Source organism: Saccostrea cucullata, unplaced genomic scaffold, assembly GCF_032062105.1.
Source record: "Saccostrea cucullata isolate Sc308-1 unplaced genomic scaffold, CSIRO_AGI_Scuc_v1 ctg3707, whole genome shotgun sequence".
NCBI lineage: Eukaryota > Metazoa > Mollusca > Bivalvia > Ostreida > Ostreidae > Saccostrea > Saccostrea cuccullata.
This window is the reverse complement of record NW_026928149.1, coordinates 257501-328949: the sequence shown is the minus strand read 5'-3', so window position 1 is coordinate 328949 and position 71449 is coordinate 257501. Positions and strand designations below refer to the sequence as shown.

Here is a 71449-nt window from a genome sequence, read left to right as displayed (position 1 = left end):
GTATTCCATCAGTTCACACAGTATCTCCTTACCTTTTGTACATAGCTTTCATATAAAACGTTTTCCACTATAAATAAGAAACCTGAAATAAAAAAAACAAAACAAAACAATATCATTAAAATAAAAAAACCAATATCATTAATAATACTCTGTATCTTTATAAACTTATCAAAATATAACATGCACTTGTGATCAGTTAGGTATCTGCTATAAAATGGAAATTAAAAGTAAGTTGCTAAACTTTAACTGTTACATGCAAGTTTAAGACGACTAATGCGTTTCCATATTCAGCAAAACGAAATGCTATAGAACATTTTCGGAATCTCGGACACCTGACAACGTACAGGGTACTGTGGACTTTTCACTTTAGGGAGCATGTCAAAAAAGTAATTAGAATGTTCCGTTTACTTTATACTGTATATTTCATTGAACTCGATAATAAAATTTCGTTTTCATTTGCACGAGTTATAACAACAAATACATTGTATGGAATGGGTCACCTCTTACCTTGAAGACAAGTCTAGTAGTATATAATCGTATAACGAGAATAAATTATCTGTACGATAAAAATGTTTTAAAACGTATTTCTATACGCTCCCCGAAATTCGCCTATTGTTTGCAGTCCGCTGTCCGTAGTACGATGTCAGGTGAAAATGTTCATTAAGGGGTTTTAACCTTTTCAATATCGTTACAGAATAAAGCACTTGTATTATATTACAGTTATTTAAAGATTACCTGTAAAATGATATGTACAAATTCATTATCTTCTACGAAAAACCTCCCAGTTTTGCTCGACAGAAGACACGTATTCTAAATACATCTTATATTTGTAAATGTTGTTTTGTTCTAAACCGTACGGTAAACTAAATTTGTCAAAATTGTATAAAGGAGACAATTTGCCAAGCTAAACCCTCTTCAATAACTAAACTCCTATACCATATACCATTGGAGAATAAATATTATATTGTATTGTAACACAAATTGATTGATTGATTGTATGTTGTTTTAAGATACTTGGACACAGATTTGAAGCTAATATTTTCTCTATAATATTACGACTTATATGTTTTAATAGCATTTCACACAAAAATTAATTAAAAATCTTATTTCATTTAAACGTTATTAAAACTTCAAATGTTTTGGCGGATTTGATTGACACATCCTTGGACTTTCACAAATTTTAACTTTATTCTTAATTCTTAGGAAAAGTGGCAATATATTATAGAGAAAATATTAACTTCAAATCTGTGTCCAAGTACAGTACCTTTAACGTCCCTCTCGAGACACGTTTCACGCATACGCCATGCACCACTTGACGGTGGAGAGCTGCAAATATTGTCCTATACTCGGACCTTAGGGCCATTGAGCAGGGAGGGTCTTTTTCGTTCCAGCACCTACTGCGACACGGGGCCATGGTTTATAGTCTCATCCGAAGGACTGATCGACGCGTCCGACAGTGGGATTCGAACCCGCGACGTAAGAATCAACTCCTTACTTCGCGGCTCTAGGGCAGACACTCTAACCACTGCGCCACTCAGGTGACACAATTTTCTATATAATATCATGACTTATTTTCATTCATTAGGTACAAAACATGGTCGTTATACGATAGATACCCGAAGGACAATTTAATATGTAATACAAAATGCTACATGAACATTTACGTGACCATGTAAAGAGGTCAGTAAATATGACATGAACTCCATGCAAATGCTTTTTTCTATAGAAAAAGGATAAGTCTACCAGATAGTTATCTAACGCCAAAAATTAAACTATTTTTCAATACATTGTTTCGGCCAAAATCTTCAATTCGCTATTTCACACACTCTTGCTTATTAGGATCTTTTACTCCCCGAATATGTCCCAATTTAAAAAGATGAGTGGCCTGTGGTTGCAATAGCTAATGTTATAATCGCGGAGTAAGAAGCCGGTCGCGATCCTTACGTAGCAGGTTCATATGAGACCGTTAGACCGAGGTCCTTTGTCGTAGTATGTGCTGGGACGAAAAAGATCCCTCGCTGCTGAAAGGCCCTAATAAGTGCCATGTCCATGTCCAAATTTGGTACCCAACACCGCCATGTCTTGGCTCCACAATATGGAGAGAAATTTTTTGAAAGGGATGTTAAACAAAGAAAGCAAGACTTACATGGTCAATATCGCTCATTTGTGACAATAATTACATCCTTATGTCGGTTTTGACCAGTAATTGTATGTATATAAATAATTCAACTTCCACCCCCTCCCCCCCCCACCACCACCAGTTTTTGGCCTACAGATGCGCACATTTTATATTAATAATTTGTAGACTTCCTTATTGCAGATATTTTTTGTAGGACATTTGTACACCAACACTGTAAATCGACCAAACTTGAATCTTCATAGATAGGGATAGCTTTCAATTATACTAATTAAATAATCCCATTTGCTTAGGTAAACGAGTTCTATAAAAACGTTTTCCCGTCCATGTGAAAAAAGTGTATATAATTAAACTAATTTAAAATCTATATTGATTTAAGAAAAGAAAATCAACTTTTTTTGCGCATGACAAAGGGATATTTCATTCCTCCAATATTAAGTCAAAAATTTATTCGTATTTTTATTGGATCTTCATCTAGTATATCAAACAATGCATTTTCATAAGTAAAAGCCTAGCATTTGCTTATTCAAGCTGTTTTTACTCAGAAACAGAGAACATTTGGATTTTCTTATATTCCTCAAATGGCAAAAGACGAATTGCTTTAAATGTTAAAAAGACGAAACTTACAATTTTAGCATTAGTATACTAATGTGTTGGAAGACAAGACACTAGAAAGACAGAGTAGTTAAGTGCAACAAAATCGTACTTTAAATGACATGAAGTTTTGCAAAGTGTTATGGTTAGTTTTGGAAGCTTTAATTCGGTCAATGTGCAGCAAAGTATATATGAAAAAATATAATATCCACGAAAATAATATTTTAGGATAATTGAGATTCAGATGTGAAACACGATGCGATCTATTTTGTGTAAGAAAGGAGTAAGTAGGGACTTATAGTATAATGAAACAAAAGTAATCTCACTTGAATATCCACAAGTTATTTTAACTATACATTACATGTGTACCATAATCATTTTTTTAAATATAAGAAGTCGATTACACCTTCGTTTTTATTTGTTAATAAACTTATTTGATTCATTTCTGAACAATTTATAAAAACATCTAATGACAATGTGTTTATTATACAATGTTAAGTGTTTCAATGTGGAGCATGGTTAGTGAAATTTAAAATTAATCTCCACCTTTTAAATTGAATAAAAATTCTTATGTTTTTAAGTATTTTATTGCCAAGTCTTCTTTAATTTTACTAAACCACGTAATCTTGGCAAAGCAGGCCCTTGTGGATTTCTTCTAGCAAGCACAACTGCCCTACCTAAGGTGGAGGAATAACTGTCCAAATATGAAGAAGAAATCGACCCTTCTTCCTTCACTCCACTTTCTTAAAGTTTCTCAGAAAGAATTCTTATGATCTTCTTATATCCCTCTCTCTTGGCAATATCAGGTGCAGATAGGCCGTCTTTCGACCGAATAGTCATGTCTGCTCCATACTGAAGAAGTGCATTGACGGAATTATAATAGCCACGATTGCATATTTCGTGGAGAGCAGTCCATCCATTTTCATTGAGTACACTGACGTTTGCACCATGTCGAAGGAGAAGAGGTATAACAGTGTGCATTTACCAGCATAATGTGAAATGTGATCACCATCATGCGAATTGACGTCTGCACCATAATCAACCAGTGTCTGTATGCACTTCTTTTTTATATAACTTCTATGCAGGGCCATCATCAGAGGCGTGGTTCCCATGTGATTGCACACATTCACGCCGGCGTTGTTTTTAAGTAGAATTGACATTAATTTAGCATTTGAGTTATTATACGCACTTGTATGTAAAGCTCTATAACCTTCGTCATTTTCTGAGCTGATATTAGCTCCGAATTCAATGAGTAGTTTGACTATGTCTTCGTGTTGGTTTTCAACTGCTTTCATCAATAGAGTTCTTGAAACAAAACCTAACAGTTCATATTTATATTTATTTTATTTTATTTAGTTTAAATTGACACCGCGTTGTAAGAGATCTTTAAGTATTTCGTAATGACCTTCTTTGACAACAGCAGAAAGTGGAGATTTAGTTAGAGAACCATCAGCCTCTTTCGGGTTGACTTCGGCTTTGTGCTCTAGTATAATATCCACGACTTCTTTGAAGCCGGCAGAACAAGCCAAAAAATAGAGCAGTTGTACCATAAACTTTAGTATATACATCAGCGCCACGATCCAACAAAATTAAAGTAAGGTTGAAAGATGGTTGCCCTCCAAAGTACTAGTATGCATTAAAGGTGTGTAACTCTCTTCATTACCATTGTTATTGATATCAATATCATGATCCAATAAAATACTCACGATATCTAAATGGCCTCTAGAACATGCCATATCTAAAGCATTTTCTTCTCCCTCGTCTTTTTCTTCGTCTTCTTCCTCGTCATCGCATATGTTTAAGTCAGCTTCATTCTTCAGCAAAATTTTGACGACATCTATCCAGCCTCTTCTGGAGGCATTCATCAAAGAAGTGTGTCCCTCGTGGTCTTTTTCGTTTATATTTGCCCCATTTGTAATAAGCAACGCAACAGTTTTATCGCATCCAGAATAAGATGGGTACAAAATGGGATTTCTCAAGCCCTTTCCGTAAACCTTAGCACCATGACTTATCAGTTCTTGAACAATTTCATGGTGACCAAATCTTGATGCAATAAACAATGGGTTTCCCCCGTGCTTTGTGCCTAAATTCACATTAGCATTATTTGCTAAAAGAGCTTTTACAGTTTTAAAATGTCCATGCTCTGAAGCAACAAAAAGAGCAAGAGCCCCCTAATCGCCAAGCATATTTACTTCAGCCCCATGATTTAGAAGTTCCTGCACAAAATTTTTATGTCCACAACAGGCTCGCATTAATTGAGTGTTTCCAGTACCTGTAGTGAAATCAGCTTCTGCTTTGTTCTTTAGCAATTACAAAACTATATCAAGATGGCCTTTCTCTGCCGCAAAATGAAGAGCGATTTTCTTAAAAATTTTTGCTTGATCTACATTTGCTTTATTCTCCAGTAGAAACTGAACGGTTGAACAGTGGCCATTTGACGAGGCAACAGTCACGGGAGTGTCATCTTGTATTGTTTTTCAGATTTATATCCAAGCCACAGTTTAATAATTCTTCTAATATTGAGACGTATCCACGGGCGGCTGCAGAATATAAGGGACTTACCATATTCTTCTTTCGAACTACATTCACGTCCGATGTTTACATTACATTCACCATTTAGAATAAGTGATAACATATCAGTGTACAGGAAGTTTGCAGCAATGTGAACTGCGTATATATTCTCCTGTTTACTCCAGCATGCATTTTTGAAGTCTGTCATTTCTGTAACTTGTGCGACGAAATCTCTTCTCCCATTGACACAAAATGCACATTTCATTGGGGAATTCTTAAAATATTCAGAAAAGGTCTTATTCTCTGTCACTAGGTCGAATATAGCTAACAATAAGTTTTCTAACTTAAAAGCAATCGCAAGGGTAATTGGTGATAACTCACGACACAGTGGAATGGGGTCAAGTCTAGAGAACCCAAATAATTTCTTTTGCAAAACTGTCCCGGGAATCTGTAATCAATTGTCTTGTTTCAGTTTGAAGTAAAATTTTTTTAAATTTATCTTTAGGCTCATTCTTCAGGCGCAATTGTACATTTGTCAGGACTCCTTCATTCTGGATCAAAGGACTAAGAAATATTATCTAAATATGTGTCATTCTTATATAATATATTCCTCGATTCTTTCAACGAAAGAATCAATAAAACGGTCTTCCAGTTGAATTCTTTGAAAGACTTCGTTTTTGTTTAATGAAGATGTGGTCAACGTGGGAAAGAAACTGCTTTTGCAATATTTTAGAAACTGTTCTGGATTGTCATTACAAAATACACTAGTCAAGGCAAGCAGAAAAGAGTCATCTGTTATTTTAAAAGTTTTGTTGACTCTTTGCACAAAATAATGACCCCGGAGAGACTTTAAACATTGAAAGAGAGCAATCTTTGAGGTGTTCCTAATAATACCAATTGCTTTCAATAGATCATTAAGCATTGTGTCGTCAATATAATCTATTTCCTTGTGAAAATGAAGGTTTTGATAATTGACATTTCTTGTCTTCGTTGCATTCTTTGTTTTCGCTATGGTCAATGTCATTCTCTCCTTTACATATATTTCTGCTTTCATTTCCCACCGCTTTGATATCAGAATATCGTCATTTTGATTTTCCAGACTTCTCATATCTTTGCTTGCATTATAAAAACTGTCCTTCGTTAATTTATTTCCGTGCAAAATCAACAAGAGTAGACACAAATATTTCTCTTTGGAATTTTCTTTCAACAATTGAATCTCTCTTTTCAATTGCTCGAAGGGTTCTTTGAAAAATGTAAGTACAGTTTCCTGAAAACCTTTGCTGGTAGAAGCTATACTTGATATTAGAGGAAATGATTTTTCCGTTTTAATAAGTTGATTGGCTTCACTATCTTTAAGTTTCAAACAATCTATAGGCTTTTGTCTTCTTTTTCCTTTTTGGTCAATTTTGCTTCACCTCCGTCTAGATTGATAATAGTGAACCCATCCATGAGGAAGTCCATTTCTTTCTTTGGAAGATTTCACCTGCAAGTCACAATTACTTTTGGACGCTTTACGTTTGCTTTTTCGTCTTTATTTCTCATAAAATACTCCTCCAATAATTGCTTCTGTAAATGCCACATTCCACAGGAATTTTATCTAAATCACTTTTCCCAATGTAATTCAAATTCATAGCAACAAAAATAAGACATAGACCATGACCTGTAAATGTATATATATCATAAAAAAGTAGAATATGGAATGTTTCCAAGAAAGATAGAACAGCTGTAGAAAACGGGCAAAAAAGTGATACTTTTTAGTATTTAGTAGACTTATGCAATACCTTATTAAATTATTGTGAGTGTGGGTAATCTGTTTAATGATCTTTAGGTAAGATATGTTCCAGAAATGGCAGCAGTTGACTCGATACCTGTCATGTTCGAATCAGGTGCATGTTCCCGGGACACATGAACAGGGCCTTTTCTCTCTTTTTTTCTTCATCAGTACATCATTTAAATTTAACGTACATAGATTTGGTAAATGTTGCTACATTATTTATTTTTAACATGAATTATAAGTAATATTTCTTATTTTAAATGAACGATGTTTGCCGTACAGTAAAAATTGCACCTCCTGAAACACCCCTACTATTGTTATTGTGATTTAAATTCAAGACACGTGATTCATTTTGACCTATTCAAAGATTATAGGGTAAAACCGGTTTTATAAATAAAATTGGCAGTAAACAGGAAATTACTTTTGTCCGTTTCTTTCGAAAACATGTCCTGTGAAAAATGTTTCCAGACCTTTCTGAAAGACTTTTATGATTTTCAACAGAAAAGGGTGGCTAAAGGGGTCTTGGTGTAATAACAATATATCTTATCATAGTTTACGGCAAAAATTAGAGCTCACTAGCGACCGATACGATGGTAAAAATGTGTAATATCATCTACACTAACAAACTTTGTTTGCCTTATATGGCTATTGTAATTAATGCGCACAGAGGATCTTACCACGAGCAACTGACCAATTGTTGATTGAATACGTTTACGCCAAATACATGTTCACATTTTACTTCGAACACGTGGTCTATGATCATGAAAATGGAGTGCAAATTTAAAAAAAATGTTCTTAATAACAAATTACAAAGTTTAGAATCAATGAAAGATGTCACTTGTTAACTATAAAAAAATAATTATATTCAATAAAATGTATACGTAGTTAGTGTCAAGTTCAGAACACCAGCTTTTCAAGGGTAAGGAAATTCCCAGTCAGCATCAATATGTTGGCCCAATGTAATGCCAACAATATTCATTTTGTTGGCCCAGCATTGCATACCAATGTTGGTTCAATGTTTAAGTGCAAAGTGGGCTCATGTTGGGCCAACGTATTGGCTTTACATTGGCCCTACATTAGACGCCGATTGCATGGATGTTGGCCCAACCTTGGATATATGTTGGGCCTACGTACTAGACTACAAATATTGGTCTTATGTTGGCCCAGTATGTCTTTTACATTGGCCCAATGTGTCTTTTACGTTGGCTTAGAGTTTCTTTTACATTGCCCCAGCATTCCTCTAGCTTACATCAGCCCATTGTTTCTCTGATGTTGGCCCGATGTTATTTTTACATTTGCTCAACGTCTTTTTACATTGGCCCAGAGTTTGTTTTACGTTGACTTAGTGTTCTCAACCAATGACTCATATTTATAATTTCCAATAAGTGGGAGAAATAACAAGAATAAGATAATTTGATACGGTTTACTAATTAAATCATTCAAATGAATTAAAAACACTAAATCAAAAATTAAAATTAAAAACTAAATTAAAGTCAAAGGGTAATAATGATAATTCACCAGATACCAAAAAATTCAAAGTCATTTCAAGGCCATTCATCGGTTGGTCTCCTATTCTGCTGCCTTTTTTTGTTTCCTTTCCTTCCTACCCCCATCTAGGGCATCCCTATCGCAAGAGTATCGTAACTAGTCCTTTTCAGCATCTTCGATATCTTTGTCTTTTGCATCTTTCAAAATCCATTCTTTCTCACAGTTACTGTCAAAATAAGATACTGTGATTTTATTTGTTATGTGAAAAAAAAATGTTTTTAATTACTTAAAACTGCACACTACAGAGATCTACTTTGTAGGGTAATTTTATGTCACTAGAATGATCTGCCCTTAGAAGTAAGATAGAAAAATATTGTTTCGGTATTTACACAATTTATGTTGGATTAAAATATTCTAAACATTATATTACACAAACTTAGATAAACTAATGTACAAATTAAAATACAAATGTGTTTTTGGTTTACTTTACTTGCAATCATTTTGATGACAAGATATTTGTGCAACATTATGTCAAAAGTATGAAAAAATTGTAATCTTAGCTCAATAAATTAATGTGACTTTGATGCATTACCCTCGACACATGTCTGATCTTTGACAATTAGACATATTTTTCATGTTTAACTAAATTTGTAAGTTGTCAATCCACACACATACAAACAAACAAACCAAGATCAGTATACATGTATCTTGGGAGTATAAAATAATATTTTAAAGATATGTAAAAAAAAATACTCACAGCTACACATCTTTCAATGAGAAAAAGGAAAATGCTCTCTTAATTATCATCCCTCCCTAGCCAGTTCATTTTCTTTGCAACACCAATGTCTATCATTGAAGTTGAACTCATAATTCTCCGTACACTTTGTTTCGTATTGTCACCTCTAATAGTTCTCCGTTTTCTTACCTAAAAAGTACCATGTGATTTTTTAAATGCCTAATGATATTATCATAGCTCTTCAATAAATATTTCAGCTATTTTTATTCGTACTGTTTATAATGGGTCGGTTTAATGTCATATGATTATTTACAAAATTAAAAATATATCAGACACAGAAATAAGAAATTATAAATGTATTTGGGAATCACACATACTTGGACTTTTCCGGTTAGTATCGGAAAGACCCGAGATCGCTGCACAATTTTTTAGGACTTTTTTTGTCTGAGACCTAATTGAAAGTACAGAATACTGGTCTAAGGGAACTAATATTATACAACTTTAGTATTTATAGCACCATAATTCAAAGTGTGTAGACAAGGAAATAGATTTACATGATAATGATATCACTTATAAAGATTATACATACATGCATGCACGTGTCTCTATCAACAATGATCGCCCCCTCCCCTCGCTCCACCATGCATGTGCGAAAATGGAGCGTTGCGCGTTTTAATGAGTTAATTATTATATATACAGTGTATATATTTTACTTTAAAGGACAAGAGTTAAGATTTATCCCACATACAAAAATTTAAACTAAAAATCACATATAATGAGAAAAGAATATACATACATGTACAGATCGAATTTGCTACTTGTAGATCAAAATCTGTTCCACTATGTTACGATCATTGATAGAAAATTTCCTTTCAAAATACTCATGCACAAAAAGAAAATCAGAAATACTCACATTTTGCTTTAACTGCGTCTATCCTCAAACAAAATTCAGTCTTTGTCTTTGTTTCTACATCTTGCGCGCGAGGAAGGCTGACCTCTATTTAACTCAAAAACTTAATTTATTGCCCTCCTGGGAGTGACATCTTTAATTCAAAGAGTGGAATAGCACGTACAGCTGCAATGCTACATTTGCTTTACACTTAATGTGTCTCATTGTTCTGGACCCACATCCAAGAATTTCTTTTAAAATTCTTAAATTGATACGTTTGTATGCAGTATTACTTTTTGACTTTAACAGGGGGAAACCGTATTTTTTTAATTTGCAACAATATAAATTCGTTCATATAGCCAAAATATGCATGCATATGTATTTTCCCCCCAATATGATATATAATACGTTAATGATATCCAATAAAACCCATGAAGATTTATTTAATATAAAAATTGCACAACATTATGATATATGTGTGTGCATGATACAGGGAGAGAAAGAGAAAATCGTTGGGTATAGTACTTAACACTAGCTTGATATAAACGTTGGGCCAACGTTGGACCAGCTGTGTTAGCCTTATACCTTGGCATAAAAATATAGAGATATGTACCTGATTAACTAGTATCTGTTAAGGAAATGTAATTTTTTACCATTAGTACAACAACATTTAATCAATAAATTAATAAACACATATTTACAGGATTTATGCAGTACACATTTGACACAGTGGGCCAAAGTTGGTCAAACTAAAAATGTATAGGTAAGGCACTGAAAAGATAAAGCCAGATAACAAAATTAATGTTATTAACTTATTATAGAATACATTTAATGTATACTGATCCAATCACACGTGTAAAGTGTTACATAATCATAAATGATCAACCTTTTAGTAAAATTATCCTCTCAGCTGTTGCAGTATATCTTTGACAAAGATTTGCATTGGGCCAATAATGGTCCAACTACACGAGACCAACCATTTTATGCTAAGTTTGAAACATTGTGCCAACGCTGTCTTGCCAACGCTGGTCCAATCGTTGTACACCTGCATATGTTCATTATGTTCAGTATTCAATATTGGGCCAACGTAAGTTCATCGATGCAAAACCACTGTTTAAGATAGTAATTTCTGTGAAAATTACATACATTGGGCCAATGTTGGCCCAACAATGTAAAACCAATGTATGTTATCACGACAACTTATGTGAGATTAAGATACATTGGGCCAACATTAGCCCAACAACGAATAACTGACATATACTGATATTGCCACTAAGAGCATAATGTCTAACATTGGCCCAATGTTGGCCCAATCATGTTATACCAACACCAACCTTGACCCAACAGACCGTTGCTCTACCAACGTTGGGCCAATATATGAATGCTGACTGGGAAACGAGCAACTTCTAGTTTGCATTTAAATGGACAAAACATTTTTTACATAACTATACACGTAATCACGTGTTTTGGCCACCTGACAATCGTATTCACCGATAGTACAATAAAGGAATTTATCAAGCGTAAAATTCCTGTAATATTTCCTAGTAACCCATAATGCAACAATCATTCAGCTGATTTGTCAGTTAAAGTGACATTGCTGCCTCATTTGCTAATCTGACACCAAAAAATATAGTCCCGGTTTGCAAAAATATTTGTCCAAAAAGAAATTTTGATTCATGACAGCAGAAAATTGTATCATAGGGAATACTATTACTTTAAATTCGAATGAATTCAAGAGAGATCGATTGAAGTACATGCACATGTCTACAGAATGATATTATAAGGCGGTGAAAACTAAAACGCAACATAACTTTTCTGTTTACCATGTCTCCACGTGCTAGTCACTTCCTAGCCACATTTCCGTGAATAATTTACCCTATCTCGCTGTAGTCTCGCTAACTCTCGCCAGAGCCACTGCCAGAGCTACTCTGATAATGATGGGTTTTATCCGGTCAATACTGATGATTTTTCCACCTTTGAATTATAATGATGACATCAGGCGCAGACTCCTCGGATATCTAACTAAAAACCACAGTGTTTGTATGAGGAAATGTCGGTACAGTAAGATTACAATCTCAAATAGAAGATCGCTCTATTATCTTTAAGAAAATGTAATAGATAGGATCTTGAAAATATTAATTATTAAAAATGAGATAAGAAAAATATTAATTATTAAAAATGAGATAAGAAATTCATGTAGAAACGACGATAAAAATGAACATATGCAACAATTTCAAACTACTGAACAATTCAATCAATAACACAAATGATACTATCATGTGACGCCACATCAATAAAAAATAAAGATATCTTTATATAGCAGTGTAGAAATATCAAACAGATGATTATCCTGGTGGAGCTCGCCATCTGATCGGTAAAGCGAAAACAGTTTAAATGGAACTAGCTGGAAGTCCTAAGGTGATCACTGTGTACCTTGTTGTACAAACCTTAACTCTATTACAGACATGCTACTCTCAGTGCTTCGACCCAACATCTTTGATCATTTACAATTATGAAAATTCTGTACCCGATTTCAACCTTTTGACAAATGCTGAAATGGGAATGTGTAAGATGGTCTGTAACAAATTTGAGCTGTGTCTCTCTGTGGATTGGATACGTGAAAAAAAGACTTGCCGGCTAAACACAAGATTTGCCATCAAAAATGGCACTAGCCTAATGACCGAGGGCCGCATCATTCATGTTGACCGTGAAAATTTTCCAAAGGTAAGCACTGTATCAGACGCTAAGTAGCGAACATTGAAGCATTTGTATAAAGAAGATGGGGGGATAAGGCGGGCGAAGTGCCTATAGTGCGACAGATAAGAAGTGAAAATTTTAATCTCAATTAAATCCAAATTTAAATTGATATTTCATCTAGCATTGAAGTATTCTTAATGTAAAATCTCTACAATTTACAAAAATCTCACCAAATCAGACAATATTTGCCTATGAAAAAGCCTTAAGCTTACATACACTAAAAAGAACAAAAACGATCATTTTCTCATACTTTTAAAAAAAATTCAATATTGGTGGCTCTTCGCTCCATTTTTTTGAAAGATGATCCTAAAAGTTTGCAATGAAATACACATTTTTTGGTTTACAAAAACATGGAGCGAAGACCCACTATACCTTAAAAGTACACTTTTATGACACAACATTCGTATCTTTCCGAGAAATACCTCAAGTTCATTAAGTTGCTTGTCATATCACAAACAAGATTTAAATGCCAAAAATCATTATGAGTGATGTAGCATAGTGGTTAACGCGTAAGTCTCAAATCACTATGCTATTGATACATCGGATTTTTATTGCGAGGGTTCGAATCCCACGAATGCCATTTGTTTATTTTAGGACAGATTTGTTTTCTTAAGAGATTGTTTTTCTCACGGAAAAGTTTTTTTTCTCATAATTTCAAAAATTTCAACAATTAGAAGTTAATTGAAATGCTCAGTTCATATAATGAATATATTTCTTAATATCGAAGGCGATAGGCATTCTGCCCGCCTTGTTCTCCCATCTTCTTTATATTTAGTAATGCGATCTAAAATGAAACAAGTTATCACTCTAAGACGAATTATTTTCAGCACCTGGCGGCCGATTGTCCCATGCATATCTGCACCGAGGATGCAATCTGCCTTCGGGGTAACTGTGTGCCTGTTTTAAAAGGTAATATATAAGATGTTTTACTATATTTTTCAGGTGATGAATACAACATTCAAATCAAAGTTTTTTTGGAGTTCGATTTGCTTTAACGCACTGCTTCAGACCTAAGATTTTAAAAAAATAGCCAGGGCTATTAATACCCTAAGTACCTGAGACTTGGGACGAATGCCCGAGGTCCTTGAATTAGGTCTTCAAATCTAAGGTTCTATTTTACGGAAGGCGTTGATGAGAAGCAACTCTTTCCCTGTTATAGCCGAAAAAAACATCAATAGGTCAAAATTTGTGGTTTGTCATCTAAAGCAGGTGCCGTCTGTAAATGAGTGAAAAGTTTTCTATGAGACAATAAACATCATTCAATCAACCAAACAATCAATTTTACGATGTTCTGTTAAATAAAAATCTGTCTGAGTGTGTTTATAATAATTAATGCACATTTTCTTCCATAACATAATTTGTTAGCCTCTAAGCAGAAAGGGGATGTTGTCAAACATATTAACAAAGAACATTTTGATTGGAGAGTACTGAAATTGTCCACGAATCATATTCATCTTTGTAAGGATTGTTAATATTAAGGCATAAATATTCATTATTGATTTTTTTCCCCTAACTTTACAGAAAAGGTATATAAAGACTGTTCAGATATTGTGAAAAGAGACCCAAGCAAGAAAGGACAAAATGGGGTATATGTTATTTATCCAGACACCGGCCGGAGAGAGGTTTTCTGTGACATGACGACAGATGGAGGCGGGTGGACGGTGAGTAGTTTTCATTTTTGAATATTAACAGATTGTGAATTATTTCTATTCTTAGCCACTTGAACTTCAAATGTAGAAAATATAAGAGTTTCCGATGTTAAAGCTTATCATGAAAACGATTTAAACAAATTAATATCATGATGCCATCATGTCGACAGATGCAGGAGAAGTTCTGAACTAATAGCGCTTACTCGATAACATTTCCTTTTATAAGCTATTTCAACGTCAAATGTAGAAAATATGAGACAGTTACAGATGTAAGAGTTTATCATGAAAACAATTTTTACACAACTTGATCTTGATGTCATTACATCTCTTCCTAAGAGTGACGAATGAAAAATGTCTTAAAACATTAGCAACTAAATAAAAAATTTCAGTCGAAAGATCACCACTTTTCTTCCTAATAACATTTTCTAAACACGATGTTATGTTAGGGGTGATTTCACCCTAACATAACATGAATAAAGTTAAATTTTAATCTGCAATTTAGAAGTGTTACTGTACTCGCGTGCAGATCTAGAGAAAAAGCAAAAGAACAACACAAGTTTTAAATTCGGAATTGGTTTTTGAAGCCTTTTACATAATGATAATGATAATTGCTTAAACAATTTTATATTACTCAAGTTTTTGTACACACTGCCATATGTAAAAAATTCTACCTTTACAGAAAAGGTATATAATCCCCCTGGGATTTTTTAATCTTAAAACAATAAATATAACAGTAAAATTTATTTAACGAAAAATTATCAAAATCCATAGAGTAGAAATGATTAAAGGCCGTCTGTTCAAATTATCAAAGACAAATTTATAATGGGTAGTGGCAGTTAGGTAAGATGTATTTATTTTCACGCAAATTGTAATTATTAAGGTCTTCCGTTTCCAACGGAAGACCTTCTACTGATTCTGTTGGTAAAGATTATTAAGGTCTTCCGTCTTCACGGAAGACCTTATAGTGATTCTACTGTTTCTTATTAAGGTCTTCCGTTTCCAACGGAAGACCTTATTGTTTTCGTTCGGTTTCTTTTTCCCTATTATTATTATTTTTTTTCTTACCGATTTTTGTGCACGCCAGTTCTCGTAAACGGCTCGGTCGATTTTCACGAAACTTTCAGATCTGATAGATATTGGTCTGAACCTTATTGGAAATTTTTTATAAGTACGTCGTCACTTCCGGTCGTGAGATATGGACGATTTGCTTATTTTAAGAGGGTCAGCTTCTCCGGGCAATCACTAAAAAACGAATGAAGATATTGACTTGAGATTTTCAGTGAAGGTAGAGGAAGGATTCCTAAATTGCTTTTTTGAGTTTATATCTTTCCAGCGCAAAAGGTGTTGAAGCTTGCCTGAGCTCATTATAATTATTATTTTTCTGACCATCAAATTTTGTGCACGTGATTTCTCGAAGACAACTGGATGGATTTTTATGAAATTTGCAGGAACAATGTGTTCCTATCTGCATTTATTATATCCTGGAGATTTTTTGGAAATTCCCTTCTGGTGCCAAGTTACAGACAATTTTCTGATTTTAAATTGACATTTTGTTCGCGGATAATCTAAAGAACGGTAAAAGATATCACTGTGAAACTTTCAGGAATTATAGATCGTGATAAGTACTATCCAAGACGCGATCTTTTGTACATCGTCTCTACTTCCTGTCGTAACGGCATGCAAAGAAAAAAAGTCAAATTTTTGAACTTTTTTGTTTTTCAATGTTTTCAAATCATATTTGTATGGTTGATAGATACATTTCTCATTAGGCTGAATATATAATTTGTTTGTAAATTGATGAATTCGAACTCGAGATATTAACATTCAAAAGTCTGAAGCGTGATCTTAATGGCGGCGGTCTCTGTCAATTCAGACATTTCGCAATAGGGGTTTACAGAGGCAGCCGAGCGTTTGCTTGAACGAAAGTAACATAAGGAGCAATGAAATGTGTAGGAATACTTGGATTGTCACGTCGTAGGTTCGTTGCAATTCGGTGTCAAACTACATTTATTATCCAAGGTCTACTTACCAGTCTTCTTTAATTGGTTTTGGTTGTTTCTCAAAGTAGAAATAGAAAAGAATTAATGTGCAAATGAAGTACAATATCTATATCTTTTGTTTTGCATCACGGTAACACATAGCTCAAATCATAGTTATAATTAATAGTTTTTCAAGAATGTAGTGAAAGAAAAAAACGTGACCACTGTTTTCTAATGGACACTTGTGTCATATTAAATCAATAGAAAGGACAACTGTTACAATAATAAAATATTTTATTTTTAAAGATAACAATTTTTCAAAGACCGTTTAATTGACCTATATAAACATTTTATTTTCTCAATGCAAGTTATTGAACATAATGGAATCTTATTTCTTGACCTTCGTAGGGCGATCGAGGCATTTTTTTTCGGTGAAACATACCACCTTTTTCATGAAAGTGTAAGTAATCGGAATAGTCAACTTTCGTGATTGAAAATTGAAAAATTAACCATTCATAGCTGTTTCAGTGCTTTAGTGTTATTTGCGTATATACGATTGATTGTATACAGTTTAACGTCCCTCTCCAGAATATTTCACTGATATGGAGACGGCACCATTGCCGGTGAAGGGCTGCAAATTTGGGCCTATGCTAGGCACTTAGGGCCATTGAGCAGGGAGGGATCTTTATCCTGCCACACCTGCTGTGACACGGGGTGTCGGTCTATACCGTCTCATCCGAAGGACCATGAACATTCCAAGAGAAATTCGCTAAGATTTACTCGTTGCGTTTGGCGCGAAATTATAATAGAATAGTGACCCTTCTTTCATAATTCCAAGACAGATTAACTGTTGCAGAATTATATGTACATACAAGTGAAGTAAGAGTAGTTGTTCAAATAGCGTAATTGATAAGCGTATTGGATTTTTACGCTAGTGACCCGTTTCAATTACCAGTGTGTCCAAGATATGTTTAATCCATTTTCGGCTCGATTTTATGGGTTATTTTTCGGAATCGGACGGAAGACCTACTCGTTGCTCGCAACGAGATCGTTTCTAGTTATTATTATTATTATTTTCCTGACCATCTAATTTTGTGCACGCGATTTCTCGAAGACTACTGGATGGATTTTCATGAAATTTGCAGGAACAATGTGTTGGTATCTGAAGTTATTTTATCCGAGAGATTTTTTGGAAATTCCTTTCTGGTGCCAAGTTACAGACAATTTTCTGATTTTAAAATGACATTTTGTCCGTGGTTAATCTCAAGAACGGTAAAAGATATCACTGTGAAACTTTCAGGGATTTTAGATCGTGATAAGTACTTTCCAGGACGCGATCATTTGTACGTCGTCTCTACTTCCTGTCGTTACGGCAGGCGAATTTAAAAAGTCGAAGTTTCTAACTTTTTTGTTTTTCAATATTTTCAAATTATATTGGTATGGCTAATAGAAACATTTTAGATTAGGCTGAATATATAATTTGTTTTTAAATTGATAAATCCAAACTCGAGATATTAATAATCAAAAATTTGAAGCGGGACCAAAATGGCGGCGGTCTCTGTAAATTCCGACATTTTGCAATAGGGGTTTACAAAGGCAGCCGAGCGTTTGCTTGAACGAAAGTAACATAAGGAGCAATGAAATGTGAAGGAATACTTGGATTGTCACGACGTAGGTACGTTGCAATTCTGTGTCAAACTGCATTTATAATCTAAATCCTCATTACACGTCTTCTTTAACTGGTTTTAGTTGTTTCTCAAATTAGAAATGGAAAAGAATGAATGTGCAAATGAAGTACAATACCTACTATCTTTTATTTTGCATCACGGAAACACATAGCTTAAATCGTAGTTAGAAGTAATAGTTTTTCAAGAAACAATATATATAGTAAGTATGAAACGTGACCATTGTTTTCCCTGGTGCAAACTTGTGTCATATTAAATTAATAGAAAAGACAACTGTTATAATAAGAAATTTTTTTATAAGACAACTATTTTTAAGACTGTTTAATTGACTTTTTATATAAACCATTTTTTTTTCAATGCAAGTTATTGAACATAATGGAATCTTATTCCTTGACCCTCGTAGGACGATCGAGGCATTTTTTCGGTGAAACACACAACCTTTATCGTGAAAGTGTAGGTAATCGGAATAGTCAACTTTCGTGATTAACAGGAATTTTTTAAAAAAAAATGAACCATTCATAGCTGTTTCACTGCTTTAGTGTTATCTGCCTATATACGATATATTACATGTATGTGTTAAATATACTTTCCACTCCACGAAATTTATAAGAACGCTCTTTTGTTATTTGGTTTGGTTGAAGCTATCTCACCTATTTAATATAACATTCCAACTTGGGCAAGGGAAAGGCGCTAAGATTTACTCGTGGCGTTTGGCGCGAAATTATGAATAGTGACCCTCCTTTCATAATTACAAGACAGATTAACTGTTGCAGAATTACATGTACATACAAGTGAATTTAGACAAGTTGTTTAATTAAAGTAATCGATAAGCGTATTGGATTTTCACGCTAGTGACCAGTTTCAACTACCAATGTGTCCAACAAAATGTTTAATAGATTTTCAGCTCGATTTTAGGGTTATTTTTTGGATCGGACGGAAGACCTCTCGTTGCTCGCAACGAGATCGTTTCTAGTTATTCTTTTTTTTTCTTCTGCTTCCTAGACCGCAACTTTGAGGCCTCATATCTCACTCAATTCTCAACGGATTTCGCTCAAATTTTCAGAGGTTATAGACGTTTATAAATTCTATCAGAATGCTGACTAAAATTTCAAAAAGTCACTTCCGGTTTTGAGTTATTGCCCTTTAAACGAAAATTTATAGGCTTTCGTTTCCAGACAAAGGCTAAGAGACGGCTAAATCTGGAGCAGAAATTCTACTGATTTTGGATAATAGTAGGATTGAAGTTGTGCACATCGGTTTTTGTTTTTCGATTTCTCTATTCAAAATGGCGCCATATTGGGGTCAAAAATTAGAACGCTTAAAAGAACCAAAATTTACTCATATTTTGCTTTTTATCTTCTAAACTAAAAATATTTTGTTAAAATATATAGAACATAATTTGTGCAGAATTAGAAGATCTTTCAAATGATATCTCGGAAATAGGGCTGACCCCTAAATCAAGGGGTCTAGAGGGGCCGAAAGTTTTTCCCAAATATCTCAAAAAGTATTGAGAATTTGTTATACATCAAAGAAGCAAAGTTGTTGAAAATTTTATGCTTAATTTAATGAAGTCGTCAAAATACGTCCAGCGTCGTCACTTCCGGCCAAACCGGAAGTAGTCGGAAAACGCGTATTTTTACCGTTTTTGACAAGTTTTTGGATAACGTATGTCTTTGGGAGCTTAAAAATTAATCGTCGTCACTTCCGATCAAACCGGAAGTAGCAAAAATGGCTTAATTTTGCATTAATTAACATAGCTTTAGAGGATTCAAAGCATTTTTGCGCATTATTTCTCATTTTAAAAAAAAATCAACGCTACTTCCGGTCAAACAGGACGGAAGATCTTCTCGTTGCTTTGCAACGAGCTTTGCTCTAGTTTATTCATGATTTTGTACGGATTAGCCTCAATAATTCCCCAATAAGCAGTTAAAATATTTTCTAATGCTTGACAGGGTCATTTAAATGATGCTATATTGAACACTCAAAGACCAGACGTTAATTTAAATACTTATTCTGAAAATTCTCATTAATTTGAATTATTAAAGTGACATAATTAATATAAATTGATATTATGGTTCGCAGTCGACTGTAAAGTTTCACGTTACGTCACGATCTAGTTTGACAGATGCGCCCGGCGTAAACAATACACGCCTCCTACATAAGATCTGTTTGATTGGTCAACTCATTTTTTAGGCAGAGTCAAGTATTACATCGAAAGTTCGGACGAACAACTCGGAATTTTTTTTTAATTTTAAATATTTGAACATTTTTTAATGCTTATCAAGAAATAAATCATCATATTACAGAAAAAAAGAACATCGCAATCTTTATGCGCTATCGGTTGGATATTAAAATAAACTATATGAGCAAATATTATATAAAAATAGAAACTCTTATGGTATATAATTTGATTTCTTTATAATTATCGCAAACTGAAATTCATTATGTTTTCATTGGTAGGAATTTTCTTATAAAAGTAAAAAGCGAAGAGCTCAATTTTTCTAGTAATGAACATAAATTGTATACATAATTTATTTAAAAATATTAATACAGAGAGTGTCTTCTTTGGACAATGAAAGTTTTGGATTTTAAAAACACAAGCTCGGTGTCATTATAAGCGCTAGCTGTCCCGGAAAAAAATTACTGTATGGTCTCTCTGAAATTCAAAATGAAAATAATAACTACACTGCTGATAATCCAATTTAATATTACGCTTTGTTGAAATATATTCCCAATTATCTTTATACCCAGTAGAATCGGGTCCTAAAATCAGACTGTTCAAAGAACAAAGAAGTCAGTCGCAGCTTATAGTCAGTGTACTTGTATCTGGGACTGTTTAACTTGTACCCACATCTCTATGATATGCAATGTATATACTATGTAGGGCATCGTCGAGAAGCGGAGATACAAATCTAATCTTTAATTAGATTGAGCTGCATCCTGTTTGTAATTCTTTATCACATAGATATCATGAAAAGAATAAAAAAAAACATATATGCATAGATCTCACTTTAATAATTGATAATGTACTCTGTATTTTTGAAAAACGACAAGGTATCAGCTGACGTTATCTCTTTAAAAGCCTCATAAACAGCAATTTTTAAATCGACATTCAATAATGTGATGTATCTATCTGCTTTCAAAATTTTCTTTATTTTACGAAACACTGCTTCCACTGGGTTCAAATCAGGGGAATATGTAGGCAAAAAGGAATATTCGACTCCCACTGTTGGCAAATAATTGCGAAGCTCCCTTTCTGCCCTGTTGTGATGTATTGCTGCGTTGTCGGCTATCAAAATATCCCCCGGGTGAAAGACAGGTTCCCCCTCGTCGGTAAAACTTTGTGTAGCCTCTGCAATAAATTGAACATATTCGTTACCATTAGATGGTCCATCAAATATTTTCACATATTTTACTCCACTTATTCCTACTATGGCATTTACAGTAACGTTTGCATGGCGATTGTATCGAGTTAATTCGATACATGGAAGACCCTTTGTAGAATGTCCATAATCATTTTGCCCATCTGAGAGTGTTATTCCCATTTCGTCCATAAATTTTAGTGTGTATGGATCATTTTGGTTAATGAGATTGATGAAATGTTGCGTGTAATTCAAATTTTGTGGAGTAAATCTGTTTTTGTTTATTTTTGATATCCGCTTATAGGTCATGTTTAAGTCATTTCGCAATGACCTAGAAATTGTACTTTTTTCAACAGTTCATCCCTAATCGATGAAAAAGGCATTGATGGTCTCACTTTTTTCAAGACATGAACGTACTCCACATCTTCTTCCGTTAATTTCCTTTTACTTCTTTCATTGGGTTTATTAACTGGGACTTTTACAACCCCTTTATTACAATAATGCATCCAAAATCTTTTAATTGTAACTGGGTTTAATTTAAATTCCTGTGCCGCTTTTGTACAAAGTCCTCTTGGTAAAGAGTATTCTCCGAGCCTTGCGCCATTTCTTTCCATGTAATCAATGACACTCCTTCGATAGTCAATTCCTGTAGGAAGTCCCTTGTCATAGACCCTCCCTGCGCTATTTCTTTTTTGATTCGACAACATGCCTTAAAAATCAATTAAAACAATTTGCAGTCGTTAGTATGTATTAGGGTATATAAAGACAGGAAGTATCGGTATCGAAACTTTTTTTTTTGTTGTTACTCTATATATAGCATCGTTTTTAAAAGTGAGGGGTGGGGCAGCCAGAAAAAAAAAATGCTTATCTGAAAAGAAAAATTGACATGCAAAAGATATAATTTTTTTTCACCAAAACTCGAAATCCATTTCTTGAAAGGGGGGGGGGGGTATTCGAATTGGGTAGACCAACTTTTTTAAAATAATAACTTCTTTTGGTATCTTTTTTTTATGCAACACGTGTACTACATTACCCTTATTTTACTTTACTGAAAGGGGGTGGGGGGTGGGGAGAGCTTTTCAATGAACATTTCAATAGTTAAAGTTATGTTTGAAAAAAGTAGGAAGGCCATCCCTCCCTGTTTCATGCGTGCCTGGTTACTACATTCCTACGGAGTTTATTCAATAATAGATTTGCTATTGTAAAGTGGAGGGGTACAAAAAAAAAACTGCACACAGGTACACAAATATACATGTATGTCCTCGCCCCACCCACATCCCTCGACTTCTCATTAATAATCTACACAGTACTTATATTGATCATCGCATAAAAATCACAGCAAGGCCTATCTTTAAATCCCTGATGTTCAAACTATATGATGCTACACTCAAAGTAAGTATGCGTGGACGAGGCACAAAACACAGTTTAAGGCAGTCTTGTTCACCCCCTCCCCCCATCTAAAAGAGAGGCAATAGCCCCCGGTGAGGCCCCCGCCCCTACGTTACTAATTCTTGAACTTCAAATAAACAGGGTTTAGGTTTTAATTAGGTATATTTCTCCCTTACCTATAGATTCTCAGCAAATTGTACAAAAGGTTGAAGGTCAAGTTTTATTTTTGTACATAATTTGGAATTTTTTTTATGCAGGGGGTACCTATGATTCTCTGCAAATTGCGCAAAAGGTTGAAGGTCATGTTTTATTTTTATACATAATATGGATTTTTTTTATGTAGCGGGAACTATCTCGTTGTTTGATTGGTCAATCAAATTTTGCACGAGATCTTTACATTAAGTCATTAGACTTTAGTTGTCAAAAATGGCGCTATCAAAAGAAGTTCAAAACGCAGCTGATGAGATTGATTTGAAGATTCACTATATGTTCTACAATGAAAGTCGAGTCTCGCCTATTTCAATAGTATTTACTGAGCTGATGTCTCTTGGATACATCGGACTGGAAGCAGTCATACAGTCCCAGATAAAATACATCAGCCGAATGCCGATGCTAAGAATGTCATACAAGGACAAAGAGGGAGATTATGTGGATCTTTCTCCAGCTAATTTCTCAAAATTCCTCAGGACCGTGCGCACATCAGGTTCAGACGAAATCCCTGTCGTTAATATTAAAGTATCCGAAGGAACGTCGCCGGGACATTTCCAGTCGTTAAATAATCCTCGATCCGGAGAAACGGTAGCTCGAAAGGAGTTGAATTTCCAGACACCCACATTTACTAAAAGCACCTATAATCAGAGTGATGAATTTCTCGATTTTTACACCTACCAATCGCCAATCGAACAGTCCATAAAAGATCTTAACAATTACATAGAAGAATTGGAGACAGAAGTAGAAAGTGCAAAGGATTACGCATTGAGTATGCAAGAAAAATACTGTACAGCCCCCCAAAATATCGGAAACTTTACCGGTAAGCAATGCGGAAATTGCCATCTGCGACTTGCAATTGACCACAATGCAAGACAGTGCACTATTGAAAAATGTGTGACAAGTCAGCAATGCGGTGATGTAAGTAAACATCCGGAAGAGAAATCAATTGTTGAAAGTTCAAATGAGCACCTCAAACGACTTGAGAAAAATTTGAGAGATAAAAAGTTAGAGCAGGAGACAAAAGTGAAGGCAACTGACTCTGTTAAAAACTCTTTCAGTCAGAAAATTAGGGGATATCTAATTAACAGCGACAAAGGAAAATATTTACTAAAAACTGCAAACGGGCAATACGTACCAAGATCCGGCATTGTCAACATTGATACGGCAAAACTTGAGAAACATTTTCACGGAAAGGTGCCAGATAACTTGGAGCAAATATCGCACACGTTTCCTACAATAATAAAAAATTTTGACGGCGGACGTTTCAGACCTCGGAATATTAACATAGAAAATCCAGCTCGGCCAATTCTGGAGGCGAACTCCGTGCGGTTTCCTGCGGCATTAGGAAGGCCCCCAAGTCCAAACGACCATGTCCCTGGGGTGAGTTAATGTTTTAATTACATAATTTTAATCATGTCACTTTAATGTTAAGAAAAAAAATCCCGATCTTTTATATTTACCACTTTATAATTTCTAGTTTTTTTTTATATTGCAGATGAATCCGTGCCACCTAAGAAAAGGCGTTCAATGTACATTGAAAACGTGTAATTAAATGGTTATGTCCAACTTTTTTCTTGTTTATCATTGTCTGTCACGAAAAACCAATCAGGGATAAGGAGAAACTACCAATCATTTAGCTTGCGTCTAGGAGGCGGGTACTATTTACCTTGAGCGAGCTGTCAAATTAGATCGTGACGTAACGTGAAACTTTACAGTCGACTGCGAACAATAATAAAAGATGTGTTAGCTATAAAATTTTAAGAAGTTAATTAACTTATATTGGTGAATATTGGCACTGGTACAAATGTATTCACAAGCTCGTGCATTCCGAGAGCCAAATCGTGCCAATATCCACGAATATATAAGTTAAATAACCTTATAATAAATATTATTGTTTACAGATCATTCAGAAACGCCTGGATGGTGGCCTTGATTTTTATCGGACATGGATAGAGTATAAAAATGGATTTGGGAATGCCTCTAAAAATTATTGGATAGGTATGTTTTTATGCAGAGATAATTCATTTGTATTGTATCTATTAACTAATAAGGATTTGTTATATATCCTTTGCATAAATTGTCTGTTGATTTCACACTCATCAATTTGAATTTTTAACTACACCTTTTTATTATTTGTATTCTTATATTTAAGTGTTTGATTTGCATTATAACAATACGCAGTACAGTTAAGGCGCGCAATGGAAATATCGGCTAAATTTTGTATTTTAAAAATGAATTCGTTATCGGGATGGCGATTATTTTTAGTACATTATTTATATCGGATAATTGTAACTATGATTAATAACTACATATCAAGGACAATTATATTTTATATTTAGAATAGTCACGTGACGCGGCAGTCACGCGATTCTAGCACATTGACTTGAAGTATTGATGTTACATATAAATATCACTAGTGCAAGGGCATAACCAAGTTAAATTTCCAAGTTTAGTATATAAATATTTTCAAAAAGCATTGTAGTTCCTAAAAAGTGCTGCGATCCTGTTTAAATTCTGCAATTTCATTGATAAAATTATACTTGTATGACCGAGTGCTCTATTTTTTGCTGGTCAGCGGCATGAAATATTGATATAATAAACTTGTTTTTACGATTTCATCAGGATCGCAGCACTTTTCAGATACCTTATTAGTTCTATAGTTGAAATGTAAAAGCTTACTTTGATCCATAGAGTGTATGCCCTTGCACTAGATCGATTTATAAAGACCCCCCACATTACCCTCCGATGTACTTGCATACAAATATACGGCAGTGTCAATTAAATACGTAATGTACAGAAAATATATTAATAAAATAGCGAAGAAGACATTAAATTCAAGTTATTGTCCCATAGAATATCTGTAAATAATATTTTATTTAATTAGAGAATACATATTTTGTTGAGAAAATATTACTTGATCTGTCTCTCACTGCATACAAATTACGTCACCTTGTAAGAAATGACGTCATATTGACAAGTGTATTGCGATCAGTGACTTGTTTATAACTTCTTATGTAGGATTTAACTAACGACAAAACAACACGCTGTAGTAAGTTTTTATGTAGTTTGATGATTTCTTACTGGTTAAATTAGCAAATAAACTCATTTTGTGGTATTTTAAAGAAATGTTGTATGACGTATATTGTGTATGATGTCATAGTCAAGTTTTCCCGTACAAATTAGGCTCCGCCTCCTTTTTGTAACCTTAACTGTGCTGCGTAGGAAACGATGTGATTCATGCTTTAACTAAAAATGGGAACCAGACACTACGGATTGAGCTTCAGCGTTTTAATAGAGAGAAGTCTTTTGCTCAATATTCCACGTTTTCCCTCGGAAGTGAGGACACTTTCTTTAAACTAAATGTGTCCGGATATTCCGGAACAGCGGGTAACTAAATACATATTTTCTTTTTTTTTTTTTGAAATGCATCGGTTAAATTTTAGTTTTACTTTGGATTGGACATATTAAGCCCATATTAGAAACATTTATTTAAAAAAAAAAAACCTGTACCGGCCAAGTGGAAGAGTGCTTGCTTTGTAGTCGGTAGGTACCGGGTACGATTCTCGTCTCCGACTACATGTCAAACCTAACAAGTAATCATAGTTCGTGTCTGTTCCTTTGCCAAGTACCCGGTACTGAAACATACTATTTCTTTTAGTGATATCCGGCTTTAGACAAAAAGTACTTTGAAATTGATATTCATAAGAATTTAAAATAATATTACAAAGAATTTTGATGGATATGGGAATGAGTATTCATGTATGAATATATTTCTCTTTTTGGCAATGCAACTTATTCCTCAGATCAAAAAATGAAGATTAATACTTGCCATCTGTCATGTTATCCTGTTACAGGTGACAGTTTGGGCAACTATCACAATAAAAAGAGATTTTCTACTAAAGACAACGAAGCTGCCTATAATGGGAGACGCTGTGCAACAGAACGCCATGGTGCTTGGTGGTACTATTGGTGTAGTCTTTCAAATCTTAACGCGAAATATAGAGTCTCTGCAGATGACAGAGGACCAGAATACATGGTATGGAATTCCTGGACAGGAGGCGAACCACTTAAAGAGTCAATTATGATGATCAGAGAAACTCAATAATTCATATATCGTCTTTCTCACACAGTAATAACTTACCGCTGAACATATCTTATTTATAACAAGAATATTTCAAAAAATTGTATAATGTGTATCGCGTTGAAATATTTGTCTTGTCTTGTAAATTATTAGCAGTACTGGATTTCGTTTGAAATTCAATATTCACAATGTGTTAGCTGTCTTGCAGAACTTTTATTTTGCTTGGTAGAACATGACGAAGGAAGCTTAACCCAATGACTTTGATATTTTACTTACAGAAAATAAAAAAATAAGAGTTAATGCATTCTTTTACATACCACAATGGTACCCACTGTTACAATTGAAAAACTTTAAAAGTTGTGTAGGTTAAAGACAAAGAAAGTTGTCCAATATTATAAATAATTCGTAATGTTTTACTTCGGCACTCCAAGGGAAAATTAAATAATATGTTAAAGAACGCTTCTTCACGTCAAAGCTTGGCCTCACTTTGGAGTACTTTGTTTAACAATTTCAACCCTTCTCAATTTTTTTATCCTTAAATTAATCATCTAAAAATTAAACTTTATTTTGGCACAAGTCGCAAGTTCGATTTGTTTTATCATCTGCATTTATTACATGTACCTGAAATATGCATAAAAGGAAAGTATTCATCTCATTTACCGTCAAAAGACGATACGGATTTATAGGCAGTTTCATAAACGTTTGGATTTATAAAGTGAGGGAATCGGTGTAAACAAATTTAATTATTAAATTTATAAGGAATGCATTAAATGTATAAATTCCTTCTCTCAGTCTGGAAAATTAACACAATGCATTTCGTAATACATGCCACTTCTGTTTCTTCACCAACAACAAATTAAGATATGAATACTTTTTTTAAAAATTGGATGGCATAAATGATAAAACTCTCTGCAAAACCTTCTTTTACTCCTTCATGTCTTCTGCAAAAAATAAAATCTGATTTAAAATCTAACTTAAAATGATTGCAAGTTGTATTCAGTGTTAGCACAATAAAAACTACTGCATGTATATCATTTAACATTTATGCAGTGTTCAATATGAGCACATTTTGAAAAGTTTACACAGCGCAATTTTAAGGAAGCCTGTTTTATAAAACAATTTATTGTATTTTTAGCTCACCTGAGCCGAAGGCATTAATTATCCATTGGAATAAATACATCAGAATTTTTTTAAACTCTCCTTTAAGAACCACAAAGCCATGATTGGCCATATCTTTACGTAAGCACCCTCACGTGGTGTTGATGCAAGTTTGTCCAAGTCATGAACGGGCGGAAGGGATTGAGTAGGGTGGGCCACAATTGGGGATCCAAGTTTTGCCCATATCAAGGAAATTTTTTTTCCCCAAGAACAGAAAGGCCATATTTAATCATGTTGATATGGAGACATTCTAAGGTAGTACAAAGTCATATTGTTCAAGCTTGAGGGCTCCCAGTTGTAGGGCTGGGCAACTATTTGGGGGAGGGGTCAAATAAATAAATAGGAAAAAATCATCTGCTCAAAAACAGCAAAGTCATTTCTTGCATGGAAGGATCGTCAGGTAGTTGGTAGTTTAAAATTCCAGCCCCCCATGTGAACTTCTCAATTTTCAATACTGAAGTGATTTCTGCTTTATTTCCTAGCCAATGTGCTAGGTAGAGCGATATGGCCCACGGGCCTCCTTTTTTGTTATTTTCACAATCTACGTCAATCAATTACGGTACGGTAAATATTATTGTTTAAATGGGGTAGGGGTGGTGTAAATTACCTTGACATTTTCTTTCTTAAAAAATATTTCTTTTTTAAATCAATGGAAAACAAGATGTGTTTGTGAAATACTGTTTCCCCTATATATCAGTTGATGGCAAAGGTTAATTTTTCTCAAATGAAAGACAAACTAAAAGGTCAATAGATCAATAATGTTATTACCCAAAGAAATGACTAGTGTCAATTGATATCCCTGATAAATATAAAAGTCAAACACTAATCATTCAAAAATTCTTTTTAATTGTCATGTTTCTAAAAGTGTTTCAAACTCCAAGATCAAAGTATAAAAATTGATGGGACCCAACAGAATCAAGGAATGGCACAGACGCAACAAATGAAGAAAGAAATAGCATTGAACTTGAAACTTTGTAACAGCATTACACTACACCAGTAAGTGCTTAGCGCTGCACTTAGCACTTAAAAATGACCACTGGTCTAGTACTTTTCTTAACAAGACTTTTTGCATTGAGACTAAAACAGTCGGAGTGGTAGCATTTGGAAAATATTTAAGAGAAATGTTTATTTTTAGCAATACATGTAATGGAACACCGTTCATCAAAATCAAAAACCGATATATAAAATAATGTGTCTCCTGTAGTCTACAGTGAGGTGCCAAAATTGATGCAACTTTTCCCTGACGTCATTGTTTCAAAACAAACTTTCTTGCATTTTCAAACCATCATAATTCAAAAACTATAAAAGGTACTTACTTGAAATTTTCAGTATTTAGTGATGTGACCTTTAGCAGTAATTACAGCATGTAATCTTCTTGGAATTGTGCGGTATAAGTTTCTAATATAAGGGACAGTTAGAGAGGACCAAATGTTCCTAACTTCAGAGATCAAATCATCTTTGGGTTTAATTGCTGCCAGTGATTTTCTCAGTCGAATTTTTAAAATTACCCAGACATTTTCAATGATGTTGAGGTCCGGTGACTGTGATGGCCAGTCAAGACAATCTAAATCATTCTCACGCTTCCAAGCTGTTGTCATTTGTGAGGCATGGCAGGGGGCATTGTCATCCTGGAATAAAAATGACGAATTTCCAAAATGTTTCGCAATGACTGGCCATAAATGTTCATCAAGGGTCTCAATATACTTCTCAGAGTTCATATTTCAAGACTGGCCATATATGTTCATCAAGGGTCTCAATATACTTCTCAGAGTTCATATTTCCAGTTACTGGAACCAATGTCCCCACTCCTGAATATGTCACACATCCCCAAAACATAGCGCTCAACTTTACATTGCAGCCATGTTGACCAACACACTCTGGACGATACGCTTCATCCTAGGTTCTCCACACATACAGACGATTTTCATTTAATATCACTACCTGAGTTTCATCTGAAAAATCACTTTTCTCCAATAGTCATCAACTTTGTGATTTTTTATATGTTTACACCATTGAACACGACGTATTCGATTCACTTCTGACACAGTGAGGGTCTTTCTTACTTTGTGTCTATGAATTCCATGAGAATGGAGTTTCCTCTGAACAGTCCTAACAGACACCTTGTCAGTAGCATGTTGGTTGAAATTATCCACAATTTCATTCAAAGTTTGTCTTCTATTCTTCTTCACAGTCCGAATCAAAATTCTGTCACCCCTCTCATCAATCAGACTCTTCCTACCTCTATTGGAGCTCTTTTCCATACCTTCCCCATTAATATATTTCTTCACAAGTCTAGAAATTGTAGATTTATTCACAGAAAATATTTCTGCCAAATCACTTTGTTTTTCGCCTCGTAGGTACAAATCAAAAGCCAATTTTCTTTGCGACATTTCTTGTCGTCTGCCCTCCATTGTTTACAGTGAAAACACTAGAGAATTAAAACAGGGGAAGCAACTGAAATTGGCTGGAAGGGGAAATCATACCCCATATAATTTGTATCAACTCATTTTTTTTTTAAAAAAGTGTCTTGTTTTTGAATTATATATCAAAATGCACAGAGAATAAAACAAACATAAAAAAACTTCGGGAAAAAATTGCATCAATTTTGGCACGTCACTGTACTAGGAGGAGTACATGTAGCATTTTTAAATATTTCAGAGAGATTTCTAATTTAAGAAGCCATGGCAAAACTGTTCCTTGAAATCTAAAACAAAAAAGAATAATGTTTCATATGGTAGTCTACTTGTTTGCCAAGTGTTTTTGAAATCAAATCAAAACTGTAGGAGGAGTAGTATTTTGAAAGTATTTCCCAGAAAGTTCTATTTTAGTAACCATGACAACACCAATCATTAAAATAAAAAAAAAACAATAAATAAAATGTGTCATAGTGTAGTCTTCTTGTGTGCCGAGTTGAAATTAAATCAAAACTGTAGAAGGAAGTGGCGTTTTAAATGAAGTTCATAGAAATGTTTATCTTTTGTAATCATGGCAACATCGTTCATGGAAATCATAAACCAATTCAATAGTGCATTTAATGCATATTAGTATAATCTACTTGTTAGCCAAGTTAGATTAAAATCAGATGAAAACTGTAGGTGGAGTAGCATTTTGAAAAACATGTTTACAGACAGATTGACAACTAGACTGACAGATGGACGGACGACGGACACCTTACTATCGCATAAGCTCTTCTTGTCTCTGACCAGTATAGCTAAAAATATTGGAGCTTTTCTACCCCAAATTTGATTTAAATGATTGAATGCATAAGACATTCCTTTTCAAATATGGTTTCAGCTTTAGTGAGAATTGCCCCATCAAAATGCGTCATATATCTTAAGGCATCCCAATGAACAGGTCTAGGTGGCCCCTGTATTTGGAGTATTTGGAGGAGAGATTTATCTTGAAGCAGAGGATAGAGGTGTTGCCACCTACTGGATTTTCCAATAGAAAGAGCAGTTAACTCTAAATCAAACAAATAAAAGTAACTTAAGCATTTATTAGCCATACGCTGATTTTTTACCCAAAGTAAATAAAAGGAAAAATTTCATATGACCATGGATAAATCTAGATATTTAACCAATATAGGACTAGTTTTATTATTGCTGCCAATTAATTACTCATATTTAAACTAAGTTTTAAGAAAGTACAAATTAACAAATATACTGCCTGCACATTTGTTTTCGGCACAATATGACCTACATTTTTTTTTTTACATCTTTAAACATGACCCTCATCGTTTCATATTAACAGCCATTAAGATTGTACTTTATTGAACTTTTCATTTGTCCTGTACCAATATCCTAAAAGATAATTTCTGTTCTTTTTAAACAGATAATTTAAGCTCTTTTTATTTCAGTTTACAGTTACACAGTTTATTTCCGTTACAAATTACTGGAAAAAATTAGATGGATTCAGTTTTTTTTATTGTGTGACTCTTGTAAAGTTTTTGTTCAAAATTTTTCATTGTTATACATACCCTAGAAACCTTAAGGGTTTTAGATACCTTAGACGTAAAGTTGAACTTTATTAGAGGATATAGAATTCGAAATCTTAAAAAGCACATACTTTTTCAATAAATTATACATACAACCATGACTGTTGCAATTACATTTTCCTCGCCTTTAACATAAAAATGATTTCAAATGATTTTTTAGTTTTTTAAAGGTTTAGAGAAGTACTTGTTTTGGTAAAGGTAATGGTAAAACGAGTGCGTTTCTACAGAAAGTCACGGAAAAATAATTTAGAATAAGCCTATATATTCTTTTGCTAGAGGGTGTTCCGTTATAAGCCTCCCTTCTTATATAATATATAAAGATAGAATATATTTTTTAAAAATATCGATCCTTAGTAAAATTTGAAATAAAAAATACGCATTATCATTAACATTAGCTTTTGATGTTTTTCAAAATGCCCTACTTATTATCTTCCCACATCAAGCTCGAGAAATACGAGTTAAGGATACAATCCACGAAGTTTTCTTATCTCCTAAAAGATAATTCTTTCAGTGGAATTAAAGTCTAAATTGCACGTATCATTACCTCAACCCTCACCCCATTCCACCCCTTTAGGTAGGGTTGGGCAACAATATGGGATCTAATTTTCATATTGATATCAATAGGAAAATATTAAAAATTCTTCTTCTCAAGAATAAATGGGACAGAATAGCTGAAATATACATGTATATGGAAGCATTATGGATTAGTTTAGATTTTAAATTGTTCAAATCATGACCCCCGGTTAGAATTAGGCGTAAGAATCCTGGGATAGTGTAAATGTTAAATTTTTCATAACCTTCATGATGAAGGGTGGATAAACAGTACGTAGTACAAGGTTGGCGGATTTTGGTGAGGAACAGCAGGGCCAAAGCTAATCAGATAAGCGTTGTGGCCCATTGGCTATTTCTTTAAAAAATAAAACAAAGACATTAGGTAAACCTTCCTTTTTGGTATTACAAAAGACTTTATGCAGAAAAACCTAAAATGTTTTGCTTACAGCATACATTTTAAAAGCTTGGAAAAAAAGTTAAATGCACCATTTTAAATTTATGTATTCTAAAACAAACAAGAGGCCCAGGGACCACATCGCTCACCTGAGTACTGTGGTTAGAGAAAAAAAAAAACAAAAATCAGTTTAGTATTAAAAAGCTTAAATGCACGAGTGGTCCAAAGGTACCCCTTAAAGGCAGAAGGGGTAAGGTGAGGGAGTACGATATGAACAAATTCGAATCTACTCTATCTGAAGATGCTTTCAAATACCAACTATGGCCTTGCTGTTCTTGTGATAATGATTTTTCCTATATATACTCCTATGTTAAACTTTGATCGTATATTGTGCACGTGGCTTCACCCAAACTAGAGGGCCATGATTTTGAACAAACTTGAATCTACAATACCTGTGGATGCTTTCACATATGTATGAACAAACATGGCTTCAGTGTTCTTGAGAAGAAGATTTTTAAAGATTGTCCCTATATACTCCAATGATAAATTTCCATTGTCAATTAAAGATTTTTACATATCTATTCGTATGTAAAACTTCGATCGCCCATTGTGGCCCCACCTTATCCCCGGGATACATAATTCGAACAAATTTCAATCTACGCTTCTTGAGGATTCTTCCAAATAAATATGACTTACCATGACTTTGCTGTTCTTGAGAAGAAGATTACTATAAAGATTGTACCTAAACATCTTATGTTAAACTTTGATCGTCCATTGTGGCCCCACCATACCCCTGGGGGTCATGCTTTGAGAAAACCTGAATCTTCTCTACCTGAGGATACTTCCATATCAATATCATCAACCATCGCTTCGCAGTTCTTGAGAAGAAAATATTTAATAATTTTGCATCTATTTTCCTTTGTAAAACTTTGATCAGCCATTGTGGCCCCGCCCTACCCCTGGGGTCATGATTCGAACAAGCGTGATTGTGCACTACCTGAGGATGCTTCCACATGAGTATCATCTTTCCAGAACCAGTGGTTCTTGAGAAGAGGATTTTTGAAAGATGTCATAAATTTTTGACTAATTCATAATTATCTCCCCCTGAAAGAGGACGTGGCCCTGTATTTGAACATGATTGAATCTCCTTAACCCAGAGATACTTTGTGGCAAGTTTGGTTGAAACTGGTCCTGTGGTTCTTGAAAAAAAGATGAAAATGTGAAAAGTTTACGACTACGACGACAACAACGACAAGGACATCAACGACAGGCAAGGGACAAATTTTGAGAAGAAAAGCTCACTTGAGTCTTTGGCTCAGGTAAGTTTAAAAACTATACTCAATAATTGGCATTTTCTGTCAGCAAGGAAAAATTAAGTTGTATTTTATGTTCGTTGCTTTCAGGTGACTGTAAATATGTACATTTTTGTGATTAATCTATAAGCAAAAATTAGTACTTTTACAAAATTTAGTAAAAAGAATCTTTTAATATATCTACATTTATAACATATTTTTTACCATTATTTTCATGCCCATTTACGATGATCGCTTCAATTTTCTTTTGAACATCGGGTTTCATGTCATTTTAAGTTCTAGAACTCCCCATCAAGAAAGAGATCGGATATTAACAGAAAGATTTACGTTTTTTTGTATTTAAATCAGCATTCAAATTTTAAAATTTTTTAATACCACTTTAATAATTTTTTGACTTGATAATTCATTAATGGCATTTTATGAAATGATGAAAATCTTGCTTTGTGTCAGTTGCAATTTAAAGTTAGACCTTTCAACTTCCGCTAGGGTTCGCTGTTATGAACGATAACTCGTTGCTGAAACTTGTTTAGAGCAGGTCCGAGGTATCCAATTGTTTATACACAAGACAGTTTTAGCATTTCCAATATGTTTCTTTGCTGTCAATAGAATCCAGTGGTTTTAAAATTTAGCACTAATGTTAAACTTATTTACTATATAGTTGCAGACACCGTTTGATTGGATAAAAAGTGAAATCCACCGTCCTTCTTAGTTCTAGCCTTATTAAATGTTTATACCCAGTCGTTTTTCTTCGTGCTAGGTAACACAGATGAGATAATTAATATTTTTATAATGATGTTTTCTTCAGAAGACTGTCAGCTATTTTCGTATCCCCGTCGACCTTTCTTCCGTCATTCGTGACTACATTAATGCAAGGGAATAATAAGCTGAACACTTCAAAACATAATATTTGTACAGATCGAGAGCTTACCTTCTATTAACTTGGAAAATACTGCTAGTCTTGCAAGGTACAAAGCGTTGCAAGGCATGCGTGGTTTGAAGAAAATCTCGGGTTAAATATTTTAAACTCAAAATATCGGGTGAAGTTTTGAGTGAATGTGTGGAAAAATTATGTTATCAAACGGACAGTGGGATTCTAGCATAACTTATCAGACATTCTTTTATATTTATGCAATAGTTAAAAAAGTTTCATTTTCATCAGCGGCTTTGATAAATTATGAAGCTTAATTTATTTCAAAAAGTCTAAATTTTCCGAGAATTGATTTGATAAGAAAAAGTTGACACTTTGCCAGAATGGAATAAATGTATCAGGTCCAAGATAAAATCGCGTATTAAAAGATTGGGGGCACTATGAAAACAAACTACTTTTTTTTCAATTATCGAAAAGTGAAAAAATAGATAGGTTACATGATTACTACGCACTAGTCCCTACTGACAAATCAGGTAACAACATTGTCTTTTTTGTAAGGCCCATTATATAAATATTATTTTAGAAGAGCTAGTATATAATTCTACAAGTGGTAATCAAAATTATACTCATAGTTTTCTTTCTAAGGAAGAATTCTTCAAAATAATATGCCAGTTTTTAATATTTTTCTAATTTCTCAAGGAACCGAGATGATTTTGAACTACCATATATATATATATTGGATTCCAAAAGATTATAAGAATCCTTACAAAGAAAGACACATAGTGGGCTCAAGTAAGTGTTCAATCAAGTCTCTTTCCTCACTAAGATATTAGCAGAAGTGAAGGAGAAACGTCAAGACTACTGCGCAACAATATCTTCAACAAGTGGTATAAATCAGATGTGGAAACAAGAAACCTTCGGACAATTTGAGATCACAAAATTTCCCCACGACAAATTAAAGATCAGGCTTCTCGATATCATTGACAGTTGCTTTTCAATAAAAAAAGGAACTCGTAAATTAACTAACCTTGTCACAATGTATTGGTCATTTGCAAAATTATTGTGTTAAAAACATTTTGATTGAACACAAAAGTAATCTGAAATCGTAATAATAAATGCTTGAGTTTCTGATTGACAATATCTGTTTTGTTTTTGGAGACTAGATATTCCAATAATTTATTGAAATTCACGTGGGTACCAATTGCGCCCCGTTATTAACAGAAATATTTTTGTATTCATATGAAGCCGAATTTGTGCAAATCCTATGCGTCCCAAGATGAAAACACTTGCTGTGGCCTTCAACTCGACATTTAGTTATACTGACGACGTACTGTCAATTAACAATTGTAATATTCATTCTTATGTCGATACGATATATCCTAGTGAGCTTATGATAAAAGTTACCACAGAGGCTGACACATCTGTTTCTTATTTGGATAAATTTTTTGAAAAGACATTAAAGGTAAACTTACAACCAAACCCTATGATAAACGTGATGACTCTAACTTTTCTATTGTCAACGTCACCTACTTATGCAACAATATACCTTCATCACCTGCATACAGAGTTAATGTATCTGAGTTGATTTGATATGAAAGAGCATGCTCTACGTATGAACAGTTTTTAAAACGAGGTAAATTATTGACAAACAAGTTGATAAAACAAGAATATCAGCAGTCTCATTTAGAGTCATCATTTTGTAAGTTCTATGGTCGATACAATGACCTTCTCAGCAAATACAACCATACAAACAATACAATAATTGATGAGTCAATGACTGACTGATGTTTTTCATACTAATTGTTTATCCATTATTTATACATTGAATTAACAACGGATTTTTCTGACATTTCCCGATCATTACAAGAAGCACACAGCAGATTTGACCAGTCAGTAGTGGATGCTCACTCCTCCATGGCACCTGATCCCACCTCTTATGTTTAAGAGGTCCGTGTTTTGTATTTTGTATTCTTGATCTTGAATTCTGTTCGTTATCTCCATATCATTCATTGGATGTTTCCTTAACATACCTGCGAATACGAAAAATGCCTGAATACACGAAAAGTGAGTAACATTGGCAAGTATTTTAAAATAATTGGTTAAATCAAAAATGTATTTTTATAATTCTTTAATTTAAAGTAATACACACTTTACGAACGCCAAATTTTGTGTGAAACAAAATGATTGAATGACTTGAAACACATGAAATTTAATGAAAAAATACTTTCCACAAAATTTTACTATATAAACCTTTGTAATAACAAAACATTTAAGCAATATCTGGCAATTAAGAATTCAGTCTTTTCATGAATATTGATGAAGGAAGTGTGTAAACAGTAGGCCTATATAAAGACACTGATGTCCATGGGAAATCTTAAATAACGAGATATGTTGCATTTTGACAACGATTGTAAATAAAAGGTTAATATGCGTCATATTAGAGTAGTTGGTTGCCATCCACGTCAAAAGTGAGTTGAATCTCAAAAGGCCTACCTTGTTTTGTTGACGCCATGTTTGTTTATCAGTTTAAAAGTAGTAACAGTGTCATGTGGTGGATTTATTTAAAAATAGCCATTTGTCTCCTAGCAGGACTATAAATAATTATAATTCGGTAACTTTATGAAGCGTTTCATTTTAATGGTTTAATTTCCAGTATAATGCTAATTTTTATTGGTAAACATTTAATGCATAAATTTCCACTCGTATTTAAACTTGCGCAAGCTATTATAGCGTGTATACTTTAAACAATTATTTGCATTATATTTTTTGAAAAGTATTCACCCAAAGATATTTTTAAAATGATGCATGCATAAAATGATAAAGATTTATAAATAACAATTTTCGCAAAACCTTTGACTTTAAAAGCTGTGGAAATGCCTTAATATATAAGCTTTACTAGTACTGATGTTAAAAACCCATTTGGCAAGAAGTTAGACTTGTGCATATGGAATGCATATTTCTTAATTGAAATTAGTCACACATACTATGAAAACACTGCAATTGATACATGTATATATATTTGAGCATTCATGTTGCTTTTTGACACATATTGCCAACAAAAATAGAACATTTTATGGCAGCTTCTTTTTTTTTTTTTTTTTCAAAAATTACAATTATAACAGCGCGATATGTGACCTTTACGGATTAAATAGGCAGTTGTCATTCTTACTCAATAGAAACCAAATTCCAAACAGAAGTATGACGAAAATAACTGCAATTGCAATGAGCTGTATTATTGCAATTCTGCTATATCTGTCATTCAACTTATTTAATTCCTCTCTCTGCAGAAAGGGTTCACACATCTGAAATAAAATAACGATAATTGATAAAACGAACAATTTTGAAAGTATTAGGAGAAGAATATGGAGATAACGAACAGTATTCAATCTCAAAGTCCATTAAACAATATACAAAATAAGAGCAGAGCAAACACGGACCTCCGAAACATCAGAGGTGGGACCAGGCGCCATGGAGGAGTGAGCATCCCCTGCCGACCGGTCCCACCCGCCGTGTGCTCGTTGTCATGATCAGGAAATAACGGAAAAATCCGTCGTCAATTCAGTGTATAAATAATGGACTAACAATTGGTATGAAAAACTTCAGTCAGCATTTGACTCAATGATAAATTGTACTTGCTGACAAGGTCATTGTATCGACCATAGAACTTACGAAATGATGATTTTAAACGAGACTGTTGATATTCTTGTTTCATCAACTTGCTTGTCAATAATTTACCTCGTTTAAGAAATTGTCCATACGTAGAACATAGGAAGGCATAGAATATTCGTGTATTTGACTATCGATCGGTCACATCTAATTTCACTATTGCCATTTTTTTTCTATCGACTATATCTCAAAAATGTGCTTTTAATTATTCATTAATATTTCAAGTAAATAATATACCATTATGGACTCTTTTGGTGTTGAATATGGTTTGTTATTCACCAGAAAAATATTCATATTGACCGAGGACAGGCGACACCAAAAGAGTCCATAATTGTTTTATTATGTAGTCGGGATTTGAATAGATAAGACATTGAAGGCTGTATAACGACAACATTTTCATTTGCGATCTTCCATTGTTGAAAATAAAAAAACCTCCAGATTACTGTTTGTAACTTCCGTGTTTTCCTTTCCGAGTTTCGCTATGTTCAAGACGTCCAGATGTTAAAAAATAAATCCTAAAATAGGTTTGAATAATTGTTTTCCTGCTCAGATACGCAGCTCGCTGTGGCCGTTGCAACCATTGTTTACTGGTGTGTTATACCGATTACAAACAGTAGCACCTCGGGAAATTATGGATATGGCAATACATGTAATATGTCGAAGTATTTAGGAATTGTATCTAGAGAAAAATAAATGGCAAATACATGTATCTGAGCAGAATCACATAAACAAAAATTACATATCCAAGCATCGAATAGTTTGTTAAATGTGTAATTTTGTTGGTAAATAAAACTTACATTTTCCAAAAATGTCAAAATCTCATCTTTTGTTGTTCCCGACCATTCTTTTCTTCTATTAAAATTCACACATTCCAATATTCTTCCCTTATCAATACAAAGCCTATCGCAAAACTTATCTATTAAATCTTTCATCGCTTTTTCATCTAAATTGCATTTATCCTTTTTCGTAAAGACAACAAAAATTGGTATTTCTGAAAAGAAATATATTTTTATATGTTTTTGCTCAAGTATGTCAAAACTCATTAAATATTTTTTTTATAAGAGCTGGGTGAATGATATTTTAGAGTGGAAAGGCGTTAATTTTTTGTCCGTTATGCCCTGATTTCAGAAATTCGTAATACATTTTTAAAGATACGATGGTTGTTAGAAAAGTACGCGGGCACATTGAAGTACATTGAATTTCTACATTTCGTTTATTGGTATGTAAAATTCAGGTCCCTTTACTAAAATCTTGAAAAAATTACTACGATATTTTACTATGAGGTCATGGGATTCACGTGCACGGAGCAATCACTTGACGTAAGAATTCCAGAATTCAACCTGTTAAGCTTTGTCACTTTTCTATAAATCCTTCATTTCTTAAGATTTTTCTTATCTTTTCTCTAGTTTAAAATTGAATATCTATATCAAGACATGTTACTTTTCTACTATAAAGTCTTTTTCACTGATTCGGATATTATTGAAATCTTAAAGAAAAGTCTATGCGGTTAATCGCTCATGTATATATGGAAACTATGCAAAACCATATAGGCGCAACACAAGATCCATGCGATAAGGGGTATTGAAGTATCGATAAGTTAATCATTCCAAATGTTAATCCTTCCATTCTTAAAAAGCTGTATCCATTTGAAAGCTTTTGTCCTTTGTATGTTTTGGAATTTCCCGGCAACATCTTGAACATTTTTATCTCTTTTTCGACATTTTCCTGTCTGCACCCATAATTTTTACGTAGTGCAGTGCTCCATGACTCTTAATGACGTTCCGATTTTTGACTGTGCTTTTACGCGTTGATCATTTAAAAACGGCTATAAAACAGTCATATACCCTCCACTTTAGTTCAAAATTTCTACCGTTTCATAAATACTTTATCGGTAGTTAAAATATCATAAATCTCTTTGCTCTACAATTGTGCAATTTTTAGCATTAATAATGGGTATTTGTGATGTAAACGTACCAAAATGTAGCATGCTCCGTAAAGCAAGTTTTATAAAAATAAAAAAAAACAAGAGGCCCATGGGCCACAACGCTCACCTGAACCACCTCGGCCCAATTGTTCTTCAGAGGATGAAACAGAGGCACTTTTCCCCCATGAAATATGTTTACCAAGGGTAACTTATAGATTAGATTTGTGGCCTCTTTAGTAAATTAAATCCATATAAGAGGGGAATGTTTCAATGCCAAATGAACCATCTGTTTACTTAATTGCATTTAAGTGCAGAGGCTTTTAACATGCTATTGTTTAAATATGTTCTCATTTCTCAAGACTGTCACAGGTTTCATAAAATGATTGTATATAATTATATTTATTTTTTATGCTTACATCAATAAAAAAAATTGCAGTTTTAAGGCTGTATTTAAAATTTTATTTGATTTCAAGAATTATAACAAATCTTTTGTATTATTAGAAGTAAAATGTTACACATGCATGTACATTAGTACAGATTAAAAATTGAATTTTGATACATTTTGAGTACAGTGTATATAATTTGAAATTTGACACTTAAACTTTGTGAAGAAGCTATCTTAATTAATGAATGCCTTACTAGTGACAATTCAAGAGCATATATAATTATACTAGTATTGATTTAGATAACATCTATAAACTTGAGAATGAATGTTTAATGAAAAATAAAACAGCATCAAAAATTTTAACAATACAGTCATAATATAAATATTTCTTAAATATGTTGTTTACATGAAGAAAATAATCACCACTCAAAATAAATAATCTTTTCCAATGAAAATCGAAAAAAGGAAAGATTATGTGAGTGAATTAGAAAGGAAAAAAACATTTTAATATCACAGATCAAAATTTCTAACCTCAGATTCATGCAATATTGTTGGATAATGAAAAGAGAACTTTTTTTCTCTATTGGAAAGAATATTTGTAATTCAAATGATATATCATGTTATATAATATTTTGATAGTACAGTGTATTTTTCTTCAATATATTTCTTAAAGAGGTAGGTTTACCTCCCTTTACGGGCTGGCCATTGACCCCCTCTTTCCATACTTACCTGTAAATGACACTTATTATAGGCTTTGAAGTTCATATAATGGCAGTCACATTTTACTTCATAATCATAAAATTCCACACAATCCATGATACAATATACAGAACTTTTTAAAAAACTCATTAGAATATATACTGAATCTGAGGTTTCACAAATAATTATTATATCTGCTGTGTTGATGACTACTACAAGCATTGTAATTCATTTACAAGGGTTATTTTAAAGAAGCATGTTTTTCCAAAACAAAAAATAACTATACAAAAAATATGAAATTAAAGTATAATATCAGTCTTAGATAGTTTATATTTCAGTTTTATGATATAAATAATTTTTAAAAAGTTGACTAGCATTATGACATGAATAAACATTCAAACACATCTGAGCTTAAGTTAAAAGTCCATAAATGAAGAGATCCTGACTTCTAAAATCACAGAAGCCATATGTCTGAGAAATGTCAAAATCACATGGCTATTATATAGTGTCACAGCTAGCTTATAGCAATGTCCGAACCACAGCTAGCTTATAGCAGTGTCAAATTTACAGTTAATGGCACAGTCCAAATGATATCACTACCAAGAGTCAAAACTGTGCAAATTTTAATTCCAGTAAGAGTCTCCTTCAATGTTACTATTATAATCGTGATGATCCTTGATTGTAATTTCAGTATAAAATCTATACCACACAATTCATTATATATAGTCTTGTTTAAAAGATTGAATATATTAATTAAAGTATACAAATATGATATTATTACATCAAATGGAATGGACATTTTGCAACAAGAAGTGGATATCAAATTGTTTTATCAACAATTCACATTTCCTATTCTATATGAAAACAAGGCAATAAACTGCTGACTGAAATTAAAGTAAAAATACAGCAATATGTCAAATTTTATCCCACATAGAGAAACACTAACTTTTAAGTTCTAATTCCAGGGTTACATCTTTTGAAGTCACTAAAAGACAACAAAATATCAGAATAATATACCTCCCAATTAAAAAAAATCCAGATATTCAGCAATACAAATATTACCATTGGAAATATGCAGAAATAAGCTAAGAATTGAAACAGTAAGTCGAATTTAAGCAAAGTTTTAAAATAAAAAGATGATCTTTTCATTAAAAAAAAAACAGAAGTCTTTGACAATACTGAAGCTCTACATACAATAAAGAAAGGTATAGACTATTAATGTAAAAAGTCATTTCATACCAATTTAACTTAAGGTAAAGGGGGAGTGAATATTTTGGAAAATAAAAAACTTCTGCCTTTGGTGGCCATGACATATGCAATTTGTCAAACTGAGAATTATGCATCTTAGCATAGTCTACTAATGTTACCAAGTGTTATTGAGATGGAGTAGTGTTTTGCATAAAAATATACAATAAGTACTGATGCAAATTAAAGAACAGCCAGATTATTATAAGTGAAATGTTCCATCTAAAATGCATATGTAAAACATTTGTAAAAAATAAAATCTTTAAATTTTCAAATGTTTGGTACTGTATTGCAGCCAAATAGGACTAATACACCAATGGGGAAACTATATACAATGTAATTTAAAAAGTAGATTTAAAACAGCTTTAAGAACAGGAAAATGTCATCTTGTGTAAGTCATGTAAAAATGTAATTGATTGAAGATGATAATAAACTTAACAATCTTAGTGTTGATGAAAAACATTATCATGACCGTGACAAATAAAGCATCAAAATGCGATGGTCATGACAATGCTTAAAATGAAATTGGTACAGTATCAAGACACAAGCACATTTTTGATCACAAGCTATAAATTAGTTTGTATTAAATATAAGCGTATGAAATTTCTCAATTTAAAAATGTCCAAACAATATCTCATAGAAATAAATGCTGGACAAAAATGGCTATGAAGAGATTCACAGGCAGACATGATGATACCAGTGTACACCCAGACAAGCAGATGGACATGGTGATTCCAGTGTAAACCCCAAACTTTGTGGGGTATGACTGGAATAAATGGGGTGAGGGAGGGGGCACTGTTTTGCTTCTCCCTCTGCTGCCTTTTTATTTAGGAGCCCCATCATATTTAATGGAAACTAGTCATATCAAATGCACAAAACACAACTTTATGATCAGACCAATATGCTTCAATCACATCTGTTTCACATGGGGATATATTTGTAAAAATCAAATCAAGCTTCGAACCGGAGTCGTGAGTAGTCTTACTTACAATTTGTTGACAGTTAAAGCCTTTTTCCATAAATGTTAAAAAGTCTGCATGCCCAGCAAACAAATCAAAATTAAAATCTCCCAAGAATACCAAGTCTTTCTGATCATCAATCAAAGGCTTTATATGCATTTCCACGTGATGTTTGAAATTTTCCAAAGAACAAGATGGATATTTGTAAATAACTATGACTTGTACATCTCTATATTGGTTTAATAGTATGTTTGCCTTAATAAACTCTATGGGACCATTGTTTACCTTTGAGATGCAAGTTGTCTTGTAAATGTCTTTCACATACAGTGCTGTTCCATGATGTGGACGACTATCAGAATTATCTAAAGTCTCATGGTTAAATATTGCTGTGTATCCCTGAAGTTGATAATTTTCCACATCTGCACTAGTTAATCTTGTCTCTGAGAATCCAACTACATCTGAAGCAAGAATGTTTGGCTCATTTTGAATTTGTGGAAAGTGTTTGTGAAGAGATCTACAATTGTTAAAAGCAATCTTTAAACGATGCAAATCAACCTGGTATATTGGGACATAACAAAGTTGGAGTGGCACCTCTTTTTTCATTCTCTCCATTTCATCTACGACTTGTTCATCCATAGATAATGCCTGCTCATTGAAGTTTAGAATATGCAGATGATCTACTGACCTTACCCGACTAAGTGCTACATAGTGGATGTGGGGAATTTTCCTCACTTTTGTTTGAGACATATCAATTACAATTTCATCAACTGTGCAACCTTGGGCTTTATGAATTGTTTTTCCTGCAGCTGGCCGTAATGGAAATTGGATTCTCTGAAAAGTATTGTAATTCAAAAGAAAAGACCGTTGAACTTCAAACATTGGTGTCCAGTTCTCAGAAATTCCATCATGAAATAAATGTCTGTATTTTCTTCGAGTAGTTTTTCCAATTCCAGAGTCAAAAAATTCCATCCAAACTATGCTTGGCCTTGATATACCTTCCATTCTCCTTTCAATTAATTGCAATTTACATGATGAACCATTTGTCAAACCATCAGATACATCAACATTGACTGAGATATCATATATCATCCCAACAGCAAGAATCAAATTTTGCATCAAATTGGCAGTTTTGCTTACATCATCTGCTTTAAGAAGAGATCTTAGCAGTTTTTCCTTAACTTCTTTTGAATAATCTTTAATAACAGAATCAACTGAATTCACTGTGACCTTTTCTCCTCCAAGATTTTCAATCAACTGATTGTTGTATGCATCTACTTTAGAATTCTGTGTAAAGAGATGAGGAGCATGATATGGATAATTGTCACTTGTTTCTGTTATCATGCATCTGTGTATCACATTCATATCTTCTGCTGTCATTGCGTTGTAACGAAGGCGATTCAGAAGTTGAGCGAACTCAATATCATCTTTTTGGCGCATGATTTCGTCCAACTCAAAAAAAGAAAAATGCTCCTTCCAAAGATTGCTTGCAAGAACTTGGGCATCATGATTTAAATCCTGAAAGATCCAACGGTCCATCACAGGCTTAAGTTGGAAAAAATCACCAACAGCAATGATACTTATACCACCAAATGGTTTCTTGATGCCTGTGAGAAGTTGTAGACGACTGTCAATGAGTGCTAATGATCTATTTCCAACCATTGATATCTCATCAATAATGATTACTTTCAGGTTTTGGTACTTTGTACGAAAAGTGTTCAATTCGTCAGAGTGCAAACTTTGTTGACTTTGATTAATTTTTTGATGGAAAGCAGATGCTATAGTTGCTCCTCCAATGTTGTATGCCGCCTTGCCAGTATAAGCACAAAGAAGTATTCTTATGTCATCTGGATTTTCACCCTCTGTGGAACATAGGTATCTGTGCAGAGCTTGATAAAGTGCCCTTATCAAAACAGATTTGCCAACACCAGCACCTCCAGACAAAAATGAATAAATAGGTTCTGTCTTTGTCTTTACCCATTGCAACACATGATTGAAAAATTCCCGCTGCTTTACATTTAGACTTCCTAAAAGATTCAAGTATTCATTATCTGGTAATCTAACTGAACTTTCTTCAGTTATTTGTCTTGTTGATGGAATGCCAAGGTCAGATCCTATATCATACTGTCTCTGTTCAATAGGCCTCTCAGGATTAAACTGAACAAAGTTTTCAGATTCAAAAGATCCTTCATTTTCATCTTCTGCCTCTCTTTGCTGAACATCTGGTGCCAACTCATCAAAAGCTTCTGAAAAGTCTTCATTTGCCATTTGCAAAGCTGCATCAAGCTGTTCAGCATTGAATTCATATTCCTTGACCTTGTGTGTAAGAAATGACTTCTTCTGATGAAATGACTTCTCAAATGTGTCCATTCCTGATATTAGATCAGTGGATTCATTTCTCTAAGGCATGAACAACATAAGTTTTTCTCTGTAGTAATTTTCTGGATCAGTTTTGATATTAAATCGGACATATCTAATTACCCTTGGTACTTTCCGTCGTTTAATTTTCATGCCGTTTCTCAAAGTCAAAAGTGTATCACTTTCACTAAAGTCATCATCTGAATTGTCTTCATCATCTGACTGATTGTCCTGATCATCATCATTCACTTCATTTTCAGTGAACTCTTTTTCATTATCTTTAGGGAAGACAACATCTAGCTGTGATACGTAATCAGCTAAGCACCAGTTTTCAAGCTGCTTTGGGCGTTTTGCATACCGTTTAATAACATTGCTACATTCCACATCTGTAGAATTTGGTGTCAACTTTTCTAATTCAGCATCTGTTTTGATCAGAATTACTCTGTCATCTGATGGACTTGTGTTTATAAAAACAACATCTCTTGAAGCTTTTGTCATTGGCATTTGTAACACTAAATATGCTGCTTCTTGAGCTCCAACTTCTACACTGTTGAGAAAATGATTCCCAATGTGACGTACCTGTCTTTTTATGTCAAGATTTCCTTCTCTAGCTTCTTTTGCAGCTCTGTTAAGTAAATCGCTCATCCCTCTTTGTGATTTACTTATATAGGAAACAATATACATTGCACAGGCATATGGGTCCAAAATATATTGAATGTCTATGTTAGCTTTCCAAGCATTAAGAACAACACTGTTGTACGAGTTTACCCTCATATCACATGGACTTCTTTTTAGAAAAACCTTTGGACCTCTCAGTGAACTTCTAATGTATTTTATGTAATCTTCCTCAGATATCTTAAGTACTGTACTCAGGAGTTCCTTGTAGGGCAAATCACATCCATTTTTCATATCATTCAGCTGTTTCTGAATGTCATCATACATCTTCTTGTACTTATCAACATCACACTCTAGTGGCTCCAAAATCAAAGTCTCTTCAAGAGGAGGGAGGGGAAAACCAAATCGACATACAGCTTTGCCTCTCTTTTTGCATGTCTGTGAATGTTTGTGCACTTGTAAGTCAGACAAACCATCCTCTTCATTCTTTTCACATTTCAGGTAATTATCTACATAATTTACAATCTCCTGTTCATTATTTTCATGATATTTTGGTGCATTTTCTATCCAAACAATCATATGAATGTGTGGTGATCCTCTTTGTTGAAATTCAGTTCTGTAGAAGAAGTCTTTTACAACACCAATTGGATGATGATCACTTCTCAACACTGAATTCATAAACAAACGGAATCTATGATCAAAGTACCTAGAGCAAGTGATGGGATCCTTTTGTACTAATTTTGATTTTTCAAACCAAGTCATGTTATTGATTTCTTCATCAGTGTATTCTTTTCCATCATTTAACACTCCAAGTGCTCTGATGAGATCATTCCATCTTGTATCTGCAGCAGACAATGACATAAACCATGTCGGTAGACCTAGCTGTCTGATCATAGCAAACACATCCTTTTTTCTAGTCTCAAGATATGCAGGTGAATTTCGTAACTGCCTGAACACAAAGAAACCTTCATCATGTCTAACAAGATTATTCACATTTTGAGGATTTTTCATTTCATTTGCTGTTATGGATCTTCCTTTAGTTTTGCATTTCCTAAGAGCCAGGTTGCATTTGTCTGTAACTTGCTTCATTTGTATTTTTTTCAACTTGAAAAACAAATTTGGAACAGACTGGGCAGCACGTCTATCAACACTTCTTAATTCCCATTTAGCAATATCTGCATAGGACACATGTACTTGTCTTTTGTCATCTTGTAATCTTCCCTTTCCACAAAAAATTGTTGGAAATGATAAATACTCAGCTGTCTGATCTTGATATAAACTAAGTGGGCGTTGTCCTTCACCTGGAGCAAATGTGTAAATCTGATTCATGTCTCTTGAAGCATCATCTAACAGAGTATCGCAATTACCATCTCTACCAACTCCATCTACTTCACAGAATTCATCATCATCATCATCAACCGTCTCATCATCATCAGTATTTTGGTTGCTTCTTGTCTGTGTTCTCACTAGTTCCTGAACCATTTCACTTGCTGAAGTTGTAATTTCTTGAAACCAGTTTTCATCAACATTGATATTTGCATTCTTGTAAAAGTCACTATTGTTCATAAGCCAGTGCAACGCAATCAGTACTTTTGTTGGTCGTACATTTTCATGATAATCACATTTTTGATATGACAACTTTTTCTTTAATTTGACAGGGACTGTGACATTTTCATCTAATTTTCTTGGCAGGCTATTTACAGTAGGTTGAATATCAACTGGAACATTCACAATGTTTCCTCTTACAGAATATTGCCCACCTCTTGGCAACTCTCTTATTTGCATAAAAGGTATTCTCAGAGATACAAGCCTTCCTTCTAAAGGAAATAAATCTAATTCCATTGGCTTAAGTGGCCAAATCATACCATTTAAGACGGACAACTTTGGAATTTTTTTTTGTCTTATTGATGAACAGCAAGTATTACAAATCCATTCCACATTTTCAACAGACACAGTGCTTGTAAGAAACTTGCTTTTACATTCGTCATCTAGTTTGATGTTTTTCACTTTAGAAACACTTTCTTTGAACCATGTTTGCTGACAACATGTGCATACAAAAATTGGACCACGTTTTATCTGTTCATGAAAATTTTGGATGCAATCCTCTATATCTATTCCAAATCTTTTCCGTCTATGTTGTTCATTTACTTTTTCACAATATTCTTTATCTGCTCTTTGCCTCTGTTTCTGTTCTCTATTTAGCAATCTCTCATTTTCTCTAAATGAAATGTTGCTTCGTTTAGCTTGCTTTTTTAACCTTTCCCTTTCAAGAACAATTGGGTTTTCTCTGCATTTTCTTTTTGAAATTCTACTGCCCTCTTTTTCTTTTTCTTGCACTTTAACATTCTGACGTTTTAACTTTCTACCAGCAGTATTCATTTCCCTTTCTTTCTCTTTAATTTCAGCATCTTGTCTCTTGGACTTTCTTGCAAACTTATCCATTTCCCTTTCTTTCTCTTTAATTTCAGCATCTTGTCGCTTTAACTTTCTTGCAAGCTTATCCATCTGCATTTCTTTTTCTTTAATTTCAGCATCTTGTCGCTTTAACTTTCTACCAGTGGTATTCATTTTCTTTTCTTTTTCTTTAATTTCAGCATCTTGTCGCTTTAACTGTCTTCCAGCGGTATTCATTTTCCTTTCTTTCTCTTTAATTTCAGCATCTTGTCGCTTTAACTTTCTTGCAAACTTATCCATTTCCCTTTCTTTCTCTTTAATTTCAGCATCTTGTCCTTTGACTTTCTTGCAGGCTTATCCATTTCCCTTTTTTTCTCTTTAATTTCAGCATCTTGTCTCTTTGACTTTCTTGCAAGCTTATCCATTTCCCTTTCTTTCTCTTTAATTTCAGCATCTTGTCGCTTTAACTTTCTGCCTGCAGTATTCATTTTCCTTTCTTTCTCTTTAATTTCAGTATCTTGTCGCTTTGACTTTCTTGCAAAATTATCCATTTCCCTTTCTTTCTCTTTAATTTCAGCATCTTGTCTTTTTAACTTTCTTGCAGCTGCATCTCTTTCCTTCTCTCTCTGTCTAATTTCAGCATTCTGCCTTTTTAATTTTCTTGCAAATGTTGCAGTTTCAGTTTCTCTGCTTTTTATATCATCATTTTGTCTTCTCAACTTTTTTGCATGTGTTTCTTTGTTTCTTTCTACTTGCTTAAACTGTACATTTTGTCTTTTTCTCCTCATGTACTCTCTCATATACCTTTTTCTGCATGGGTTTTGATCTGGATTTGTAACAGATGAGAGATGATCATCCATTTTGTAAAATCTTTTCTGCAATGGACTTTTCTCTGGAAAACTATGATGCAAAGTTTTAATTGAGATTGGTAAGATTTCAAACTGCATTGCAAAGTCTATATGCATGCTGTTATACATACTGTATAGATATGATACCAAATCATCAATACCCGTGCTTTGTACTAGTACTGATTTACCATCACAGGAAGACATGCCAGCACTGTCATGTGAATGAGAGTCAAAAAAGTAATATTCCTTGTCTGACACTTTGTATACACCAGAACAAATTGCCCCTATCATTATCAGCAAATATCTAGAAACCTGGAAAGCCTCTTCTAAAGCTTGATGCAATGATTTCACTTGACTAATTTGTTCTTCAGAGACAAGTAATCCCCACATGGTTTCAAATTTCTCGATGACATGATGATTTTCTCCTAAAGTTAAGTTACTTGGCAACTCATCAAATTTAAGTAGTTTGTTTAGAAACATTTGTCTTTGCTGCAAATTCTTGACCAACATAACATAAACCTGATCTCCTGCTATTAAAGTGCTATCAATAAATTCTGTTGAGAATGAAAACCCTTCATAACTTTTAATCAGCATAATAAGAGCATTGCAGGTACACTGACTTCCTCTAGAAAATGATGAAAACCTTGCATCTCCTTGATGAAATGACCCAAATGCTAATTTTGTATTGCATACCTGGTTGATTGCATGACTAAGTGATTTGCTTTCTTCAGCCATTACATCTTGATTTTGCAGAGCTGTTTCAGTGATTGAGGCATTGTTCGTCAATTTTTGTTCAATATTGTTTTGCAAATTCTTTTCATGAGATTCATTGAGCAGATTTGTTTCACATAGTTCATTGAGCAGATTTATATCACAAAGTTCATTGAGCAGATTCATTTCACAAGTTTTTTGGTTTTCCTGTTTTTTTTTTTGTAACCTGAGGGCAGGCTCCTCAGGGTCAACATTGGTTTTACTGTTTTTCACGAGGCCAGTCTCCTTAGTCATTTTAATGTCATACATTGTTTTACTGTTTTTTAAGAGGCCAGTCTCCTCAGTCAAGTCCAGGTCAGAAAGTGTTTTACTGTTTTTCATGAGGCCAGTCTCCTCAGTCTTGTCAGTCCGTATCTCTTTCCTGGCACCACTCATCCTCCAGTACTTCCTTCTAGGCATCTACAAAGGACAAAGTTGATAATGAATAGATATACTACAGATGTACAGTCAAGCCTTGTTAATATGGAAACTTAATTATTATAATCTGGTTTTAATAAGCATTAGGAATACCAAATTTTACCCCAAATTACATGTACTTGTAGATATAAACATTCTGTTCCCAACACATCCCTCATCCAGAAGATGATGTATAATCATAATTACCAAGGCTCAACTGTACATCCTTCTATATATTAGAAAGGGGAGGAAAGAAAGGGGAATAGATTTTTTTCCATCAAGTTTTGTACAATTTCAAAATTTCCAACCCATTATTAAAAGTTTAGTACATTTAATTTTCCAACCCATAATTAAAATGAACAATCAGGTAAATAGAGTTATAAGTTGACATATCATTAACATAGGCATAATGAACATGTTATAGAAAAGACAAATGATAGGCAGTATATTGTGTAAATGAAACCAAAATAGAACAGGAAATTGTCAATTAAAACCAAATTTTTGATACTTGCTAGTCTCCGGGTGAGGTGTCTACATAAAATATTGCTCAGAGAATTGCTATCTAATTTGTCTTTTAAAGAAATTGGCACAACATTATGTACCACTTGATGCCCTATAAGAAAAACCGAAACGTTCCAATCAAATGAAATTTTACCATTTTAATGCACATGACATCACTGTATAATTGTTGCCACGACTACTGACCTTGACTAAATTAACGTAAAAGTTTAACATCTTTTAACTTTTATATACATAAGGATCAACTATCTTAATGAATATTATATTTATAGTGTTGTGTTTTGCATGCACTATGCCTAAATAGTAGTCAGGGTTTGACACATGGTGCACGAGACAGAGGCATGGTGCACAAGACTCATAATTAGCCATAAACCATTTTCGATATTATTATCTGCGATACATCAACACCAGGGTATACTCTTGAGATTCGTCAAACCTGACTGCTTTATTGTCACGGGTATCAGCGTCGAATGACGACCCGTGTTCGTGCTGGTTTTCTTGCATTACCTTTGTGTTCATTTTATTGCAGTTATGTGTCTGTGTTTGTTTGTATACTGCACTGACCTGTCCAACTATAATTGCAAGTTTTGATTTCTTACTTTCCTGCATTAGACTAAGTATTACGTTATCATTGTCGCTACCTAGTGGTATATATCATACGTCCGTCTCTACTGTTTAGATTACAATGAACATTGACAAAGTCCTGCCCTTTATTAGGGGTCTGCAGGTATTAACTAGATATCATTGAGATGGTGGCCATCTCAAAGGGCCCCGTTTTTAGCAATGAACATGAAAATGTAAGGTAGCTGAAAACGGTTAATTTTGAAGGTGTTTGAGATTAAAGGGGACAAAAAGTAACTACTACCTGAAAAATAATACATTTAAAAAACTTTAAGAAATGTATCCTCTATGAAAATCGTTGCATATCCTCTATCATAATATACAAGGAAAATCACATACCCAGTCAATTTGTTTGAGGCCGAGTGGAATTATGCACCCAACAAAGATTTTAAACAGAGAGGCTATTTTTCATATAATTCTGCTGTGACCTTGACCTTTGATGTAGAAACATTGTTCAAGGTCAGTGCACACCGGTTACCCAAAGGCACTCTGTTGGTGAAGTATGAGCCAGATTGGGCCAAAGGGAGAGATAATATGCTCGGGACAAGGATTTTTCATATAATTCTGCTCCGACCTTGACTTTGACGTAGAAACATGGTTCAAGGTCACTGCACACCGCTTACCCTAAGGCACTCTGTGGATGAAGTATGAGCCAATTTGGGCCAAGGAGAGAGAAGATATGCTCCAGACAAGAGATCTCGGATGGACAGACAGACAGCTGGAAGGACAGACAGACTGATCACTACAGGGCTCCGCCGAGAGGGGCCCTAATAATAGCGATTCTCTGAACAAAAATATCAGACATGTTCCTTTTAATGGTGTTCAGCTTTAATCAGATATCATTAAAATAATACTCTCCCCAACACCTAGTATCCATTGGATCTATTACATTACCAACCAAACTCAAAATGCAAATGTTCCCTTTGCTATAGAGAGATGCACAGATAAAGAAGAAGTTGACATCAGATTTGTACGAAAATGCCTAAACAAAGAGTGTGCTGAAATTTCTAGTATCTGCGACTAACAATTACTGAGAAAACTGTTACAAAAATTTAGTAGCAATAGACACACAAGGGTAAAACAGTATACTTCTCCTTTGGAGTGGGCGTCTAAATTAATCATTTCTGCACAATGGAAAATGTATTCAACAATTCAATGCAATTGATTTTCTTTCCAATTAAATTATTGCTGTAACTATGGGATGTTTGATCACTGCAAGTTATTTTTTTTCAAAGCAAGTCAAGTAATTTACAGTCTTTAACAGTATTAGAGTAATGGATATATTATATAATTTAAATAGTTCTTTTTAAAAAAGCGGAAAATAAAATTAAACCTTTGGCATAAACTTTCTCATCAAGATAATTTGTTGTTACAAAACAGGGATTAATCTAGGGCATATTTACTACCAATATTCGGGTTTTCTCACCACGTGAACATCCCATTTCCCCCTTTAAGCTTTTCAATGAGTAAAAATTTCCCCTTACAATAATGAAAAGCTTAAATATTTCTTTTCTTTATAAAAACTGGGGGAAAAAAGTAGAAAGCAACATGATTATCAGAAAGTGTGAAATAAGGTTTTACTTTGCTATTTTATGGACATTAATAGGTCAAAAAGATGCTAAAGTTCAATTGCCCCCCCCCCAACCCCCCGCAGGGCGGTAGATAGACATCTCGGCCCTGAAAGGTTGGCCCAAAATTATTAATACGTTCGCCCATACACACCTCGGCCCAAGCAAACTTGTGATAGAAAAAAATTAATTCAATGTCTGAATTGGTGTTATTAATAATAATCATCATCAAAAGATAACTTATTCTTTCAGACAATGATATTTTTAAAATCAAATAAGGCAGGGGGGTTCTATGAAAGATGATTTGTTTATTTTTGAAACTAAATAAATTCTTTTTAGTCCTTAACTTGCATCTCTGTCATGGGGAAATGCGCAATATATATGGTAAGTAATACTATTTCAAGACAGTAGGAATTCTTTCATATCATTTTATATTTAAAATATATTCATAATCTAAAATCCAAATAAATGTTGTATCTTATCGTATCACTTTGCATTGTTCCTCTGAGGATATGAAGCATATGACATGGGTCTATAATCTGTGAAAAGGAATGGACTACATGTAACGTTTTTTTTTTTTTAATTTTGACGTGGAATGAATTTTCTTAATGTACAATGTGGTTGAAAGCATAACTTACAAATGTATAACCTTTGTAAACGTTTTCATATGAAATGACCGAGACAATGTTCAATGGAAGTTAGATGAGCAGACCCTAAACTTGTCATTGGGCCGAGATATCATGGGCCGGGGTTGTCACCCTGCACCAGCTGGACTGGTCCCCAAACCCCAGCCGATTTTCCCAATTTCTCCAGAAAGGGTAATTTCCACAAAACCTAAATTAATCCCTGTGAATATAAAATTATAATCAGGCAACAAAACAACACAACACATTCACTTAATCAGTCTTTTTATTTTTAATTCAGATAGGCCCCTGGATCATGATTCAAGACACCTCTTTGGTTTAAGTCAAAATCTTTCAATGTTGTGGAGGCCAAAGAGATTAAAATTAAATTATGTTTTCGTATAAATCCATACAAGTGTTATTTGCAAGTTTTTAGATTAATAAATTACATAGTTATTAGTTAATAAACATTCTACAAGCTGATGAAAATTATACTTAAGTCTACATCTATTTCATGATCCTGGGGCTAGAAGACTACAGCATGTTACTTCAAATATACTGGATTCCATAATATGTACTGCCTGCATTACTACATTGCTCATATCATGCTTCTCTTTTTCCTTGCTTTTACTTTTTTCCCTCAACCTAGACATTTCGATTATTATTCATCAATAAAAATATTAATCTTGTATTCTAAATTGTTTTGCCGTATCCTAGACATCGTCCTATATATCTAGACTGCGAGTTTCCAATATGTCCATTGTGCATCGTATTTTAAGCCTTCTGAATAAAGATGGGTATCTGCACAAACATGACGTTATTGCACCCCGGAGGACCGGGCTGCTCTATACATATAAGTTTAAGTGTTGGTGTATGGGGATCGTCCTATATATTTTCTACACATTGACTTGTTAATCAGAATGTTCTTTGCGTTTATAAATTACGAGATACATAATATATTTACTTCCATAAAGTGAACTTGTAAAAATATATATGTTTTTCATATTTAATATATAAGTTACTTATCATTTACTATCGAAACAACGAAGTGTCCCTTTTTTTAGAACATCGAATTTTACTTCTCGGATAAAAACGTACTCTGCACAGTTCGTGTTTTATATTCTAAAATTGAAACTTAATACATTTTTAAATATAAATGGTGCGTGTGTCTAACTTCAATTTATATTTTATGCAGCCAACATTTACTTGAGGAGTTGATCAAGTTTAAAACGGTATCGTTTTTGATTGATTTTTATCCGACTACAAGTTTTTTAAAATGTTTGCGACTATCGTCTACATCAATTAGACGCAAGACTAATTTTCATTGTTTACTTTATATATTTCCCGGGCGAAATTTGATGGTTACATCAATGTTTTCTTGTATGAATAGTTTTGTGTATAAAACCATCACACGTCAGACTTAATCGGCGATACTGATTGCAGAATAATTGTTGAATTCATAATAAATTTGCAAAATTGAAAAAGCTTCAGTTTAATCAACTCAAATACCATACGCAAATGAACACATCGCAACTCATTGAATCGTTTCGATGTTTCATGCATGTTTAAAATATTACCTCTACTAATGAACGAAAACAAACCAGGTATCTTAATTAGAGTTAAATCTGGATATGTCTTTGATAACTGTCTTTCGCCCAACGCAACGTGGCCATAAACAAAGAGCCTCGTTCTGATTTCGTATGTTGTAATATTCGGAATATCGAGCCCGATCGGAAAAAATCAAAAGAAAAAAAAAACAGCGTCCTAGGTCTCATATTGATAATTTAAATAAATTAGAATTTAAACTTTCCAAGGATGCTTCCACATAAGTTTAAGATTTTTTGGCCCATTGGCTTTTGAGAAAAAGATTGTTAAAGAATTGTTTCTACATATTTCAATGAAAAACTTGGATTCCCTGTTGTGGCCCCGCCCTACCCCCGGGGGTCATGATTTGAAAACTTTTGAATCTACACTACCAAAGGATGGTTCCACATAAGTTTCAGCTTTTCTGAAACAGTGGTTCTTTAGAAGAAGATTTTTAAAGATTTTCCCTATATGTTTCAATGTAAAACTTTGATTCCCTGTTGTGGCCCCGCCCTACCCCCGGGGGTCATGATTTTTACAATTTAGAATCTACACTACCCCAAAATGCTTCCACATAAGTTTCAGCATTTCTGGCCCGGTGGTTCTTGAGAAGAAGAATTTTAAAGATTTTTCTCATATATTTCTATGTAAAACTTTGATTCAACATTGTGGCCCCACCCTATCCCCGGGGGTCATGATTTTAACAATTTAGAATTTACACTACCCCAGGATGCTTCCACATAAGTTTCAGCTTTTCTGGCCCAGTGGTTCTTGAGAAGATTTTTTAATGACCCCACCCTTTTTTTGTCGTTTCTTGATTAGCTCCCCTTGTGAAGGGACTTGGCCCTTCATTTTTACAATTTTAGTTCCCCTTCACCCAAGGATGCTTTGTACCAAGTTTGATCAAAATTGGCTCAGTGGTTCTTGAGAAGAAGTCGAAAATGTGAAAAGTTTACAGACGGACAGACAGACGGATAGACAGACAGACGGACAGACAGACAGACGGACGGACGACGGACAAAATGTGATCAGAAAAGCTCACTTGAGCCTTCGGCTCAGGTGAGCTAAAAACTGTATATTTTTCAATAATCACCTTGAGAGCACCAAATTCTTGTATATTTCTTGGAAAAAAGGTTAAGATTTTATCTGGAAAGTTTGCCAATTTTGTGGAAATAGCGCGCTCACAATAGAACTTGTCCGCGAACTTTTCTAACAACCCTCGTAAATAACGATTCTATCGGAACAAAGAAAGCTTGATCGTACGATTTTTCGTTAAAATACGAAATAGGTCTTGAAAGAACTAGCAAGAACATCAATTGGAAACATTTATTGAAATAATTTATTAACGATTTAATATGTTCATACCTCTGTATTGATCTTGTGCAACTCTTCTTATAGTTTCCAATAACTGATCAGGTGACTTTTCTTTCTTTGGGGCCCAGACAAACACTATCATATCTACAACAGGACCTTGTCTTTTTTGTTGATTTTGTAAATCTTCTTCATTACCTCTATGGAAATCAATCAACCGTGTTTTTGCTTTCACTTTACCATCTATAATACATGATAGCAATATCTCATAAGAGTTAAATATGTTGTCTCTATCCACTCCGACCATATCCATAAATGTTGGATACTGATCCATTGAAGATTTGCAGCCAGGTCGATAATCCTTGGACCAATCCTGAAAATGATCATATTACAACTCTTAAAAATTTACATTAAAAGTTCATCTATTTGATAAGATCCATTCTCTTGGAAAGTAAGACACTGTCCAAACGGCATCTTCTGAACATCAAAACACTTTGAGGACAATAAAGATTATACTCTAATGACTAATTTTTCTTACATTTCTGGACGTGTATTCCTGCACTTTAAATATGTAAGGTGCATTAAAGACCTTCAGTTTTCATTACCACATTTTTTTTCGTCGTTAAAACTTCCTATCTTGACTTGGAAAAAGTTATATTGTATCAGAAATAGTCCAACTTTGCCAAAATTATTGCGAAATTGATAACCTGTTATATGTATAATTCAAAAGACATAAAATGTGCTTCGTTTTGTGATATACAAATATAAATTTTTCCAAATCATATAATGATAACCATAAGAAAACTTACACTGTTCATCTTGCATTTAACATCTAGATAATTTGTTTTAACAATAAGCTAACATAAACTATAATCATTTTTTGGTTTTGTCCATTTTTAGTTGGAAAAAAGTGATTTTTTCTTTTTGCTTATCAAACGTCCCTTTTTAAAATTAACCACTCATATTGTGAACAACTCGGCGTACAAGGGCTGTACGACCATTAAGCAAAAAACCTCGAATATGACATTTTTCTACGTAAGTATGACGGAGAAAAAAAAACCTTTTTACGGGCAATTGTCATCCAAAAGTCCCGTTAATTCACTCATGTAGTGCAACACAATTGTACCGTAAAATGTGCAATTTTTACCCTATTCTAAAAATTCTTTGAAATCTTATCATGATTTCAGATGACTTTTCAAAACAATAAAGGGGTTGTAAAGACGGCAGAAAGGAGGTGGTTTCTTTTTTTCAAAATTCTATACAGTTTGACCCCCTGCTTCTGAAAAAAAGGCATTTAGAGTACTTGTTTGTGAATGCCAAAAAATTATAAAGACAATAGATGTAAAAGTTTATTATCGGAGCAGTAATTAATTACTAGTTATTAAGAATACATTGATGTCTATGGGAACAAGCAAATTTTAAAAAAAGAAATTAAAATACTATGTATAGCAAAAAATTCTATGAAAGAAAGATGTGTATAATAACTATTAACAAAAACAATTTAAAAATTAATTTTATTGATGATAAGCAAAGGTGGATAGCTTTTCAAGGATGATTAAGGGTAAAAAATTAGAACACATTCTGCTCTAGCTTACATATTGATACTAAGACATGAAGATTTTGTCTACATAAACCTAGTATTCAGCAAATACAGGGTGTATATATCTGTTATGCATTCAGATTCATTGATGCAGGATTGACCCCCTGGGGTCATGCTATGAACAAACTTGAATTTTCTCTACCAGAGTATGTTTCTACAAGAGTTTCATCTTTCCTGGCCCGAAGATTCTTGAGTAGATGATATATAAAGATTTTTCCTTCATATTTATGAAATTTGGTACGCCAATGTGGCCTCACCCTATTCCCAGGGTCATGCTTCCACATATGTTTTATCTTTGCTGGCCCAGTGGTTCTTGGGAAGAAGATTTAAAAAAATATATCTCATATTCCCGCCATCTTAGTTGGTAATGTAAGAGCACGTTGTGTATTTGTAAGCACCCCCTCTTCCTTATCTCTAAGTATAATAGCACGTATAATGTACAACAGATTAAAATTTAATACATGTATTACTCATTTTTACCAATCTTAAATATTTAGTGAATTGCATGTACAATTAATCAGCATTGTTTATAAGACTGATCCCAATGTCTTTCATTTTGATTTAAAATACATGTACCATTCAACTGGACCTTTCCTACGAATCTTTAACATTCCCCTTGATAAATATCTATGTTTTATAAGTCAATCATTGTAACGTTTTCTATGTGAAATTTTCTGTAAGTGATAAATAGTGATCACCATGATGAACAACTTACACATGTAAAAAAGTCGTTTTATTTCTGCTGGTTTTTGATACTTCGCAGTACTCAAAGGGTTTACCGGTAATTGCTGTTAAAGCCGAGTTTATGAAAGAAGATTTGCCATCCCCATACGCTCCAACGACTAGAATGACCCTTGAACCTGATTTTTTAAACCAAGTAAGCCTTTCTTCCATGGCAATGAGTTTTCTTCTTTTCCTAAATAAAAATCAAGAAATTGAATAAAAGAACAGAAACACTTTACTTGGTTAAAGGCAAATTTAATTTGTTTTAAAATGAATCCTATTTCACATGAGTATTATATTTACATTCCGTCTAATTTAATGTTCTTTATTGAATCCATTAGAATTAAAAAAAACACAGCTAATATAAATAAAACCCTATAACACACGTGAATTCTAATCACCGTGCCTAGGATATACACAGTAGGAATTATGTGCTGTACGTTTAAAATTAACTATTGTTCCCATAGCGATATTTACCTTGTTTTGTTCTACAGGGTGCTAATTAGATTATGAAGATCAACGAAATAGACAATTAACTAAGAGTGTTTAGATATCAGCATTGGATTCTTATTTTTTAAATGTCGACGACCTGATATCAGAATCGCAGAAATATTTTTTTCTACATGGACAATGCTGATACAGGACAGACGACATCCAAAAATAAGTATCCATACTATAACAAGCATATTCAAAGAGTTATGGTCCCCCACTTTCGGTGTCTCTGTGGATGAGATGTAAAATATGAACGTCCTTTCATACGTCATTAAGAAATTATCACCAAAGTAGATTTAAAAAAAAAAAAATAAGGTCAATTGTGAAGGCAAGGTCAAGGAGTCAGAAATCACAGCAAGCATAGAAATACTGTATAGGGGATTAATTTCACGGGTTGCAATTTTTACGTTTTTCTCTCATCTGACACGATCGCGGTTTCTTGAATTCGCGGAATTGGTACATAATAAAAGTTACCTCCCTTGTCTACATCCGTTTATCCATACCATAGCTACATGTAAACGATATTAATAATCAGTGTTATGACTTTATTTCACGAACAACGGGGTAGGTTTAAATAAGATAATTAGATTTGATATAAAAAAAATTGAAGATTAATTAAAAAAGTCCTTGATTCTAAACATCAAATGTCTTTCCTATATGCTATTACAATGAGTGCGTGTACACCCTACGATCTTCGCTACAACGCAACGAAAAAGCTCTGGACGGTAATAAATGTGTTAATGTTGGAAAAGGTTGACGAAATATCCTTCCACATCTTCAGTAAGTTCTATAATTATTTGAATGATTTTTTAAAACCAAAATGTCGATAAAAACTCATATGCATGCATGATAATGCAGTAACAAATAGACGTGGTACATTAGTTACGCACGGATAATCAAAACCCATGACCCACGTGCTTTGATTGATGAAATATGTAGCGTTGGCTATTAAAACAGCTTGTTTAACAAATAGAGGTTATTATCTGCTGATTTGAATTGAAGTTAAGCGTGATAATTAAATTAATTGAATGGCGAGTACTACTTGTAATTACCGGCCGAATTTGACCATATACTTCGCGTACATGTATGTAGCCCTATCGTTGTCTATTCTCAAATTTCCAAATAAAATCTGGAGATTATTGAAAATTTATTCACTTTTTCTTGAATTCGCGGATTTATGAACACCGTGAATATAGCGAATATTAACACCGCGAGTTATTTTCCCCCTATACAGTAAATTGTCATAGGTAATGCACATTATGACATAATAATAATACTTTATTTATAAAAGGTAACCCGATTAGTGCAAGCACTAGTGCTAGTCTTCCTCAGGGCTTCTTTATTACACATATACAGTGTATATATACAATAAATAACAATGACAATACGAAGACAATAACAAGAGGCCCATGGGCCACATCGCTCGCCTGAGAAGCTTTGACGATGCTGTTCTTTACCAGGTTTCCCCCTTGTAATACATATTGTGACCCCACCCTACCCCACTGATCATAATTTGAACAATTTGAAATCTACACTATCCCAGGAATCTTCCAAATAAGTTTCAGTTTTTCTGGCCCAGTGGTTCTTGAAAAGAATATTTTAAAAAAAATTTTCTATATATTTAAAAATTTTTCCCCATTGTGGCCCCGCCCTATATATTTAAACAATTTCACACAAGTTTCATTTTCTGTGGTAAAGAAGATTTTTTCTATATATTTCTATGTAAAACTTTGATTCCCCATTTTGGCCCCGCTTAACCCCTGGGGGTCATGATTTAAACAATTTAGAATCTACACTACCCTAGGATGCTTCCACATAAGTTTCAACTTTTCTGACCCAGTCATTCTTGAGAAGAAGATTTTTCAAAGATTTTTCCTATATATTTAATCTAAATCCTTGATTCCCCATTGTGGCCCCGCTTAACCCCTGGGGGGTAATGATTTGAACAATTTAGAATCTACATCACCCCAGGATGCTTCCACATAAGTTTCAGCTTTTCCGGCTTAGAATTTCTTGATTAGAAGATTTTAAAGAACTTTTCCTATATATGTCTTTGTAAAAGTTTGATTCCCCATTGTGGCCCTGCCCTATCCCAGGGAGTCATGATTTGAACAATTTAGAATCTCCACTACCCCAGGATTCTTCCACACAAGTTTCAGCTTTTCCGGCCCCGTGGTTCTTGAGAAGAAGATTTTCAAAGATTTTTTCCCATATATTTCTTTGTAAAAGGTTGATTCCCCATTGTAGGCCCGCCCTATCCCAGGGAGTCATGATTTATACAATTTAGAATCTCCACTACCTCAGGATGCTTCCACATAAGTTTCAGCTTTTCTGGCCCAGTAGTTCTTAAGAAGAAGATTTTAAAAGATTTTTTTTTGTATATTTCTATGTAAAACTTTGATTCCCCATGGTGGTCCCGCCCTACCCCCGGGGGTCATGATTTGAACAATTTAGAATCTACACTATCCCGGGATGCTTCCATACAAGTTTCAGCTTTTCTGGCCCAGTGGTTCTTGAGAAGAATATTTTTAAATGACCCCACACTATTTTTGGCTTTTCTTGATTATCTCCCCTTGTGGGAGGACTTGGCACTTCATTTTAACAATTCAAATTTTCCTTCATTCAAGGATGCTTTGTACCAAGTTTGGTCAAAATTGGCCCAGTGGTTCTTGAGAAGAAGTTGAAAATGTAAAATGTTTACAGACGGACGGACGGACGACGGACAAAATGTGATCAGAAAAGCCCACTTGAGCCTTCAGCTCAGGTGAGCTAAAAAACTGGACAGTATGCTACAAAGATATAAAGCATTAAAATTTCAGCATAGAGAAGCGTTGCGTTTCATAAGCAGAGAATGGAATTGGGAATTCCTGATACAATTTGGTAACTCATTCCTGATGATAACCACTGAATATTGTACAGAATTTTTAAATAAGTTCCTCTGGATCACTATATTTTCGCAACACCTTATTTTCGCGAGAAAGTCATTAACTTTTGATAACCAAGACAAAATTTTCACAAATTTCGGTTCTTGCTCTTTATTATACTCAGGAATACTATAATACACGAGAATTGAAATTTCGCGAGCACACTATCTCTCCTAACTACACGAAAATAAAGTTCTTGCGAATAGAAAGTGATTTACAGTAGTTTTATATTTTGGTTCGGAGTTTGCTTTTGAGCGTAACGTGTATGATCCAGAACTTTAAAATTCAAAAAGATTATGCATTTAATCTGGAGACATTCCATAAAATATTTTGAACGTTACAATGCTTTCTGTAAATAAACTGTAGATCAGCCTAAAGTGATAAATAAAGGCATTGAGGGGGGATCATATCTTCATATTTTTAATTTAAAATAATCCTAGCTGCTCGTTTTTGCATTTGAGGATAGTTGCTACAAATGGATAGACAAAATAAAATTGAAGGAAGATTGATTGATTAATCGTACGTTGTTTAAGGTCCCTCTCGAGAAAATATACACTCATATGGAGACGCCACCACTTGCCGGTGGAGGGCTACAAATTTTGTCTTATGCTCGGCACTCAGGGCATTTGGGCAGTGACGGATCTTTTTCGTGCCAGCACCTACTGTGACACGGGGCCTTGGTTTATACAGTCTCATCCTAAGGACCGGTCTCCACTTCCCGCAGTAGGATTAGAACCCGCAATGTAAGTATTGACTGCTTACATCGCAACTCTAGAGCAGACGCTCTAACAACTGTGCCACACGGGCGACTTGAAGGAAGAAAAAGCACTATAAAATAGTTTTCTAGTATGCATTGGAAATTTTTTTAATTGTTCGTAAAGTAAATATTTTATATTTAAGAGTTTTGCAAATTGCATCTACATGACTAGTATACTGTAGAATAATGGTCAATGCGAACACCTAGAAATTTGTGCATTTCTACATTTTCAAGGGGATGACCGGAAAGTTGTAAATGAAAATTAAGTTTTTCTAATTTAGATTTCTTTTGTTGGGTTCCCATTAATTAATATACACTTTGGTTTATCAGTATTTATGATCATCTGATTTGTTGACACTTTTTTTGTATTTGATTGAGTTCATGATGTAGAGTTCTTTCAAATGTGAAATACTACATGTTTTAGATTCTGTCTTATATAATATTTGTAACAACTTTTAACAATATCAAAAAAGAATGTATGCTTAAGCTAATGTTATTTAATCTATCAAATCTAACTTAGTTTCAGTCAAAGTATACCACTTCAGATACCACATTTAGGTTATGGAAATTCTTCTGAAATAAATTGTACATGTATGCCATCGGATATTACTCTTATGGTTCAGTTAATATATTAATTAAGAAATAAGGTATCAGTTTTGAGCTTTATTGGCATGTAAAACGGGTTGGTCACGTGATCAATCCCATAAAAGGGCCTTATAGAAGATTTGATCAAGTGCCAACCCCCGTTTTACATCCCCATAAAACTAAAGAGACTGATATCTTATATCTTATATTTACATTTGTGACTTATTTATTACAAATAGTAATGTACTTTAGTAAAGTTTGTAATCCATGAATATTTTTTTAAAGCTCAAAGGTATAAATTAAATTTTTTGATAACGTCGACCGCTTATGACTTCACTATGAAATTATGTAGACGGCTTATGACTTAACAATCAATTTATGGTCACATGACGAACGTGTTTTACGGAGATGTAAGAAGGCCTCGTCTAAATAGAGTTATATAAAGGAAAGCATTTGCAAATGTTAATATTTCAAAATATTTTTAGTTTGTTTTCAGGTACGATGTTTTTTTATCGTGTTTTAATATGTTTAATCTAAGGTAGATAATTTTTTTTTTATCATTGCCACTTAGACTTAAGATAGACGATACGGAAGATTAGAATGAAATAGATATATATTATTATAATAGTAACTTGATCCGATGGGTCGTATCAATATGGAGATAACAGGCGTGGACCATCAGATCAAACGAGACGCAAAGAGTCGAGTTTATTCTAATGATCCGTGCCTGTCAACGAGACGTCATACGATTCTGATAAAGTTACTGTTATGTTGAAAATATTAGTATACCCCCCCCCCCCCTCCTTATAAATTAAGTTATATAAATCTTAGAGATCAATTATATAATATTTATCCATAAAACAGAGCATACTTACAAGGGACTTTTTGACGTGCAAGAATAATAACGTCATGTTTCTGGATACTACGTCATCAGTTTCATAGAGTGGTGATATAGAATCAGAAAATCACTGTGTGGTGATCCGTAAAGTCGGATCACGATGCCATGTGATTGCGTAAAATCAACAGTAGAATTGAGTGATACACAATTAGGTATAAAACTAATACCATTTTATAAGATCTTTTTCTCAAGAACAGCAATCGTCTGAGCGATCTTACCCGATGTCAGCAATTTGAGTTTATATCATTTGTAGAAATGCGTAGATTTTCACCTATCTCTACAGGAAGCCGTTTCTTGTTTGGTGAAAATTTGAACCAATTATTTCAAGAGAAATTGCTTCGACAGTTCCTTGACATAGTATGCCACTTAGATCTTTTCTTTATCCAACCTTTCTTCCATAGGTGCTTGCTTCGTAAACCGAACACCCTAACCTATTTTTTTACCACAAGACACATGTGCCTGAGTCAATTTCAGGCATCCCGTCTTTAAGTTCCTGTTTTGTTAATATATCAATCATTAACCTACTTTGAAATGACATCGTTTGCTTCTTACATGATGTCTTACGTTGTATCGAAGTATTTTTTTTTTTTAGGAAAAATGAGTGGTTTACAAAAAAGAGGCTTGACAAAGGACTTCTGAATAGATTTAATTGACGACAAAAAGGCTCACAAAGTGGACGATGCCATTTCAAAGTAGGTAAATGATTGATACATTATCAAAACGGGAACTTAAAGCGGGGGTGCATGAAATTGATTTAGGTACCTTGTGCTAAAGAAAAGTAGGTTACCCTATATACAGAACAAGTACCTGTGTTATTTCTTTTATTGTCAGTCCAAAATTATTCATGTCTTCCAGATACATGTACCTATGATTTTTTTCTTTACCTACATATTAGTCATTGAAAGAGAGAAAAAATGCTACATGTTAGTCATTGAAAGAGAGAAAAAAAACCTTTGTTTTCAAAACATATCGTTAAGATCAATTAGTGTCCATATTTGTCACATATTTGGTCATATCGTAGATAATACTAATGAGATGCAGATTATTTCAAATGTATACGTATAATTGCGTGAAATTTGTACGAAATTTCACTTTATGAGTTTTTAATATTTTCTTCCATATTAGATTAGAAAAGCAAGTATCTACCAATTTGTTATAAATTGCTGGATCACGTATTTATAACAATAAGTTAATTACATACCCATTACTTTCTTGATGGGCTGTGTTCTCCATGTCTTCCTCATGTTTTCGTTTTCTTCCTAAAGAATATTTGTTTTGTTTTCAAATATTCTTTAAAGGAACTGAGATGTTTTGTATCATTAAATTAAATTTCGATTAATGCACACTTTTTGCTTTACCTTGTTCTAACTGTGTAAGTCTCGTTTCAATATTTTCCAGACGATTGCTATCAGTAGTGAACACGTCCTCAATCTGTTCTATATAATTTACCCCAATGAAAAAAGGAGACGTGCGATCTTGTATACGTTTACTTATTTCAATTAAATCATTTTTTACTTCTTCTAACTTGGCTTCAGTGATTTCCTCTTCAACAGCTTCATGATAATATTTATTTCGATAAAGTATTATTCGCTTCAAATCATCGCAAGTAGTTGTGTGTTTCTTCTTAAGCATTGACGTATTTTCCCATCGAGTTGTTGGCCCGTCCAAACTGATGTATTCGCCGAGGTTTCGAAATATTTTGTATATTAAGGAAATATCAAATCTATATATGATATTGTTCAGATTTGAATATAAGCAATTGGTCCTTATTGAGGAAATCTTTGATTTCATTGGTTTTTTTCATGAGATCCTTTGGCGCTATTTTTAACTCTAACAACTTCTGAAAAGATTTTGTTATCACATCTATAGCAATGTAAATTCTTAATTTACGTTCTTGATGTCTTGTTCATATCGATGGTACTAATCTTCAATTTCCATTCGTCTAATAAAAAATTTCTGAAAATAAATTACAAAATATCATTAAATAGCCATATTTATTGTAAAGACGTTACATTCCTACTTAAAGCTGACATGCATCGTTAAAAACGCTAAATGTTTATCTATGTACGATTTGTTTCATACCAATTACAGCCGTATTCGGCCATATTTCCTTCAGGTAGCTTCTTCAGTAACGATATATCTCCAATGCACCTATTACTTAAGACTTATTTTTAACTACTAAATTTAAGGACAATAGTAATTTTGATTTGTGAATAAAAAGTTATTTGCATTTTCATTTCACTCAAATAAAATACAAGTGAGATTTCAATTTTTGAAATTTTCCCTTACCAAATAAACTGATCGACAGGCACCAGTGTTCAAGTGCTATACAGTGAAATTTTTCTCTGTAGAGTTATCAATGAATTACATAACTTATGAGATGCAGTATTCAGGTAGATGTGTGTATCACTGCGTTCGACGTGTTTTCTCGTCCCGCGTACATGTATGTTCTTCCTGTACATGAATTCAAACCGTATTAGTTTTCATCTACATTGCATCAAATGCATTCACAAATCATTTACTTCTCAGTATAGTTCTTGTTTTTGTTTGATTTTAACTTTTCAAACATGTTTTGGTCAGTTTAAGGTCTGCCTACAAATGATATCAGAGTTGTGTGCATGTCGACAGCCAGGCTAGAAAATCACTAGAGTGTTATAAATACACCAGGTACGGGTACATGTAGCGACAGGTTTTGAAATAAATATGACGGAATAGAAGTCATATGGAGGAATAAAGGCGAATTAAATTGTAGTAAGTCGTAGAAGGATGAAAAATAATGCCTATTTAAGAACTAGAGTTCATATCAGCTTTAAGTGATCGGCGGATAAGCGAGTTTGTAAATTTTGAATTAGACATTTCTCCTTTTATAAACACAGATAAAAATATTTCTGAATATAATAAAATTACTCCAAATAAGAAACAGTTGAGTATAACTACTTGCAAAGTAAATTAAATGATATGTTACGAATTTACTACCTGCAGAACTGTAGTTCTCTGCCTGAGAAAATTCGGACAGATAAAGCAGAGAGCTACATATCTAAACATAGTAAAAACCTTCGATTTACGCCGGCTATTTTTTTTTCGCTCATTACATGTATTTTATCGTGTATTTTATACTTTCCCCAGCTATGAAAATAATTTTAAATGGTATTTAATAATAAATCATACACTCAACTTCAATTCCTGATCATTCCTTACCTCTCAACTCTAACAAATAGCTGTTTGTGGTTACGGACGTCGAAATAGAACTCTTTTAAACCGACATTACAAAACTTTATACAGGACTGTTTTGGACGGATAAAAGGTAAACAAAGTATCAAATATAAGAGTTAAATATATAAATTATCATAGGATACCATTCTAAAAACTAGAAAAAACTTAAACTATACGAAATAAATACCTAATTTAGCGACAAAAAATCGTCAGCGTAAATCGAAGGTTTTTACTTTGCTTGGATATGTAGCTCTCAGCTTTGTCTGTCCGAATTTTCTCAAGCAGAGAGCTACAGTTTAAATGTAAAACAAGATGTGTTTGTGAAACACTGATGCCCCCGTATGGCAACACAGCAATGATTAAACTTTTCTTAAATTCAAATTTAATTAATTGGTTCTTAAAGTAGGGTATTCTCACTGGATAAGCATTGTGAAATATGAAAGTGGACCAATGTTAAAGGTTTTAATAAGCACAAAAATCTCCAAGGTCAAGGTCAAAAGGTCAAGGTAATTGGTATTCAATGAAAGGTCTTGCCACATAGAATACTTATGTAGAGTATGGAAGCCATAGCCCTAATCCCGTGCATAAATTATGGCCAATGTTAAAATTTTCAAGGTCAAAAGGTCAGAGTTCTTGTTATTGAACGAAAGTGAAAGGTCTTGTCACTAGGATTAAATATATGATGTATGAAAGCACTAGCACTAACTCTTTAAAAGTTATGGTCAAGGTTTTTAAAGTATGTCAAACTCGTAAGGCAAGGTCAAAAGATCAAAATGCTTGGTATCCAATAAAGGGTCTTCTCAAAAGAATTACATATATGAATATGAAACCCTTTCCCTGACCGTTCAAAAGTTATTGCCATTAAAGTTTTTTCACAGGTACGGAGGTCAAGGTCAAAGGGTCAAGGTTGTTGAAATCCAATGCAAGTCTTTCAACAAAGAATACATTAATTTGTGATTTATAAATGTCCTGGTATCCACTGTTCAAAAGATATGGCCAAAGTAAAAGTTTAAAATTTTGGTCAAAAGTTGGTCAAACTTCAAGGTCATGGTCAAAAGATCAAATTTGGTGGTACCCAAAGAAAGGTCTTGTCACAAGGAATGCACATGTGAAATATGAAAGTCATGCCTCCACTAAATCAAAAGTTATGGGCAAGGTTAAAGTTTTGCGGACATGCAGACAAACAGACAGACAGACTGACAGACGGACGGACAGACATACACGACAATAACTATATACCCCCGAAACCTCGTTTACAGGGGGTATTAAACTTAATCAAGTTTACAGGTTTACTTCAAAATGATAATAAAAAAAAAACAGGCAAAAGCTGTTTCCTTTGCCGACAGTGTTTTCTTTTGAAAATCATTTAAACCAATAAAATGCGAAACTCAAATATGTATAGCGATGTGTTCTTTAATTGTTACATTAATAACAAATGTATAAATTAATTTTGTTATCTGGTTCTGTCACGATCAGTAATAATTATTTCCATGCATATAGCATCTGGCAGATTTAACGAAGTGATGGAATGAAATGTTTACAAATCAAATACAATGACAATGGACCGCCATCAATGATCATGCCAAACACAAATACACAAATGTTATAGCACGCAGAACACACACACAACATGTATACATATACGATTTACAATACATATTTGTTATCACGCTTCTTGCAGAACTGTAGCGTTATGTTTTTTTATGCATGTATTAGTCTTTGATCATAACGCTTCAGATCCAGTAATGCAAAAAATGACACATTTTCAAAGTATTATGTATACTTTATATACCTCCCAAACCTTTGTAGTCGTCTCTACATGCGAAAAACTCGATTGAATTAGAATTTTCTGCAATCCCTCAGACAATTTAAATCAAGCCACTTTAGCGCATGTAAAAGGTTGAAAAGAGGATAAAATATACAGTAATTAGTGGATAAACATAAGATGATTTACTCCCAAACAGTGCGCAAATAATTTTTTGTTTGATATAATTTCTTAATCTTTTTTTCTTTACTTTTATTTAAGCGGTATTAGAATAATTGCTATGAAAATTACATGTACATACCCTACCTCTTTCTCCCAGTCAACAGTCCTACATTGTACAGTGCATATTTTTATGCTATATAGCCAGTATAATTTTTTATCTAACAAACTTATCTGGACTTCAGAAAAGGTAAATATTTGAAATAAGTTATCATTTGCCTTTACAAAAAAAAATCACCCTGATATAAGACAGGTTTGATTATCTGCATC

At 33.7% G+C, this 71449-nt stretch overlaps 3 protein-coding genes and 1 pseudogene across 3 annotated transcripts; 2 read left to right on the top strand and 2 right to left on the bottom strand.

Annotated features, from left to right (window-relative positions):
• Positions 1-4320: 4320 nt before the first annotated feature.
• Positions 4321-5450, bottom strand: LOC134276595 (homeobox protein Wariai-like). The gene is made up of 2 exons (XM_062758829.1): positions 5294-5450; positions 4321-4814 (listed from the first exon to the last, which is right to left on the bottom strand). The coding sequence occupies exons 1-2, from the start codon at positions 5448-5450 to the stop codon at positions 4321-4323; spliced, it is 651 nt and encodes a 216-aa protein (XP_062614813.1).
• A 7073-nt stretch (positions 5451-12523) lies between these two features.
• On the top strand, positions 12524-26555 carry LOC134276594 (ficolin-1-like). Its single transcript, XM_062758828.1, has 5 exons — positions 12524-12853; positions 13714-13795; positions 14408-14547; positions 25062-25158; positions 26383-26555. The coding sequence occupies exons 1-5, from the start codon at positions 12524-12526 to the stop codon at positions 26553-26555; spliced, it is 822 nt and encodes a 273-aa protein (XP_062614812.1).
• On the top strand, positions 23377-24708 carry LOC134276585 (uncharacterized; annotated as a pseudogene).
• A 17559-nt stretch (positions 26556-44114) lies between the features above and the next one.
• Positions 44115-49999, bottom strand: LOC134276593 (uncharacterized). The gene is made up of 4 exons (XM_062758827.1): positions 49294-49999; positions 46877-48858; positions 44684-46795; positions 44115-44294 (listed from the first exon to the last, which is right to left on the bottom strand). Exons 1-4 carry the CDS (start codon positions 49997-49999, stop codon positions 44115-44117), a joined length of 4980 nt encoding a protein of 1659 aa, XP_062614811.1.
• Positions 50000-71449: the final 21450 nt, after the last annotated feature.

Excerpts from the sequence above, each read along its gene's own strand:
- LOC134276595 (XM_062758829.1), bottom strand. The coding sequence starts at position 5,450 with ATGACAGACTTCAAAAATGCATGCTGGAGTAAACAGGAGAATATATAC. Across the intron at positions 4,815-5,293 it reads TAGTTCGAAAGAAGAATATG|GCACAAAGCACGGGGGAAAC; the intron begins GTAAGTCCCTTA and ends ATGTGAATTTAG.
- LOC134276594 (XM_062758828.1), top strand. The coding sequence starts at position 12,524 with ATGGAACTAGCTGGAAGTCCTAAGGTGATCACTGTGTACCTTGTTGTA. Across the intron at positions 13,796-14,407 it reads CTGTGTGCCTGTTTTAAAAG|AAAAGGTATATAAAGACTGT; the intron begins GTAATATATAAG and ends CTAACTTTACAG. Across the intron at positions 14,548-25,061 it reads CAGATGGAGGCGGGTGGACG|ATCATTCAGAAACGCCTGGA; the intron begins GTGAGTAGTTTT and ends TATTGTTTACAG.
- LOC134276593 (XM_062758827.1), bottom strand. The coding sequence starts at position 49,999 with ATGAATACCGCTGGAAGACAGTTAAAGCGACAAGATGCTGAAATTAAA. Across the intron at positions 48,859-49,293 it reads TGAAAATGTGGAATGGATTT|CAAGTGAAATGGTTCAGGAA; the intron begins GTAATACTTGCT and ends TTACAACTTCAG. Across the intron at positions 46,796-46,876 it reads AACGACGGAAAGTACCAAGG|AGAAATGAATCCACTGATCT; the intron begins GTAATTAGATAT and ends TTCATGCCTTAG.